The 72,089-nt window shown below is 35.8% G+C and overlaps 1 protein-coding gene across 1 annotated transcript; it reads right to left on the bottom strand.

Moving 5' to 3' along the window:
* Window positions 1–14,425: 14,425 nt before the first annotated feature.
* On the bottom strand, window positions 14,426–70,474 carry KLHL4 (kelch like family member 4). Its single transcript, XM_047075804.1, has 11 exons — window positions 70,467–70,474; window positions 62,831–62,998; window positions 62,315–62,451; window positions 59,241–59,437; window positions 53,502–53,714; window positions 50,433–50,619; window positions 43,697–43,921; window positions 41,906–42,065; window positions 39,924–40,136; window positions 15,972–16,143; window positions 14,426–14,485 (listed from the first exon to the last, which is right to left on the bottom strand). The coding sequence occupies exons 1-11, from the start codon at window positions 70,472–70,474 to the stop codon at window positions 14,426–14,428; spliced, it is 1,740 nt and encodes a 579-aa protein (XP_046931760.1).
* Between the last annotated feature and the right edge of the window lie 1,615 nt (window positions 70,475–72,089).

The raw sequence follows: 72,089 nt of genomic DNA, 5'->3' as shown, positions 1-72,089 counted from the left end.
TTTGCAAGCCGGACTCGGGGGCTCTGCTTGGCCGGCGAGCCGCCCCTCCGCCCCAGCTCCCTCCCGCCAGTCCTTGGAGCGCGCACCGCCTCGCCGCCCTTCCTACCCTCTTCCATGGGCCTCTCGTCTGCACTTGGGTCCGGTGACTCTGTTCTGCTAATCCTCTGGCGGTTTTCTGGGTTATTTAGGCAGGTGTAGGTGGAATCTAAGTGATCAGCAGGACGCGCGGTGAGCCCAGCGTCCTCCTACGCCGCCATCTTCCCAGAATCCCTCTGCTGTTGGTATTTTGATAGAGATTGAATTGAATTTGTAGATTTCTTTGGGTAGTATACACATTTTAATAATATTTGTTCTCCAGTCCATGAGCATGGAACGTCATCTATTTCTTTGTGTAATCTTCAATTTCTTTGGTCAGTGTTTTATAATTTTCCAAGCAATAGATCTTTGCTTCTTTGGTTAGGTTTCTTTCTATGTTTATTATTATTGGAGCAATTTTATTTTTTTTATTTTTTTTAATATATGAGATTTATTGTCAAATTGGTTTCCATACAACACCCAGTGCTCATCCCAAAAGGTGCCCTCCTCAATACCCATCACCCACCCGCCCCTCCCTCCCACCCCCCATCAACCCTCAGTTTGTTCTCAGTTTTTAACAGTCTCTTATGCTTTGGCTCTCTCCCACTCTAACCTCTTTTTTTTTTTTTCCCTTCCCCTCCCCCATGGGTTCCTGTTAAGTTTCTCAGGATCCACATAAGAGTGAAACCATATGGTATCTGTCTTTCTCTGTATGGCTTATTTCACTTAGCATCACACTCTCCAGTTCCATCCACGTTGCTACAAAAGGCCATATTTCATTTTTTCTCATTGCCACATAGTATTCCATTGTGTATATATACCACAATTTCTTTATCCATTCATCAGTTGATGGACATTTAGGCTCTTTCCATAATTTGGCTATTGTTGAGAGTGCTGCTATGAACATTGGGGTACAAGTGCCCCTATGCATCAGTACTCCTGTATCCCTTGGATAAATTCCGAGCAGTGCTATTGCTGGGTCATAGGGTAGGTCTATTTTTAATTTTCTGAGGAACCTCCACACTGCTTTCAAGAGCGGCTGCACCAATTTGCATTCCCACCAACAGTGCAAGAGGGTTCCCGTTTCTCCACATCCTCTCCAGCATCTATAGTCTCCTGATTTGTTCATTTTAGCCACTCTGACTGGCGTGAGGTGATATCTGAGTGTGGTTTTGATTTGTATTTCCCTGATAAGGAGCGACGCTGAACATCTTTTCATGTGCCTGTTGGCCATCTGGATGTCTTCTTTAGAGAAGTGTCTATTCATGTTTTCTGCCCATTTCTTCACTGGGTTATTTTTTTTTCTGGTGTGGAGTTTGGTGAGCTCTTTATAGATTTTGGATACTAGCCCTTTGTCCGATATGTCATTTGCAAATATCTTTTCCCATTCCGTTGGTTGCCTTTTATTTTTGTTGGTTGTTTCCTTTGCTGTGCAGAAGCTTTTTATCTTCATAAGGTCCCAGTAATTCACTTTTGCTTTTAATTCCCTTGCCTTTGGGGATGTGTCGAGTAAGAGATTGCTACGGCTGAGGTCAGAGAGGTCTTTTCCTGCTTTCTCCTCTAAGGTTTTGATGGTTTCCGGTCTCACATTCAGGTCCTTTATCCATTTTGAGTTTATTTTTGTGAATGGTGTGAGAAAGTGGTCTAGTTTCAACCTTCTGCATGTTGCTGTCCAGTTCTCCCAGCACCATTTGTTAAAGAGGCTGTCTTTTTTCCATTGGATGTTCTTTCCTGCTTTGTCAAAGATGAGTTGGCCATACGTTTGTGGGTCTAGTTCTGGGGTTTATATTCTATTCCAGTGGTCTGTGTGTCTGTATTTGTGCCAATACCATGCTGTCTTGATGATGACAGCTTTGTAGTAGAGGCTAAAGTCTGGGACTGTGATGCCTCCTGCTTTGGTCTTCTTCTTCAGAATTCCTTTGGCTATTCGGGGCCTTTTGTGGTTCCATATGAATTTTAGGATTGCTTGTTCTAATTTCGAGAAGAATGCTGGTGCAATTTTGATTGGGATTGCATTGAATGTGTAGATAGCTTTGGGTAGTATTGACATTTTGACAATATTTATTTTTCCAATCCATGAGCAGGGAATGTCTTTCCATTTCTTTATATCTTCTTCAACTACCTTCATAAGCTTTCTATAGTTTTCAGCATACAGATCCTTTACATCTTTGGTTAGATTTATTCCTAGGTATTTTATGCTTCTTGGTGCAATTGTGAATGGGGTCAGTTTCCTTATTTGTCTTTCTGTTGCTTCATTGTTAGTGTATAAGAATGCAACTGATTTCTGTACATTCATTTTGTATCCTGCAACTTTGCTGAATTCATGTATCAGTTATAGCAGACTTTTGGTGGAGTAACCTCATAGATTTTTGAGCTCTGGTTATTTTTCATTTATATTCATCAATAATATTGGCCTATATTTTTTATTCTTTGTGTTCTCACTTTTTTTTTTTTGTATCAGGGTAATTCTGGCCTCATTAAATGAGTTTGGCAGTGTTCCATCCTCCTTGCTGGAAACCTGGGGTTCATTGGTGTTTGGGTTGGTTGAAAGCCTGGGATAGGGTTGTCATTTTGGTACTGAGCCTTGTTAAGCCTCTAGGTTTACAGGTGCCCCCCAGAGCCTGGGTTGCAACCATTGTTTGGGAGCCTGAAGCCACAGGAGTAATCCAGGGCAGCAAGAGTTAGCCAGTGCTGAAATATTCTGGGAACTTGCTGGAGCTTGTTGGAAGCCTGTTGCCACAGGAGCTGTCCAAAGCGACAGGAACCTGCTGGTGCTGGGGTAAGTTGGTAGCCTGTGTTCATGGGAAGCTATAGGGAACCTTTTGTAAGAGTATTCAGCAGATGCCACAGTGGGCCAGAGTCCTGGGCAACTGGAGTTACCTAGGATCATGGAAACCAGCAAGCAACAGAGTTGAGCGGGGACCTCTGTTAATGGAAGTGTTCTAGGAGCCTGGAACTGAGGAAGCTGATGGGAGTGCAGAATCACTTGTAGCCACTGATTACCTGGGAATGCTCGAGCTGGCCAAGTCCCTCATGGGCCAGAAGCTTGAGTTTGCAGGTGCTTTCTGAGAACCTGAAGCTGAGGAACTCATCTGGAATCAGGGAGCTGCCTGGGGCTGCTGAAGCTGACAGGCACTAGTGTGAGTTGAAGGCTTGGCTTCATGGATGTCCTGCTGGAAGCCTGGTACTATATAGAATCCACCTGGGTCTGTGGGAGTTACATGGTGCCAGTGGAGTCAACAGGTGTCAGGATGATCTGGGGGTCTAGATTTGTGGGGTCCTACTGGGATCCAGGTGCCAAAGAGACCACCTGGTGAAGCAGGAGCCACCTGAGCTTACCTGAGCTGGCAGGTGCTAGGGTGAGATGGGGGCCTGGATTCACAGCATTCTGCCTGTTTCCTGGTGCCAAAGACATATCTTGGGCCACTAAATAAGATTTTAGGGTGATCTGGGGACTTGGTTTTCTGGGAGTCCATTGGGAACCTGGGTGTCACAGGAGCCACCAAGGACCACCAGATCTGTCAGGCACCTGGGTGCAACAGGGGCCTGGGTTACCGAGAGCCTGATTTTAGTCCTGCACTGTAAGCCACCTGGAGTCATGCAAGGTGCCTGTGGCTGTTGGAGTAGGCAAGCACCAGGGTCAGCCAGAGGCCTGGGCTTGTGTTAACCTGCTAGAAGCCTTGTCATGGGAACTACTTTGGAAAACTGAAATAGTCAAGTGCCAAAGTGATTCTAGGACTGGCTTCATGGGAGCTCACCAAGAACTTTGTGCCAAGAACACCATTTGGGGCCACCAGATCCAGTAGGCACTAAGGTGAGATTGGAGGCTGTGCTTCTGGGATCCCTCAGGAAGCCTGGTGCCAAAGGATCTTCCTGGGGGTGCTGAAGTTAGCAAATAAGGAGCTGAGCAGAGCCTCAGTTTGTGGGATCCCACAGTAAGTCCTGCAGTGAAAGCTGCCTGGGGCTGTGTGAGCTGCCTGAGGCCACTAGAGTAGGCAAGCACTGGTATGAGCTGAGGTCTGGGTTCACTGGATCTTGCTGGGGGCTTGGTGCCAAGGACACCATTTGGGGCTAGTGGAACTGCCAGCAACTGCTGGAGTCAACAAGCGTCAGGGTAGGTGGGGGGCTTGTGTTTGTAGGAACCTGCAGGGCACCACTGAGAGCTGCAGGAGTTGGCCTGGTGCTGTGGTGGGTCCACCCTGGGTCCATGCTAAAATTCGGTGCTCACTTTATTCTCCTTTTCCCATGGGGAAGGTGTCTCTCTCCATGATGGAATGCCTGGGCTTGGGTGAGGGCTCATGAGGTTGTGTGAATGTATCTTTCATACACTCCTCAATGTGTCCATTCTTATTTCTGTGCTTTAATCAGGTGCTGTTATCACTCACCTGGAATCTTTGCTCTTGTGAAGATATTTTCACGTATGAATAGTTGTTCGAATTGATGTTGGGGGTGGGAAGAAGAACAAGCCATAGAAATTCCTATGCCACCAATTTGATGACATCACTTTTCTCAAAGATCTTCTTATGATTTTGTCATTTTAGGCATATTTTTAAATAAGACTGGTTGTTCTCTGATGGCCAGAACCCCTATGTGTTCCAATTCTGGTAAGGTCTAATTAGTTATGATCTAGATAAGAGAATTAAATCACTCAGATAGATACTGAATTTCTTATATGGCTCTGGGATGCTTGTGTGAGGGTCTTCACGACCTTAGATGAAATGTGAACTTGGAATATTCAGATGGTATTTGTAGAGGAGAGGCAACCAAAATCTGATTCTCCATTACTTGGAATATAATCTAAATTATATAGGCCTGGATTTGGTAGAGATTTCATAAACTTAGCCCAAATTTATTTATTTATTTTTTTTTACCCTCAAATTTATTTTTTTTATTTTTTTTTCTTATTTTTTTTTATATATATGAAATTTATTGACAAATTGGTTTCCATACAACACCCAGTGCTCATCCCAAAAGGTGCCCTCCTCAATACCCATCACCCACCCTCCCCTGCCTCCTACCCCCCATCAACCCTCAGTTTGTTCTCAGTTTTTAACAGTCTCTTATGCTTTGGCTCTCTCCCACTCTAACGTCCTTTTTTTTTTTCCCTTCCCCTCCCCCATGGGTTCCTGTTAAGTTTCTCAGGATCCACATAAGAGTGAAACCATATGGTATCTGTCTTTCTCTGTATGGCTTATTTCACTTAGCATCACACTCTCCAGTTCCATCCACGTTGCTACAAAAGGCCATATTTCATTTTTTCTCATTGCCACATAGTATTCCATTGTGTATATATACCACAATTTCTTTATCCATTCATCAGTTGATGGACATTTAGGCTCTTTCCATAATTTGGCTATTGTTGAGAGTGCTGCTATCAACATTGGGGTACAAGTGCCCCTATGCATCAGTACTCCTGTATCCCTTGGATAAATTCCGAGCAGTGCTATTGCTGGGTCATAGGGTAGGTCTATTTTTAATTTTCTGAGGAACCTCCACACTGCTTTCAAGAGCGGCTGCACCAATTTGCATTCCCACCAACAGTGCAAGAGGGTTCCCGTTTCTCCACATTCTCTCCAGCATCTATAGTCTCCTGATTTGTTCATTTTAGCCACTCTGACTGGCGTGAGGTGATATCTGAGTGTGGTTTTGATTTGTGTTTCCCTGATAAGGAGCGACGCTGAACATCTTTTCATGTGCCTGTTGGCCATCTGGATGTCTTCTTTAGAGAAGTGTCTATTCATGTTTTCTGCCCATTTCTTCACTGGGTTATTTGTTTTTCGGGTGTGGAGTTTGGTCAGCTCTTTATAGATTTTAGATACTAGACCTTTGTCCGATAGGTCATTTGCAAATATCTTTTCCCATTCTGTTGGTTGCCTTTTATTTTTGTTGGTTGTTTCCTTTGCTGTGCAGAAGCTTTTTATCTTCATAAGGTCCCAGTAATTCACTTTTGCTTTTAATTCCCTTGCCTTTGGGGATGTGTCGAGTAAGAGATTGCTACGGCTGAGGTCAGAGAGGTCTTTTCCTGCTTTCTCCTCTAAGGTTCTGATGGTTTCCTGTCTCACATTTAGGTCCTTTATCCATTTTGAGTTTATTTTTGTAAATGGTGTGAGAAAGTGGTCTAGTTTCAACCTTCTGCATGTTGCTGTCCAGTTCTCCCAGCACCATTTGTTAAAGAGGCTGTCTTTTTTCCATTGGAAGTTCTTTCCTGCTTTGTCAAAGATGAGTTGGCCATACGTTTGTGGGTCTAGTTCTGGGGTTTCTATTCTATTCCATTGGTCTGTGTGTCTGTATTTGTGCCAATACCATGCTGTCTTGATGATGACAGCTTTGTAGTAGAGGCTAAAGTCTGGGATTGTGATGCCTCCTGCTTTGGTCTTCTTCTTCAGAATTCCTTTGGCTATTCGGGGCCTTTTGTGGTTCCATATGAATTTTAGGATTGCTTGTTCTAATTTCGAGAAGAATGCTGGTGCAATTTTGATTGGGATTGCATTGAATGTGTAGATAGCTTTGGGTAGTATTGACATTTTGACAATATTTATTTTTCCAATCCATGAGCAGGGAATGTCTTTCCATTTCTTTAAATCTTCTTCAATTACCTTCATAAGCTTTCTATAGTTTTCAGCATACAGATCCTTTACATCTTTGGTTAGATTTATTCCCAGGTATTTTAGGCTTCTTGGTGCAATTGTGAATGGGATCAGTTTCTTTATTTGTCTTTCTGTTGCTTCATTGTTAGTGTATAAGAATGCAACTGATTTCTGTACAATGATTTTGTATCCTGCAACTTTGCTGAATTCATCTATCAGTTCTAGCAGACTTTTGGTGGAGTCTATCGGACTTTCCATGTATAATATCATGTCATCTGCAAAAAGCGAAAGCTTGACTTCATCTTTGCCAAATTTGATGCGTTTGATTTCCTTTTGTTGTCTGATTGCTGATGCTAGCACTTCCAGCACTATGTTAAACAACAGCGGTGAGAGTGGGCATCCCTGTCGTGTTCCTGATCTCAGGGAAAAAGCTCTCAGTTTTTCCCCGTTCAGGATGATGTTAGCTGTGGGCTTTTCATAAATGGCTTTTATGATCTTTAAGTATGTTCCTTCTATCCCGACTTTCTCAAGGGTTTTTATTAAGAAAGGGTGCTGGATTTTGTCAAAGGCCTTTTCTGCATCGATTGACAGGATCATATGGTTCTTCTCTTTTTTTTTGTTAATGTGATGTATCACGTTGATTGATTTGCCAATGTTGAACCAGCCCTGCATCCCAGGAATGAATCCCACTTGATCATGGCGAATAATTCTTTTTATATGCTGTTGAATTCGATTTGCTAGTATCTCCTTGAGAATTTTTGCATCCATATTCATCAGGGATATTGGCCTGTAGTTCTCTTTTTTTACTGGGTCTCTGTCTGGTTTAGGAAGCAATGTAATGCTGGCTTCATAGCATGAGTCTGGAAGTTTTCTTTCCCTTTCTATTTCTTGGAATAGCTTGAGAAGGATAGGTGTTATGTCTGCTTTAATCGTCTGGTAGAACTCCCCTGGGAAGCCATCTGGTCCTGGACTCTTATTTGTTGGGAGATTTTTGATAACCGATTCAATTTCCTCGCTGGTTATGGGTCTGTTCAAGCTTTCTATTTCCTCCTGATTGAGTTTTGGAAGAGTGTGGGTGTTCAGGAATTTGTCCATTTCTTCCAGGTTGTCGAATTTCTTGGCATATAATTTTTCATAGCATTCCCTGATAATTGTTTGTATCTCTGAGGGATTGGTTGTAATAATTCCATTTCCATTCATGATTTTATCTATTTGGGTCATCTCCCTTTTCTTTTTGAGAAGCCTGGCTAGAGGTTTGTCAATTTTGTTCATTTTTTCAAAAAAACAACTCTTGGTTTCGTTGATCTGCTCTACAGTTTTTTTAGATTCTATGTTGTTTATTTCTGCTCTGATCTTTATTATTTCTCTTCTTCTGCTGGGTTTAGGCTGCCTTTGCTGTTCTGCTTCTATTTCCTTTAGGTGTGCTGTTAGATTTTGTATTTGGGATTTTTCTTGTTTCTTGAGATAGGCCTGGATTGCAATGTATTTTCCTCTCAGGACTGCCTTCGCTGCGTCCCAAAGCGTTTGGATTGTTGTATTTTCATTTTCATTTGTTTCCATATATTTTTTGATTTCTTCTCTAATTGCCTGGTTGACCCACTCATTCGTTAGTAGGGTGTTCTTTAACCTCCATGCTTTTGGAGGTTTTCCAGACTTTTTCCTGTGGTTGATTTCAAGCTTCATAGCATTGTGGTCTGAAAGTATGCATGGTATAATTTCAATTCTTGTAAACTTATGAAGGGCTGTTTTGTGACCCAGTATATGATCTATCTTGGAGAATGTTCCATGTGCACTCGAGAAGAAAGTATATTCTGTTGCTTTAGGATGCAGAGTTCTAAATATATCTGTCAAGTCCATCTGATCCAGTGTCTCATTCAGGGCCCTTGTTTCTTTATTGACCGTGTGTCTAGATGATCTATCCATTTCTGTAAGTGGGGTGTTAAAGTCCCCAGCAATTACCACATTCTTATCAATAAGGTTGCTTATGTTTAGGAGTAATTGTTTTATATATTGGGGGCTCCGGTATTCGGCGCATAGACATTTATAATTGTTAGCTCTTCCTGATGGATAGACCCTGTAACTATTATATAATGTCCTTCTTCATCTCTTGTTACAGCCTTTAATTTAAAGTCTAGTTTGTCTGATATAAGTATGGCTACTCCAGCTTTCTTCTGGCTTCCAGTAGCATGATAAATAGTTCTCCATCCCCTCACTCTGAATCTAAAGGTGTCCTCAGGTCTAAAATGAGTCTCTTGTAGACAGCAAATAGATGGGTCTTGTTTTTTTATCCATTCTGATACCCTATGTCTTTTGGTTGGCGCATTTAATCCATTTACATTCAGTATTATTATAGAAAGATACGGGTTTAGAGTCATTGTGATGTCTGTATGTTTTATGCTTGTAGTAATGTCTCTGGTACTTTGTCTCACAGGGTCCCCCTTAGGATCTCTTGTAGGGCTGGTTTAGTGGTGACAAATTCCTTCAGTTTTTGTTTGTTTGGGAAGACCTTTATCTCTCCTTCTATTCTAAATGACAGACTTGCTGGATAAAGGATTCTCGGCTACATATTTTTTCTGTCTAGCACACTGAAAATCTCGTGCCAATTCTTTCTGGCCTGCCAAGTTTCAAAAGAGAGATCAGTCACGAGTCTTACAGGTCTCCCTTTATATGTGAGGGCACGTTTACCCCTTGCTGCTTTCAGAATTTTCTCTTTATCCTTGTTTTTTGCCAGTTTCACTATGATATGTCGTGCAGAAGATCGATTCAAGTTCCGTCTGAAGGGAGTTCTCTGTGCCTCTTGGATTTCAATGCCTTTTTCCTTCCCCAGTTCAGGGATGTTCTCAGCTATAATTTCTTCAAGTACGCCTTCAGCACCTTTCCGTCTCTCTTCCTCCTCTGGGACACCAATTATGCATATATTATTTCTTTTTAGTGTATCACTTAGTTCTCTAATTTTCCCCTCATACTCCTGGATTTTTTTATCTCTCTTTTTCTCAGCTTCCTCTTTTTCCATAACTTTATCTTCTAGTTCACTTATTCTCTCCTCTGCCTCTTCCATCCGAGCCGTGGTGGTTTGCATTTTGTTTTGCATTTCCTTTAAAGCGTTTTTCAGCTCCTCGTGACTGTTCCTTAATCCCTTGATCTCTGTAGCAAGAGATTCTCTGTTGTCCTGTATCCTGTTTTCCAGCCCAGCGATTAATTTTGTGACTATTATTCTAAATTCACTTTCTGTTATATTGTTTAAATCCTTTTTGATCAGCTCATTAGCTGTTGTTATTTCCTGGAGATTCTTCTGAGGGGAATTCTTCCGCTTGGTCATTTTGGATAGTCCCTGGTGTGGTGAGGGCCTGCAGGGCACTTCCCCTGTGCTGTGGTCTATAACTGGAGTTGGTGGGAGGGGCCGCAGTCAGTCCTGATGTCTGCCCCCAGCCCACTGCTGGGGCCACAGTCAGACTGGTGTGTGCCTTCTCTTCCCCTCTCCTAGGGGCGGGATTCACTGTGGGGTGGCGTGGCCCGTCTGGGCTACTTGGACACTGCCAGGCTTGTGATGCTGGGGATCTGGCATATTAGCTGGGGTGGGAAGGCAAGGTGCAAGGCGGCAGGGGGGGCAGGCTTAGCTCGCTTCTCCTTAAGTGATCCACTTCAGGAGGGGCCCTGTGGCAGCCGGAGGGAGTCAGATCCGCTGCCAGAGGTTTGGCTCTGCAGAAGTACAGAGTTGGGTGTTTGCGCGCGCGAAGCGAGCAATTTCCCTGGCCGGAACCGGTACCCTTTGGGATTTTGGCTGGGGGATGGGCGGGGGAGATGGCGCTGGCGAGCGCCTTTGTTCCCCGCCAAACTGAGTTCTGTCGTCCGGGGGCTCCGCAGCTCACCCTCCCTTTGTCCTCCAGCCTTCCCGCTTTCCGAGCAGAGCTGTTAACTTATGACCTCCCAGACGCTAAGTCGTGCTTGCTGTCGGAACACAGTCCGTCAGGCCCCTCCGCTTTTGCAAGCCGGACTCGGGGGCTCTGCTTGGCTGGCGAGCCACCCTTCCGCCCAGGCTCCCTCCCGCCAGTCCGTGGAGCGGGCACTGCCTCGCCGCCCTTCCTACCCTCTTCCGTGGGCCTCTCATCTGCACTTGGGTCCGGTGACTCCATTCTGCTAATCCTCTGGTGGTTTTCTGGGTTATTTAGGCAGGTGTAGGTGGAATCTAAGTGATCAGCAGGACGCGAGGTGAGCCCAGCGTCCTCCTACGCTGCCATCTTCCTGTCTGTCCAAACTTAGCCCAAATTTATATATATAACACTAGTCTAAGACACATTCTTTTTTTTTTTTTGAAGAGGAACATATACATGCATGTGTAAGAGGGGAAGAGGAAGAGGAAAAAGGAGAGAGAGAAGCTCTGCACCCAATAGGAAGCTAATGTGGGGCTCAATCTCACAACCATGAGATCATGACCTGAGCCGAAATCAAGAGTTGAATGCTTACAGGCTGAGCCATCAAGGAGGCCCAACACAGTATGTTCTTAATAAATGTGACACTGGAGTACTATTTTTGAAGATAGTAACATAACTTTACCATTTAACATTTATTAATGTATGAAATACTTCATATTTTTCTAGGTGTGCCATTTCCCTCATTGTTTATGTTCTATGTTTATATGTGTGTGTGTGTAAGGGAGGAGATTAGGATTGTAACAGGAATTAAAAAAGGAGGTAGTCAATAGTAAACATTTAGCCTATAAAATAGGATTTTTCCCTAATCTGTATCAGGTTACAATCTTGAAAAACAAGTATTGTCAAGAGAGGAAGAAAAGTTATAAAAAACATTTTATAAGTTTCCTTTGACACAAAGAAAGCCAAGTTCATGTAGTTTCTTCAACAGAATAGAGAGGAAATATTCTTTCCATCCTTCAGGTTGGGGTTTACTGTCTCCAGCAAGAGGGATATGATATAAAAGAAGTCCATTACAAAAAAGGAAAAGTAACTGGAAAACCTGTCCCTCTACCTCAGGTGACTGTGGTAAAAGAAAGAGGACAGAATGACAACAAGTGATAAAACATTTGTTTTATGGTCTTTTTTCCTTTCTGGACTAAGTTTTCAGGGTAGGAATCTTATTATAGAACTTAAGGGAAAATCTGAAATCAGAGGAATTTTTGTTCTATACCTTAATTGGGCCTTTAGGCAGAGACCTCCTTTCAGTGTTCCCTCCATATTGAAATGGGTCAGAAACCACATCTGAGTCAAGTTGATGGATGACATAAGCAAGGGAATGAGTCAAGTTTAGAGTCCTACTCTCCTTAAGCTCCTGTGTGGTATGGAAAGTATTTAGAAGTTCATGCATGCCCTGTGGAAATACAGGTAAAGTAGCTGATGGCTGTTGTCTATAAAGTAATCTTGATACAGGCTCATGGCTGCAGAGTGGGAGATCCTGCACAAGGTCATACTCATTACAAAAAAAATCAAGAACTAACATTGTCTTTCCAATATGAGTACACTGCTTAAATGTGTCATCCCTTCCACTCCTTGAGAGAATATATAAACAAACTCTGTCTCTTATCCTTGTTAGCTTAAACCAGCCTGGTATGTTGTCTCTACTACACCATAGTAACAAGGGGCTTTCCCATTTAACTCCTTTTCCCAAGTAGATTTGACTGAGGCAAGCACAGTTATGTTATAGTGCCTTGAACGTATGTAGCTCTCCATTATAACTGCTCAGATTTGCTTAGACTTTGATAATCCAGCTAAGCCATAGTGGCCTAAGCACAATTTTCAAATATTCAAATATAGCTGTGCAACAGTAACCCTACGGTGAATTGTGTATGTGTGTATATATACACCTCCTACTAGTCAATGCCTGATATACCTGATAAAAACGAAGCAAGCCTATTGGACCAACAAAACAATAGTATTCAATCTCTGCTTGCCAGACCAGGCATGACTGTAGACACAGTCTCCCTATTGGTGCCATCTAGGTGTCACTGGAGCATTGGAAAGCTAGGCTTTGATAGATATAAGTCCTTTCTTCTTTCCTTTCCCATTGGAAAAATTTCCTCTTGAATTTAACTTGACAGGCCAGACTTTGCTCTAGGAATAAAGGTTTACATAAGTCAATGTCTGCACTGATTTGGATAAGGCATGAATTTTATGAATTTAACAATTCAACAGAGCTCTGTGTGTGTGTGTGTGTGTGTATGTGTGTTTAGTTTTACAGCATCTCTATGTCTTCATCTCTACAACCCTGGAACTGAAGATGTCTATAGACCTCTATAAAGACAGTGGCAGCAATAAGAAACAAAGGAGGGAAACCTTATTTTTATATTTAAATATTTTAGTTATTGGGATGACAAATATAAAAAACTAAATTTAAGCTGCACTTAACATAATCTAAAGCCACACTATAACCAGAGGAAATAGATTTTATTTAAATTCAATTTGTGAAAAAATATATATATATTTGTGAAACTTATGTTGCTCTTTTTTAAAACTTAAAAATTAGTAGTACGTGTTATAAACATCTCTCTGAGTTTTATTTGTTGGTTTCACACACTACAATATAAAGCCTGTTAAAAACAACATATTACATAAATTCTAAAATCACATGTTTACTTGAAAAGTTACTTTCATATAGTTTTGTTCAGCATTTTATCTTAAATATTTCTATCATGGGATAAATGGAAATAAGAATTTAAAGGTAAAATACTAACCAACTGGCTATTTTGTTGTTTTTTTTTTATTTTAAGTTTTTTTATGGTACGTATACCCTTAACATTTTCTTCTGGATGAATATAATATTAACAGAAACCAAGTATTCATACATAAAAGGTAATTATAGAGTTAACCATGAATATTGAACGTTTTGGTGTTCCCATGTGTTAATATTGTAGAACATATTCTCAATTTTACTGCACTTTAAAACTTGTTTTGCTTTTGAAGACTTGTTTAACTTAATGATATTTATGTACATAGTTCACGATATGTTTAAGAGTATTACTTTCTATATAGAAAAGGCCCTGACACTCTAAAGCTGAAGTCACAGTTTGTATCAATACAATAAATACTCACTATTTTATTATATAGATTGCATATATGAAATTACAATAATATTTTACTGGTAATTTAATAAGACAATATGTTAAAGAATACTAAATCTGTATGTGTGTTTTGGAAAATGGTACTGTAAAAGAGGAAGTCTGTGAAATTTTTAATATACTGTGATCAGCATAACAAATTATGTAAATGAGTTATTTTTTAGCTTCAACCTAGTAAACTTTTTCCTGTTTATAAATATGAGGTGTAATTTATCTATTTGGGATATTTTTGAATAAGTGAATGATATCTTACTGAAAGCCAGACTTAATATTCTAAACTTTAGATGTTCTCTTTTATATAGTTCAGGTAATAGAGTACCTTTCACTTTTTGAAATAAAAAAAATGTTTTTAACTTCTCATATTCTTAAATTCAAAATTACTAATGCTTTCACAACCTTTCATACCTTGGCCTCTGTTGATTTCCCTTAAAAATTTTAGTAAGGAGGCTAAACCTAGGCTATTGGATTTCCATGTTAAGTATCAGCTGCAACAACACATACACTTAACACCTATATGTAATTCATGTTTGAAAACTTGCTTTGACTTTTCAAATGAGATCAATTATAAGTACATACTAAAATGATACAATAATGTTCATGTTTAATAATTGAAGGAAAGAATATATTTCTTCTTCCTCTCTTCTGCCTATTCCATTTCTTGAAATGACCAATTTCCATCCTATTGATAAAGATAGCTTTATGGCAGCTTCACTACCACAACACATGCACCACCTCTTCCAGTGTTGACAGGAACTTCCTAACACAGAAAACAAAATCAAGAAAAGAAATTACCGTTTTAATGAACTTTGTCCTCAGCATAATATATATAATACAACATGTTGGAGTTGAACAAGTCCTTAGCTATTCTGGTCCAACATTGCCCTGGCATAAAGATGGAAAATGCAGTCCAGATAGTTGTCCAATATGGTGGAAAGAGTATATTATTTAAATTATGTAGACCTAAGTTTTAGGAGCAGTTGATTTGGGGTGATGATTTTCTCATTTGAAAAGTTACAGCTAATAATTCTCATCCTTCAAGGTTTTTGTTAGGATTAAGTGAGACAATGGATAAAAATAATTTGGCAGATAATGGTTATAATTCCATTATCCATTAGCTCTCTTTCACTCTTTCCAAAGTCACACAATGAAAGAGTGAAAATCCAGGAATAGAATCTAGATCTCTTAGCTACTGGTCAATAATTTCCAGAAAATTAAATTCCACAAGCTTATACAAACATTTTGATTATTGTATTTGATCTAACAACTCCTTGTTTGCTAAAAAAAAATTCTCTGCCATTCCTAGCTGGTCCTGAGCATTGATAAAGTAAGAAGCTACCTACATGGCCAAATTTGAATGTTCCTGAGGGTCTTAATGAATCATATTGTTGGAGAAAAGAGACAGAAAGCCATTATCAACTATCATTATGTTAACACATATTTATTTACAACAGTAACCAACTTACTACATACACTACAGAGCAGCAAGAAGTCAGTGTAAGGGAAGGTGAAGTTAGATAAAATACAATGTTTGTCTGTGGAAATGATGAAAAATTAATCATACTCTATTTTTTTTATTAAGCCATCATTTAATTAATAGAACACCACTAGATATTTTGGAATAAATTCATAGTTATCACTAGAAAAAATGTCAAAAATATCAAGTTTGCCTTTAGAATCCCCAAGATATCCTTTCAGGGCCTTCTTATACTCTCCTTAGAATTTCTTCTGTTTGATGCCTAGCATTCTTGAGAGGGTTTAATTCCAGTTTCTCATCATGCACTAAATTCCTTGAATGACTGATTAAGATGAAAATTGTTGCAGTTTATAGAATCTATAAAAATGGAACTGAAAACAAATTTCCCATGGGCAACAGCCAATAAGAAGGAGCAGATATTTGTAGACAAGGACATTACTCTTGAGTTCTCAAGTCGTAATACATACATAAAAATCCAGAGTAAAGCTTTTGAATTATTGGATCTGATTCACTTTTTTGTGAAAGGAATGAGTCCATAAAGTCAAGAGAATGTGCTGTCCCCTTTCATATAAGTACTGATGGATCCTGTTCATGACAAATTAGATCGACTGTTTCTCTATAGCACAGATAAAGAAAATACTGCAAATTTTACTAAAATATTCTGGGTAGGCCCTAGAGAAGAAAAGGATGAAATTAATTCTGAAGTATATTTTTTAAACTTTTATTAAAACCTGAAATGTACTAATTTCCATACTTTCAATGATAGTACCTCTTTCCATTCATCTTTCTGTGCATCATATGACTCAACAGTGTTCAAATAAGTATGACCATCATATCCCCCAACCACATAGAGTTTACCTCCGAGGGGACATACAGCAACGGCATCTCGAGGAACACTCAGAGGTGCCACAGTTGACCATGAATCATTTTTTGGATCATACCTTAAGAAGTTTAGGAAGACAATTGAGAAGGGAAGTCCAATAGTGTTAAAAATAATAAGCATTCATAAAATGTATACTTATCCAATATAAGGAATTAAAAGCACCTTATAAATATCAAGTTTAGTTTGACCAATAAGTGTTAAAATAAATACATGAAAAAATTCTATTCATCCACAAGAGATCACTCAAGCATATAAAAAATATATTTCCTTTCCAAAATACTATGTATTTCTTTGATCAGTACCCAGATTCTCTATGAGGAAATTTCATATATTAGTATCTTAACATTATATGAAAAATGCCCCCTCTCTTTTTTAGTATGCTATTTGGAGAGCTTTTGTTTTTCTCTTACCCTTTGTTTCTCAAAAGTTATATGTGAGATGCCTGATCTTATCATATGAAAGCTCACATTTCAAGTAAATCTGAATATAATTGTCTTTTTTGTTTTGTAGACTGTAGTAAAATAGTTTTAATACTGTTTGTAGTTAGAATGGCCATAGTCTTATCCTATATTTTCCCCCCATGAATATTCCTATTTATTGTAACAGAAGGATTTTTTCCATTTTAATCTGAAGCTAATTCTTTATCTCCAAACCTTTTCTGTGAGCAAAATGAAAGAGAATTCGGTAAGTAATAAAATCTTCTCCAGGAATTCTTTCGTAAAATTTTAAGCCTTTTAAAAAATGCATAACACTAAAATTCAAAAGGAATAAACAATGAAAGAAAACTTATATAATTATACATGGAAATGTTCTCTGATTTTGTATTGGCCTAGGTACAAAACTCAATGAAAAAGGTGTATTTTACAGAAGACATTTTTATTTATTACCTTCTACTAATTTTCTTATATTTCTATTTCCCCTTTCATTTCTGTTTTCATGTCTTTAATTATACTCTAAATTATCTAATCTCAGGTTCAATTTGAACTTGGTCTCACATCCAGTAATATTTTTAATAATATCTGTAATCAGCAATATTAAAATATCTTTCATGTCTCATACATATTGCTGAGTGTCATGTAACATCATCTTCAATTTTGATGTTATAATAAAACCTAGAACCAGAAAATCCACAACTGTATGCTTTAGTTAAACAAAATTTTCAGCATATTTGCTATTGCTAATTGATGTTGCAGTCAACTAACAGAGTACACATATAAATGAATGGGGAACCAAGGCTCACAGAAGGGTTTCTTTACACATTTGCATCCAAACCTGACTTTCCTGTATGTGCATGGTAATGCTAAAAAATCTGGCAAATCTGGATTTAACATGAGGGATTGGGGTAATGCTGAATCTTCTGAAGAAAAGACATTTGCACTATGGTTACTATCTGTAAAGGCACACAGGAAAAGTTATTAAAGTAAATGTTTAGCCACTATATCACTTTCAAATTAAATAACATCACATTTCTCCCTTTTTGTTTTTGCTTTTCTATCTCTCCTCACTTTGAATATACGTATATATATTCTAGTACAAAAAAAATGGAGCCTGAAATAAAGACAATTCATCATGGATTTATTCCTGCACTTAGAGAAATTAGGAATCATTTGCTTGACTTCTTTGCCTCAATTTTCTGATAATCATTATAGAAATAGTAATCCCTGAATCAACCACCATGTTTATGTGATGATTTTAGAAAACTTTAAATGATTACCTTAAATAATTGAATGAGACTCCTAAGGTATTAATAGGCCAACAGTGTTTTAGGTGTTGAAAACAGTGTCAGGAAAATTGTCTCAGACATAAAAATGAGGATGATCAAATTTCATAGAACATGAACTTTTGATTGGCTTTCTATTAACAGGACTATTTTATAACTCTGTAGGTGTTAAGTTGTAGAAAGCTGAGTTTTCTTGTGATTCTTATACATGACAATATAAATGGATTTTGCCTGATATAGAATTAATTTCCATCAGGTAGAAATGACCCCCAATGATTGCATTTTACTCTTTATAGGATATTAACTACTTCCTTGTCTATTAATATTTTTTTCAGTATTAATTGTCTATGTCTTTTCTTCAAAGATTCTTTGAAAGATTCAGTTTTAACATCGTATAAATTGCCTCATTAGTTAACGAATCATAAAGTCTTTGACCCATGTTAATTTTATGTTTTTATGAAAGCCATAAATATAATTTTTTGAAAATTATAATTTAACACTTGCCATTTTCTTAAGGTCTTTTGAAGGAAAACACCAAAAAGGGGATAATAATAGTAATAACAATAATAATCATTACAAAAACAATACAAACAAATACAATACCATCAGATAACTTCTACTGAGTACTTAACAGGTGCCAGGAAGTGTGCTTACTGCCTTATTATTTATCATATTATGCTTTATGATGTTGACGCTATAATTATCCCTTTATTTTTTCACATGAGGAAACTGATGGTAGTGGATGTAAACTAACTGGGTCAAGGTCACATAATTTGTAAATAGTAGACCTGGGATTTGAACTCAGATTGGTCTCACTCCAAACTTAATACTTTTAACTAGTATACTATACATTTTTTGGTATATGGGAAGTGCTCTTTTTTTCCATTAATTTTTTTAATATATCTGATTTTTTAAAAATAAATATGTTTGGAAATTTAACTATGTCAGTAAATAAGATTAAACATTTAAGTATTAGGATATGTTTGTCGAATATTTAGTTTTGTAGTCTGCACTATGAACTTTTTTATATAAAATATGAATTGAGTTTATATTTTTCTAGTTGCATGTGTGAATGCCTATTTAAATAAATATAGACACTTTAAGAAATTATAAAGTTAATTTTACATTGGGCTCTCTGCTGTCAGTGCGGAGCCCACTTTGGATATTCTGTCTCCCTCTCTCTGTGTCTCCCCCTCCTCTCTCTCAAAAATAAATAAACATTAAAAAATTATTTTATGTATTCTAGAATTTTTCTTATTAAATACATATTTTTCTACCAAACTTTGTTTTGTACACATATGCATTTAGATACAAAGAACCAAGCAAATGCAACACAAGTTATACCACTAAGATTCAATAAGAAGATTCAATAAGAAGCCTCCAAAGCTGCAATAGAGCAAAGCATGGATTCTAATATACATAAAAATCTCTTACTAATTTGGATTTCTTACAATAAAATTGCTACTATAAGTGCTTAGAATATTATTTCTGTCTATAAATTTACATGATTTAATTTTTAATTAAGAAGAAACTTTGTGAAGGCAGGTCTGATTTTCATAGTAACAAACCTTCATGACTTTTTATTTGTTAAATGTAATTTTGTACAGTACTGTGTTATTTTGTATAAAACTCTTCTAGGTTACTTTTAATATTTTGGTAAAGGACATAAATTCTCTATATCAATATGGAGAATATGGCCACCCTTTGGCTTCACCTTCTCATGAATGTATAATTCCAATACAGTTTTAAGTATTACTGGAAACTTAAAATAGCATAATTTGTTTTACATGAATTTGTTTCTACTTTTAATAAAGTTGCATTTTCTCAAATATAGTAATTCCTGATATTATCTGCTTATGATCTAGTCTTTTCCAATATCAATAGTTTATATAAAGAGGAGGCTATAGTTATTCTATGTTTTAAAAACTCAAATATTTTCACAGGCATAAAAATAGAATCTGGTGTCTAGGTACCATTACTTAAAATGAAAACTACACATACCTTTTATGGATACAAGTATGAGATTTTGAATGTGTGTATATATTTTCTGACAGGTGGATTTGTACCAAATCTTTTGTGAGTTGTATGCTCTCTACACTTTGGTCTATAGAAGGCATCAACAAATTATCTAGGCAATTAAATAGGTGATGAGTGTTAAGGAGGGCACTTGTGATGAGCACTGGGTGTTGTAAGTGATGAATTGCTAAGTTCTATACCTGAAACTAATATTGTACTATATGTTAACTAACTGGAATTTAATAAAAACTTGAAAAAAAATAAAATTTAAATAAATAAATTGATCAATTAATAATAAAATAAAATTTCAATAGAAACTATTCTTCTCTCAATTTATTACAGTAGATTTTATTTTATTTTTTAATATGAAATTTACTGTCAAATTGGTTTCTATACAACACGCAGTGCTCATTCCAACAAGTGCCCACCTCAATACCCCTCACCCACTCTCTGCACACTCCCATCCCCCATCAACCCTCAGTTTGTTCTCAGTTTTTAACAGCCTCTTATGTTTTGGCTCCCTCCCTCTCTAACTTTTTTTTCCCTTCTCCTCCCCCATGGTCTTCTGTTAAGTTTCTCAGAATCCACATACGAGTGAAAACATATGGTACCTATTTTTCTCTGTATGACTTATTTCACTTAGCATAACACTCTCCAGTTCCATCTATGTTGCTACAAAAGGCCATATTTCATTCTTTCTCATCACCACGTAGTATTCCATTGTGTATATAAACCACAATTTTTTTATCCATAAATCTAACCTATGCCCCAGCAATAGCACTGCTAGGAATTTACCCAAGAGATACAGAATGCTGATGCATAGGGCACTTGTACCCCAATGTTTATAGCAGCACTCTCAACAATAGCCAAATTATGGAAAGAGCCTAAATGCCCATCAACTGATGAATGGATAAAGAAATTGTGGTTTATATACACAATGGAATCTTACAGTGGATTTTAAACAAGTATTTATTCTACTATATATTTTTGGTCTTTCTAAAAGAGAAACACAATTCCCCTTCACAGACACACACACACACTCACACACACACACACACACACATGCACGTGCATAGTAAAAGCTTAAAATTTGGTACACATGCCAAAATTCTGCATTACAAAAGTAGAAATTATTGGCTTCATGTTTAATTATATCATTTTTCTTGAGTGTAATATACTGAGCTTTTGGTTCCATATTGAAATGGAAAGTCAAATATGATTAGTTTCCAAATTTTACAAAATCTTTTTTGCCACTATTTTTCATTTAACCAAAGAGGGTTTCAACTTCCATTTCTGTATGGTGATAACGATGTACTAGATTTTCAAGGTCCTTTTCATTTGTAATTACATGTAATTTCTTTATTGTACTTCTGTATATAAATAAAGGACATAACAAGTTCAGCTTTATCTTTCAAATATGCAGGTAACCCAAAGTGATTTTCATGTGATTTTTATATTGTTTCTAATGTTGCATCACTAGTGAGTTATGTCAGCAAGCTGGTAGACTAAGAAGCTCTAGGACCTCATGCTGTCACAGAAACATCAAATAAACAGATACTAGCTGAAATAATTATAGGAATTCTGGAAATCATTCAAAGATCCACAGCCAAATAAATTCTCATTCAAGAAAAAGCTTCATTCAAATCAGTAGGCAGTTTTGTGATATTTTCACTTGTCCTTGCCCCCTACCCTCCCATCAAATGACATCATGGTTTGTAGAAAGCAGTGACCCGATCCCAGTTCCTTTCCTTGAACCAGAGAGAAAACAACAGACCTAATATGCAAGAATCTAACCTGTCTGGTTGCAGAAAGACAGATTATTCTCTGTTACATAATTCAGATATCAGAGAGTCAAAAGTGACACATCCCAGATCTCAGGTTAATAAAATTCATGGGAAGTTGTAGAACACATGGCTTGTGAAACATGTAGGGATATTACCAATATATACACAACTTGGGAAAAAGATAACTGATTGGAGATTATAAGAGAACAGCTAAAGCTTAAGAAGCAGCATGGCTTAAACTCTTAAGGAAAATAAGACATTTAAAAACTGTCATATACACAGAGAATCAAAACACACACAGGCACACACACATACAAAAGTTGAGGAAACACACATCCAAGAAATGTCTGAAAAGACCTCAAGTCTTCATACTGGGTTGATCCCAGGCACAGAAGATGACCTGCCAATTAGTGATGGTTTTCCCATGCATGTAGCCAGTCTTCAGGGACTGGAACAGGTATGTAATTTCCAATGCCCAATTTTATATAAAAGATCACAAAAAATACAAATAAACAGGAAAATGAGTTTCATTTAAAAAACCACAAAAGAAATCTCTGGAAAACATCCCTGTAAAAACACAGGTATCTGACATACAAGATAAAGACATTAAGGCCACTATCATATATATATTCAAAGAGCTAAAAGAAAGGTAGACTAAAGGAAACTAAAAGATCTGGAACTAAAAGAAAACTAAAAGAAATCAGGAAAATTATAACCCAACAAAATGAGGATGTTAACAAAGGAAAATAAATTATGATGAAGAACCAAACAGAAAATCTACAGCTGAAAAATAAAATCACTGAATCCAAAAAAAAAAAAAAAAAAAGCACTAGAGGGAGTCAGTAGGAAACTCAGGCAGGAAGAAGAACAAATAAGTTAACCTGAAGACACGTCATTTAAAATTATGAAGTCTAGGGAGCAAAAAATACAGAAAAGTTAACAGAGTCTAACAGACGTATGAGACAACATCAATTAGATCAACATAGGCATTTTGGAAGTCCCAGAAGAAGAGAGTGGAAGAGGAAGAAATAATATTTGAAGAAATAATAGCTTAAATCTTCCCAAATGTGAATAAAACAGGAATCTACAAATCCAAGAATCTAAGTGAACTTCAAGCAGAACAAATATAAACAGACCCACACTGGGATAATATAATCAAATTGTTGAACATCAAACACAAAAAGAATCTTGAAAGCAGCAAGACAAAATCAATTTTTGACATGCAAGCATCCTCAATAAGATTACGAGCAAATTTTTTAGCAGAAAACTGTAGGAATGTATATTGAAAGTACTGAAAGAAAAATCCTGTCAACTGAGAATTCTATATCTGGCAAAACTGTTCTTCAAAAAAGAGGGAAATATTAAGACACTCCCAGATAAGCTATTGGTAAAGGAGTTTGCTTCTAGAAAATCTGTCCTACAAGAAATTCTAAAGTTGGTTCTTCAAGTTGTAATAAAAAATTACTAAACAATAACTCAGAGTCATATGAATATATGAATAAATATTTATATTTATAAAATATGTATATATGAATATATAAAGTTAACTGGTACAAGTAAAAACATCGGCTAGTGATTAATAAAACTAGATATTATTTTAATTTTGGTTTGTATCTCTACTTTTTATTCTACAGATTGTAAAAAACAAAAGCATGAATATAATCATAAAGCTATGTTAATCGGTACACAATATATAAAGACAGAATTTGTTATATCAATAACATAAAACGGGAGAAGGCAGAGCTGTAAAAATTAGAGTATTTTTATGCAACTGAAGTTAATTTGGTGTCAATTTAAAAAAGATTGGTAAACTTTTATTTATTTATTTTTTTTTAAATTTTTTTTTCAACATTTATTTATTTTTTGGGACAGAGAGAGACAGAGCATGAACGGGGGAGGGGCAGAGAGAGAGGGAGACACAGAATCGGAAACAGGCTCCAGGCTCTGAGCCATCAGCCCAGAGCCTGACGCGGGGCTCGAACTCACAGAGCGCGAGATCGTGACCTGGCTGAAGTCGGACGCCCAACCGACTGCGCCACCCAGGCGCCCCAATTGGTAAACTTTTAGAATGTTATTTGTAATCCCAATGATGATCACAAAAGAAATATTATAGAATATACAAAAAGGAATTGAGAGGGGCATCAAGACATCACTATGAAAAATCAACTGAACACAATGAAGGCAGGAAGAGAGGAAAGGAGGGACAAAATAGCTATGAGATATATAAAAACAAATAACAAAATGGCAATAGTAATTATTTCTAAGTAATCACTTTAAATGCCAATGGATTAAATTCCCTTATTAAAGGGTATATCTTGGTAGAAGGCTTAAGAAAAGAAAACAGAGAGAGGCCAAGATGGAGGAACAACATGGAAATTTTTTGTGTGTCTTGCATCCATGAAATACATCCAGACCAACACTAAACCATCCAACACACCTAGAAAAACTGGAGGATTAACACAACAATCTGCACAAATTGAACTACAGAATTCAGCAGGTACAAGGCACATAGACGTGAATTTGGGGAGCGAGAAGCTGCAGAGGGCAGGGAACCACTTTTGCGGGTGGAGAGAGGATGGAGACTGGGGACGGGGGGAAGAATACAGGAAAAGCACCCCTCCCCAAAAGCAGCTGGAGAGAAAGTGGAAAATTGGAAACAGCCGCAGGGACTAAACTAAAAGTGGAGAAAGGAGAAAGGAGAAAGGAGAGGGTTTAAATTCCATTAAGACTGTAAACAAGGGGAGTGCAGAGTCTGCAATTCTGCAGCTCGATACCTGGCGGTGCTCTGGTGGGAAGGGCGAATCCCCAGGAACAAAGTGGGGTCCGGGTGGTTCTTGGGCCACACGGGGAAAAGTGGTTCCACTGCTTGAAGGACATTTGATAGAGACTGTTGAAGCCACCTGGTCCCAGCAGATCCCAGAAAATGGCCACATTTGCTGGTGCTGGAACAAGGTCCTTACGGGTGGAACCCTGGTGCCAGATGTATGTTGTGATTTTCCATAATCCCTGAAACACTGCTGCTACACTATCTCGTGAACTTTTACTGGGGCGGGCTGGGCCCTGGCCACAGTCTCAGGCACCAGCAGCAGCAGGGTCCAGCAAGTGTTCCTGGGTGCAGCCAGCATTCAGCCATTGCTCATTTGGCCATTGCTCGGTGAGACCCCTCCCACAGAGGGGCAGAACAGGTCAAAGCAGCAGTCCTTCAGAAGTAAGGGACCGGGGAAAACAGCTGCAATTGAGACAAAACTCAGGAGAGAGGTACTGCTTGGGGCCTGGTCATGGAGAGTGAAAAAGCAGGGAGTGGACCAAAGCTGAAGACAAAGTACAGGTGCACAATTGCTGATCCGGAGAACAGACTGAGTAGCTGGGTGGCGCCGTTTTCACCACTCCCACGCATGCCCATACACACCCAGGAACTCTGCAACAATCCATCCCAGTAGGCTAACAGCGCCATCTAGTGGAGAGAAGAACAGTTAAACTGAGCCCTGCCCAACTGGGCCAACTTCGTTCTTCAAGAACACAAATTTCACCCACCACTGACTTAGTTTATGGACTATAAGTACTACATAGACTGACTTCTAGGGAAAACAAAGTAATTTCAGTCCTACTTCAATCTGTTAGAGGGTTCCTCTATTCAATTTTCTTTCTTTTTCTCTTTTACATTTCTTTTCTTTTTCTTTATACAGAAAGAGAAAAAATTCATTTTTATTTTCAATTTTTATTAAAAATATTTTTCTTTAATTTTTATTACTATATTTTTTACTTTTGTGTATTTTGCTCAAATTCTATTTTACTTCCATCATTTTATTTGAGTCTACCTCAGTGTATTCACCTTTCCAAAGCTTCAGTTTCCTTTTTTTCTTTCTTTTTCCTTTTGTCCCTTTTTCGTTTCATTTTTTTTTCTTGAATGCAGAAAGAGAAAAACTTCATTTTTACTTTCAATTTCTATTAAAATATTTTATTTAATTATTTAATATATTTTTGTTTTTATGTAAACTTGTTCAAATTCTATTTTACTTGCATCATTTTATTTTAGTTTACCACCGTGTACTCAATTTTTCAAATTTTCATAGGATTTCCTTTTTTCTTTTTTTTTCTTTTTTTAATCTTTTTCTCTTTTTTGATTCTTTTCTTTTATCTTGAATACAGAAAAAGAAAAAAATCATATTTATTTTTAATTTTTATTAAAAATAATTTCTTTAATTTTTTCTACTATATTCTTTACTCTTCTTTATATATATTTTTTCAAATTCTATATTACCCCATCATCTCTTTTTGATCTACTTCACTGTATTCATTTTTTTCAAATTCTCAAACAATTTCCTTTTTTTTTCTTTTCCTTCCTTTTCTTGTTTTCCTCCCCCTCCTTTTTTTTTCTCTAGTCTGTAAACCACTTTCAACACCTAGACCAAAACACATGATCTCGCATCATCTATTCGATGTGTGTGTATGTGTGTGTGTGTTTAATTTTAATCTTTTTAAATTTTAATTGTTTTAATTTCAATTTTTCTGACTCATTAATTCCTTTTCTCCCTTCAGAATGACAAAACGAAGGAATTAACCCCAAAAGAATGAGCATGAAGAAACGACAGCCAGGGATTTAACCAATACAGATACAAGCAAGATGTCTGAGTCAGAATTTAGAATCACGATAATAAGAATACTAGCTGGAGTCGTGAATAGATTAGAATCCCTTTCTGCAGAGATAAAAGAAGGAAAAATAGCCAGAATGAAATTAAAAATGCTATAACTGAGCTGCAATCATGGATGAATGCAGCGGCAGCAAGGATGCATGAAGCAGAACAGAGAATCAGTGATATAGAGGATAAACTTATAGAGAATAATGAAGCAGAAAAAAAGAGGAAGATTAAGGCAAAAGAGTACGATTTAAGAATTAGAGAAATTAGTGACTCATTAAAAAGGAACAACATCAGAATCATAGGGGTCACAGAAGAAGAAGAGAGAGAAATAGGGGTAGAAGGGTTATGTTAGAAAATCATAGTAGAAAACTTTCCTAACCTGGGGAAAGACACAGACATCAAAATCCAGGAAGCACAGAGGACCCCCATTAGATTCAACAAAAACTGACCATCAACAAGGCATGTCATAGTCAAATTCACAAAATACTCAGGCAAGGAGAGAATCATGAAAGCAGCAAGGGGAAAAAAAAGTCCCTAACCTACAAGGGAAGATATATCAGGTTTGAAGCAGACCTTTCCATGGAAACTTGACAGGCCCGAAAGGAGTGGCAGGATGTATTCACAGTGATGAATCAAGAAAATATGCAGCCAAGAGCTCTTTTTCCAGCAAAGGCTGTCATTCAAAATAGGAGAGATAAAAAGGTTCCCAGACAAACAAAAATTAAAGGAATTCCTGACCACTAAACAAGCCCTGCAAGAAATTTTAAGGGGGACTCTCTGAAGGGAGAAAAGATATATATATATATATATATATATATATATATATATATATCTCAAAAGCAACAAAGATTAGAAAGGACCAGAGAACACCACCAGAAACTCCAACTCTACAAACATCATAACTGCAATAAATTCATATCTTTCAGTACTCACTCCAAACATCAATAGACTCCATGCTCCAATCAAAAGACATAGGGTAACAGAATGGATAAGAAAACAAGAACCATCTATATGCTGTTTACAAGAGACCCACTGTAGACCTAAAGACACCTTCAGATTGAAAATAATGGGATGAAGAACCATTTATCATGCTAATGGTCAACAAAAGAAAGTCAGAGTAGCTATGCTTATATCAGACAATCTAGACTTTAAAATAAAGACTGTATCAAGAGATGCAGAAGGGCATTATATCATAATTAAGGGGTCTCTAGACCAAGAAGACCTAACAATTGTAAACATTTATGTGCCAAATGTGGAACACCCAAATATACAAATCAATTAATCACAAACATAAAGAAACTCATTGATAGTAATACCATAAAAGTAGGAAACTTCAACACCCCACTCAAAGCAATGGACAGATCATCTAATCAAAAAATCAACAAGGAAACAATGGTTTTGAATGACACACTGGACCAGATGGACTTAACAGATATATTGAGAACATTTCATCCTAAAGCAGCAGAATATACATTCTTCTCCAGTGCACATGGAACGTTCTCCTGAATAGACCATATACTGGGACACAAACTAGCCCTAAGTAAGTACAAAGAGACCAAAATCATACCGGGCATATTTTCAGACCACAACACTATGAAACTCGAAATCAACCACCAGAAAAAATTTGGAAAGTTAACAAATACTTGGAGACTGAAGAACATCCTACTAAAGAATAAATGGGCTAACCAAAAAGTTAAAAACTTAGAAATGGAAGGAAAACTTCCAAACTCTTTATGAAGCTAGCATTACCTTGATCCCCAAATCAGAAAAGGACGCCACTAAAACGAGAAGTAGAGACAAATTTCCTTGATGAACATGGGTGCAAAAATCCTCAACAAGATATTAGCCAACTGGATCCAACAATACGTTAAAAAATTATTCACCACGACCAAGTGGGATTTATACCGGGGAGGTAGCACTTGTTCAATATCTGGAAAAAAACCAATGTGTTTAATCACATCACTAAAAGAAAGGACAAGAACCACATGGTCTTCTCAATAGATGCAGAGAAAGCATTTGACAAAATACAACATCCATTCTTGATAAAAACCCTTAAGAAAGTAGGGATAGAAGGATCATATCTGGAGATCATAAAAGCCATATATGAAAGACACAATGCTGATATCATCCTCAATGGGGAAAAACTGAGAGCTTTCCCCCTGAGGTCAGGAACAAGATGGGGATGTCCACTCTCCCCACTGTTATTTAGCATAATATTGGAAGTCTTAGCCTCAGCAATCAGACAACACAAAGAAATAAAAGGCATCCAAATCAGCCAGGAGGAGGTAAAACTTTCATTCTTTGCAGATAACATGATACTCCATATAAAAAACAAAAGATTCAACCAAAAAACTGGTAGAACTGATCCTTGAATTCAGCAAAGTGGAAGGATATAAAATCAATGCACAGAAATTGGTTGCATTCCTAGACACCAACAATGAAGCAACAGAAAAAGAAATCAAGGAATCAATCCCATTTACAATTGCACCAAAACCCGTAAATTTCCTAGGAACAAACCTAACCAAAGAGGTGAAAACTTTATACACTGGAAACTATAGAAATATTATGAAAGAAATTTAAGAAGACACACACAAAAAAGGAAAAGAAGATTCCATGTTCCTGGATTGGAAGAACAAATATTGTTAAAATTTCAATGCTACCCAAATCAATCTACATATTCAAGGCAATACCTATCAAAATAACACCAGCATTCTTCACAGAGCTAGAACAAACAATCTTAAAATTTCTATGGAACCAGAAAACACCCAGAATAGCAAAAGTAATCTTGAAAAAGAAAAACAAAGTAGGAGGCATCACAATCCCGGACTTCAAGCTATACTACAAAGCTGTAATCATCAAGACAGTATGGTACTGGCACAAAAACAGACACACAGATCAATGGAACATAATCGAGAACCCAGAAATGGACCCACAAACGTATGTCCAACTAACCTTTGACAAAGCCGGAAAGAATATCCAATGGAATAAAGACAGTCTCTTCAACAAGTGGTGCTGGGAAAACTGGACAGCGACATGCAGAAGAATGAACCTGGACCACTTTCTTACACCATACACAAAAATAAACTCAAAATGGATGAGAGACCTAAATGAAAGACAGGAAACCATCAAAATCCTCGAGCAGAAAGCAGGCAAAAACCACTTTGACCTTGCTGCAGCAACTTCTTAGTCAACACATCTCCAGAGGCAAGGGAAACAAAAACAAAAATGAACTACTGGGACCTCATCAAAATAAAAAGCTTCTGCATAGCAAAGGAAACAATCAGCAAAACCAGAAGGCAACCAACAGAATGGTAGAAGATATTTGCAATAACATATCAGATAAAGGGTTAGTATCCAAAATCTGTAAAGAACTGATCAAATTCAACACCCAAAAAACAAATAATCCAGTGAAGAAATGGGCAAAAGACATGAATAGACACTTCTCCAAAGAAGACATCCAGATGGTCAACCGACACATGAAACAATGCTCAACATCACTCATCATCAGGGAAATACAAATCAAAACCACAATGAGATAATCACCTTACACCTGTCAGAACGGCTAACATTAACAACTCAGGCAACAACAGATGTTGGCGAGGATGCAGAGAAAGAGGATCTCTTTTGTATTGTTGTTGGCAATGCAAACTGGGCAGCCTCTCTGGAAAACAGTATGAAGGTTCCTCAAAAAATTAAAAATAGAACTACCCTAGGATCCAGTAATTGCACTACTAGGTATTTATTAAGGGGATACATGTATTCAGTTTCGAAGGGACAAATGCACCAAACTGCTTATAGCAGCACTATCAACAATAGCCAAAACAAGGAAAGATCCCAAATGTCCATCAATGGATGAATGGATAAAGAAGATGTGGTATGTATATATATATATATATACATTATATATATATAATGGAGTATTACTTGACAATCAAAAAGAATAAAACTTTGCCATTCACAACTCCGTGGAATAGAACTGGAGAGTATTGTGCTAAGCGAACCTAGTTAGAGAAAGACAAATATCGTATGACTTCACTCATATGAGGATTTTAAGATACAAAACAGATGAACATAAGGGAAGCAAAGAAAAAATACTAAAAAAAAATAAGGAGGGGGACAAAAACTTAACAGACTCTTAAATATGGAGAACAAACAGAAGGTTACTGGAGGGGTTGTGGGAGGGGGGATGGACTAAATGGGTAAAGGGCACTAAGGAATCTACTCCTGAAATCACTGTTGCACTATATGCTAACTAACTTGGATGTAAATTTAAAGGAAATAAATAAAATAAAACAAAATAAAATAATATAAAATAAAATAAAATAAAATAAAATAAAGTAAAATAAAATAAAATAAAAACAAAACAAAATAAAATAAAATAAAATAAAAAGAAACACAGATGTTTAGTAGTTCTGGAAAGTGTTAAAGTAAAGAAAATTGGTGAACATACCGTAACTGTTACCCAATTTTTGGCCAAAAACCTCTTTTTTCTTATATATTACACCAATCAACATCTTGCACAACGTGTGTTGTTCTATGTTCATGGAATACATCTCTGGAGTACTCCAGATTTTAGAGACCAGTAATGCCTCTGCTATGAAAGGATAATCACCGTACAGGTGAAAAGAAAATTTACCACTACTGGTATCATGAGTGAAGGATCAATGTCAGCTTGAGTCAGTTTTTCTCCATCTACAGTATATACCCCCAACTACCCAGAGTAGCAGTTAGAGTCAAGTGCTCAGCACAGTGCTTAGCACATAAAATACTTTATTACTGCTTAGAGTGAAACAACACGAATTCTGCCCTAATGAAGTATTCTAAATCAAAATTGTTCTCCTTTCCTCATTTGTTCTGTGCACAAATAACTGATGGGATAAATGCAATATTCTTTAACCACATGAACAAAGACTTTTTAAAGGGGTCTCTAGAAAAAAAAACACACATCTGGGATGGATAATCTTGGAAAGAGATTAATAACAGCGCATTTAAACTTATAGACAATACAGCTCTCAAGCCTGAATAATTTAAAAAAAAAAGCTAATTAAACTGACACTAGCAACTCTTCACTGATGTTTACCCACTCCAAGCAACACACCAATTCACTGAGAAGAAAACACTTGCTTACAAAAGAAATACTAAGCATCAAATCTCTTTTATTAATGTGTTCACATTAGGAAAAGTAAGGATATGGTGAAAATTTCTCTTCTGGCTAGAGTATATCAGTAATATGTCTGACACTTACATGTTAGTTCCCTACTAATATCATCTTTGTACTCACAGAACAAGGAACTTTTGGAAGTCAACTAAGAAATCTTTATCAATCTAACATATTTCATGCAGATGAATGCACACAAATGTTTACAAATAAGTACTTAACTGTTGATTAAAGCAAATTATAACTTATGCCAAGGAATTATTAAAAAGGAAGTCTTCTATTTAACTTATAGGAAAAAGATCAGCTGGTAAAGCATGTTAATAGGTTAGGGAAAGTGGTCCCTATTTGTAAAATTATTGCATATTAAGACATTAAAATAAAATAAATAAAATAAATTCACATATTGGTACCAATTAAAAAAAAGAAGAGGGATCACAACCAACTCCACAGAACTACAATTATAAGAGAACATTATGAAAAACTATATGTTAAATAATTGTGCAATCAAAGAAATGGATAAATGCCTAGAAACATATGAACTACCAAAACTGAAACAGGAAGAAATACTTTCTATTACTTGAATAATCTTGCAACCAGCAAATGAATTGAATCACTAATAAAAAAAGAATTCCTAGCAAACTAAAATCCAGGGACAGATGTTTTCATAGGGGTTTTCTACCAAACATTTAAATACAAGTTAATACCTATTTTCAACCTATTCCAAAATAGAAAAGGAAAGAAAATGTACAAAGTCATTATAAGAGGCCAGTATTACTTTGATTCCAAATCCACACAAGGGCCCCACTAAAAAGGAAATTTATAGACCAATATCCCTGATGAACATGGATACAAAAATTCTCAACATGATGCTAGTCAATTGAATACAACAGTACACTAAAAGAATTTTTTAACTCAAACAAGTGGGATTAACTCTTGGGCTGAAAGCATTTCAATATTCACAAATAAAAATAAACATGATACACCACATTAATAAAACAAAGGATAAGGTTCATATGATCCTGTCAATAATGAAAAATAAGCATTTGAAGAATACAGCATTCATTTCTTGATAAAAACCCTCAACAGAGTAGGGATATATGGAACATAACTCAACATCATAAAGGTAATATACGAAAGACCCACAGCTAATATCATCTTCAAAGGGGAAACACTGAGAGTTTTTATTCTATGATCAGGAACAAGACAGGGATGTGACTATCACTATTGCTATTCAACGTAGTAGTGAAAGTCCTCGCTACAGCAATCAGAAAACTCAAAACTATAGTCATCCAAATTGGTAAGGGAGAAGTCATAATTCACAGATGACACGATATTCTGTGTAGAAAAGTGAAATAATCCATCAGAAAGCTTGCTAGAAATGACACAAGAATTCAGTTAAGTCACAGGATACAAAATTATCGTTCAGAAATGTGTTCCCTTTCTATACACCAATAATGAAGCAGCAGAAAAAATAAATCAAGAAATTGATCTCATTTACAATTGTTCCAAAAACTATAAGATACCTAGGAATAAACCTAACTAAAGTACTAATATCTGTACTCTGAAAACTATAGAACACTTACAAAAGAATTTGAATAGGGCAAAAAGAAATGGAAAAAATATTCCATACTCATGGATTGGAAGAACAAATATTGTTAAACTGTCTACTACCCAAAGCAATGTACACATTTAATGCAATTCCTATCAAAATACCACCAGAAATTTTCACAAAGCTAGAAAGCACAGTCCTGAAATTTGTATGGAACAACAAAACACCCCCAGGAGACAAAGAAATCTTGAAAAATTAAAGCAAAATTGGAGGCATCACAATTGTGGACTTCAAGTTATATTACAGAGCTGTAGTCATTAAAACAGTATGGTACTGACACCAAAAACAGACAAATAGATTAATGGAACAGAATAGAAAGCACAGAAATAGGTCCACAACTATATGGTCAACTAATCTTTGACAAAGCAGGAAAGGATATCCAATGAAAAAGACACTTTCTTCCACAAATGGTGTTGGGGAAACTGGAACGCAAAATGCATGAGTGTAACTGGACCATTTCTTACACCATACACAATAATTATTTCTAAATGGATGAAAAGTGTAAATGTGATACCTCACACCTGTCAGAAAAGCTAACATTAACAACACAGGAAACAACTGATGTTGGCAAGGATGTGAAGAAAGAGGAACCCTCTTACTCTTTTGGTGGAAATGAAAACTGGTGCAGCCACTCTGGAAAACAGTATGGAGGTTTCTCAAAAAGTTAAAAACAGAACCTCCCTATGAACCAGCAGTTGCACTGCTAGGTACTTACACAAAGGATAAAAAGATACTTATTCAAATAGGCACATACACCCTGATGTTTATAGAAGATTTATCAACAACAGCCAAACTATGGAAAGAGCCCATATGTTCATTGACTGATGAATGCATACAGATAATGGGGTAGATACATATAGTGTGATGTTACTCAGCCATCAAAAAGAATGAAATACTGGCATTTGTAATGATGTGGATAAAGCTAGAGTGTATTATGCTAAGCAAAATAAGTCAGTCATAGAAAGTAAAATACCACATGAATTCAATCATATGTGGAAATTAAGAAAGAAAACAGATGAACATGTAGAAGCAAATAAAAGAGAGAAGGGAAGCAAACCATAAGAGATTTTTAGCTATAGAGAACAAACTGAGGGTTGATGGAGGGAGTTGGGTGGTGGGTGGGCAAATGGGTGATGGGCATTAAGGAGGATGCTTGTTGCATAAGAATGAAACTAGACCACTTTCTTACACCATTCACAAAAATAAACTCAAAATGGATGAAGGACCTGAATGTGAGATAGGAAACCATCAAAACCTTAGAGGAGAAACCAGGAAAAAAACGTCTCTGACCTCAGCCTCAGAAATTTCTTACATGACACATTTCCAAGGGCAAGGGAATTTAAAGAAGGAATGAACTATTGGGACCTCATCAAGATAAAAAGCTTCTTCAGTGCAAGGGAAACAACAGAACTAAAAGACAACCAATGGAATGGGAAAGGATATTTGCAAATGACATATCAGATAAAGGGCTATAATCCAAAATCTATAAAGAACTCACCAAACTCCACACCTGAAAAACAAATAATCCAGTGAAGAAATGGGCACCAGACATGAATAGACACTTTTCTAAAGAAGACATCCAGATGGCCAACAGGCACATGAAAAAATGCTCAACGTCACTCTTCATCAGGGAAATACAAATCAAAACCACACTGAGATATCATCTCACGTCAGTTAGAGTGGCTAAAATGAACAAATCAGGAGACTATAGATGCTGGAGAGGATGTGGAGAAACGGGAACCCTCTTGCACTGTTGGTGGGAATGCAAACTGGTGCAGTCACTCTGGAAAACAGTGTGAAGTTTCCTCAAAAAATTAGAAATGGATCTACCCTATGACCCAGAAATGGCACTGCTAGGAGTTTATCCAAGGGATACAGGAGTGTTGATGCATAGGGGCACATGTACCCCAATGTTTATAGCAGCACTTTCAGTAGCCAAACTACGGAAAGAGCCTAAATGGCCATCAACTGATAAATGGATAAAGAAGATGTGGTTTATGTATACAATGGAATACTTCTTGGCAATGAGAAACAATGAAATCTGGCCATTTGCAGCAATGTGGATGGAGCTGGAGGGTTTTATGCTAAGTGAAATAAGTCAGGCAGAGAAAGACAGATGCCATGTGTTTTCACTCATATGTGGATCCTGAGAAACTTAACAGAAGACCATGGGGGTGGGGAAGGTGAAGAAAAAAAGTTACAGAAAAGGAGGGAGGGAAACCATAAGAGACTCTTAAATACTGAGAACAAATTGAGGGCTGATGGGGGTGGGGGAGAGGGGAAAGTGGGTGATGGGCATTGAGGAGGGCACCTGTTGGGATGAACACTGGGTGTTGTATGGAAACCAATTTGACAACAAATTATATTTAACATAAAAAAATAAAGTGAGTTTGGAAGTGTTAAAAAAAAGGAGGATGCTTGTTGTGATTAGCACTGTATGTTATATGTAAGTGGCAAAACCCTAAATTCTACAACTGAACCCAATTTTACTATATATGTTAACTATCTAGAATTGAAGTAAAAACTTAACAAAATAAAATAAAATTGATGAGATAAATTGAAAACTACACAACAAATGGAAAGGTAGTCCATGCTCATGGATTGGAAAAATTAATATTTTTAAATGTCCATATTTTTCAAAGTGATATATATAGATATTTAATCACTGTAACAGTGAAAAGCATTTTTTCATAGAATAAAATAAAAAATTCTAAAATTTGTATGGAAGCACAAAAGACCCAAGTAGCCAAAGCAATCTGAAGAAAGAATAACAAAGTTGTATGTATCACAAAATGCCAGATGTCAAGATGTAATACAAAACTACAGTCATCAAAATAGTATGGTAGTGGCACAGAAATAGACACATAGGACAATGGTTCAGGAAAGAAAATTCAGACACAAATCTACTATTATGTGGTCAATTAGTCTATGACAAAAATGCAAGAGTATACAATGGGAAAAGAGTCTCTCTAAGAAGTCATATGAAAACTGCACAGGTATTTTTAAAAGAATGGAACTGAACCACTTTCCAACACCACACACCAATTAAATTCAAAAAGGAATAAAGACCTAAATGTGAGACCTGAAGCCATAAAACTCCTAAAAAAGAACACAGGTAGTAATTTCTCAGACATCAGACTTAATAACATTTTTCTAGATAGAGTTCCTAAAACAAGGAAAACAAAGGCAAAAATAAACCAAAAGAACACATCAGAATAGAAAGCTTTTTCACTGCTAAGGAAACAATCAACAAAACTAAAAAACAATCTACTGAATAGTAGAAGTTATTTGCAAATGATATACCTGAAAAGCAGTTAATATCCAAAACATATAAAGAACTCTTATAGCTCAATGCAGAAAGTAAACAATATGATTTAAAAATGGGCAAAGCACCTGAATAGACATTATTTTTTTCCAAAAAAGACATTCATATATTCAACAGCCACTTGAAAAGATGCTTAACATTAGTAATCATCAAGGAAATGGAAATCAAAATCACAGTGAGCTATAACCTTACACCTTTCTGAATGGCTAAAATAAAAAGCCAAGAAGTAGCAAGTGTTGGTGAGGATGTGGAGGAAAATGAGCCTGACAGACTATTGTTGTGAATGTAAATTGGTGTAGTCACTGTGGAAAACAGTATGAAAATTCCTCAAAACTTCAAAAATATTAATAACATATGATCCAGTAATTCCACTACTGTGTGGAATTACACAAGGAAAACAAAAATCTTAATTCAAAAAGTTATATGCATCCCTATGTTTATTGCAGAATTATTTACAATAGCCAATATGGAAGCATCCTAAATGTCCATCAATAGATAAATAGATAAGATACACACACACACACACACACACACACACACACACACACACACTAGAATACTGCGGAACCATAAAAAGAAAAAAAGAAAGAATAAAATTTTGCCATTTGTGAAAACAAGGATGGACTAAGACTATTATGCTAAGTGAAAAAAGTCAAACTGTGAAAGGCAAATACCTTATTATTTCACTCATGTGGAATTGAAGAAAAAATGAAAAAAAACCCACAAAAATAACAGAGTCATAGTTGTAAATACAGAGAACAAAGTGATGGCTGCCAGAGTGGAAGGAGTTGTGAAAGAAGTGGGAGATAGAGTCTTCTGGTTATGGAATGAATGACATGGGAATAAAAGTAACAGCATAAGAAATATAACCAATGATATTAAATAGTGTTAGTATTATAATAGCAATGGAAGCTACACTTGTGGTTAACATAGCATGATGTACAAATTTGTTGAATCCCTATGTTGTACACCTAAAAATAATGTAACATTATGTGTCAATTACACTCAAATAAAACAATTTAAAAATGTCAAATACCAAATTACAATTTCACATGAAATGACTTCCTTTAATCTATAAACAGAAAAAAGAGGGAACATATCAGTACCAATTTTACAGAAAAAAAAGATCTAAAGAGAGTGTTATGAACAATTGTACACCAACTATTTTCATAACCTTGATTAAATGGATACATTTCTAGAAACACACAATGTACCAATATTGATCCATCATGAAACAGAAAATCTGAACAGAGCTATAGTTTCAAGAAGATCAAGTCCCCCACCGAGTAATCACAACTGTCCAACAAAAGAAAGCCTTAGTCCACATGACTTTGTTGTTGAATCCTTTCTAACATTTAGAGAAGAATTAACACCAATCTCTCTCAAATGCTTCAAAATATTGAAGAAGTAACACTTCTAAGGTTATTCTATAAGGTAAACATTACACTGACATGAAAACCAGACACAATAAGCCAGAAACAATAAGAAAACTACACAACAGTATCTTTAATGAATACTGATACAAAAAATTGTAACATAATACTAGCACATTGAATTCACCAGCGCTATTAAAATGATAAGACATCATAGTAAAGTAGGATTTATTCCTGGAATGCAAGGATGGGTGATTATATTAAAACCAATCAATTGACACATTGACAGAATGAAGGGGAAAATAAAACACATGATCATCTCAACTGATGCAGAAAAAAGTATGTGACAAAATTCATTTTACTTTTGTGATGACAACACTGACCAAATTGGGAATAGAAAAAAAATCAACATAATATCGGCCATATATGGAAAACACAGGGCTAACATCATACTCAGTGGTGAAAGACTAAAGACTTTTTCTTCAAGATCAGGATGACAATTTTACCACTTTTATTCAATATAGTACTGAAAATCCTAGCCAGAGCAATTAGGCAAGAAATATAGATAAAATGTATCTGCAATGGAAAGAAGAAATTAGACACCAATAAACAGAAAGATGCCTAATGTTTCTGGATTAGAAGACTCAATATTGTTAAAGTGGCAATATCACCCATGTGATCTACAGATTTTATATATATAAATATATAAATAAATATTATATATATATAATATATATTATATATATAATAGTGAAGCTGCTATGGAAAATAGTATGGATACTCCTCAAAAAATTAAAAATACTATTAACATTTAATATTTTCACTTCTTAGTATATCCCCAAAAGAATTGAAACCAGAGATCATCCAGATATTTGTACACCTATGTTCATAGCAGCAATATTCACAGTAGCCAAAAGGTGGGAGCAACCCACCTGTTCACTGATGAATGAATGAATGTTTTTATTCATTCATTCATCAGTGAACAGTACATATAATGTAATATTATTCAGCTTTAAAAGGAAATAAAATTCTGACAAATGGTATAACATGGATGAACTTGGAAGAATTATGTTATTCATAAAATATGTCAATCGCAAAAGGATAACTAATTATGATTCCATTTTTATGAGGCTCCTACAATTGTCAAATTCATAGAAACAGAAGATAAAATGGTGGTTGCCAGTAGCTGAGATGAGGGAGGAATGGAGATTTTTTGTTTAATGAGTAAAGAGTTTCAGTTTGAGGAGACAAAAGAAAGATCTGGATATGAATGATGGTAACATTTTCACAATGTGAATGTACTTAATGCCACTTAACACTTAAAAGTGGTTAGATGGTAAATTTTACCTATTATGTTTGTGTACATATATATTTTATATCTTGAAGGGAGTGTATTGTAATCAAAAATCACATGTCTAAGTTGTTGAACAATCCTATCACATTTTATCCAAATGAATGTCTCCCATTCAAAGAAGTTACCTTTGGAAAAATAAACACTTAATGAAATAGAGTTATTTTTCAGAGTATAATTAACATCTCTTTTGGGGGAATTCTCTCTGTATATTTTGTGGTGGTAAGTCTTCATCCTTTGGGGACCAATATATAACTTTTTGAAATAGTGAAGTCATATTGATTTGAGATGGTGAATAGTTTGAGTAATATAATTTGGCATTAAATTTCTTTATTCTTACATCCCTTTTATCTCATTATTTTATAGGGTAACTATCAAACAATAAAAAACATTTTAATGAATATATTTCTTGGGGCGGTTGAGTGGCTCACTCGGTTAAGCCTCTGACTTTGGCTCAGGTCATGATCTCATACTCTGTGAGTTTGAGCCCCGCATCAGGCTCTGTGCTGACATCTCAGAGCCTGGATGCTACTTCAGATTCTGTGTCCCCCTCTCGCTCTGTCCCTCCTTTGCTCATGCTCTGTCGCTCTCTCTCTCGCTCTCTCTCTCGCTCAAAAATAAATAAATGTTAAAATATTTAAAGAATATATTTCTTATGATGGAAATAAAATACATTTGAAAATTTTCTTCAAAATACTTTGAGTCTAGGAGTAAGTGTGCAATTTCACAAAAGATTAATTCTCTGAAAGGATTAACACTTATTTGGAAGACTAGTGTCTGGTAGCCTGAAAATCTTTCTCATTTCTGAAAAATAGATAAATAACCAAATACATATATACATAAATAAATCTAAACATTTTACCGTTCCACACAGTCAGAAAGCCTGGAGCAATAGTTAGAAGCAGGGGCATCATGACCCCCAGCAACATATAAGAATCCATTATATGCTGCAACTCCCACACCTCCACGTCTTTTGGACATTGGAGCACATAGACTCCACTTGTTAGTGTGCGGGTCAAAATATTCCATTGATTTGAGGCAGGAACTTCCATCACGACCACCGATAGCATATAGCCTAGAAAAAAAAGAACAGAAGTATGTGTATGTGTGTGTGTGTGTGTGTGTGTGTGTGTGTGTGTGTGTGTGTAAAACATGTTTAATTTGTGCATAGATTAAAAATTAAAAAAAAAAACTTGTACAAAGCATTTCAAGTTTATGACTATATATTCTACTACCTTAGTATTTTTTAATGGATGGCCTGAGTTTGTGAATGGATAGATAACAAAAGGCACTTGCCAAGGTCCACTCTACTCCAAACTTCCCCAGCTTTATTATTTTTGTGAAAGTATGAGACAATAGATTAAAACATCCCATGAGAAATGAATACAGAGAAAGAAAGGATATATCAAAAGCATTGGCAGTATTTGTCAATTATACCTCAATAAATCTGGAAAATTAAAATACAAAAAGGGAAGGTTGGATGTTTCCAAAGACTAACTCTAGTAACCTTACAATTTTGGCTAGGTTCAAATGATTAGCATTAGAATCCCTTTTATTTTGTGAACTGCTTTATTCAATATTAAAAAAAAAATTTGTCACTAGGAAGACTAACAATAAATAATAAAGGGAATAAGAATCAACAAACTGGATTTTTTTCTAAGAAGGCACATTGGCTATTATTTCTCCCATAAATTGTAGAATATCAATTCTTATGATGAGCAGTATTTTTTAATCCATTTAAATTTAATCCTTCATCAATAAAGAAGATAAACATTTACTAAGCCATATGTCTATAACTGTCCTTCATGTTCAGTTGTAAATAATATCAAGTCAACAAAATAAAATTAAATTAGTCAAATTCGATTATTTCAATCTGTTCTGTAATATGTAGTAGATTGTTTCCAAGTCACCTGATATTCAGGTCAAGCCAAAGATAATCAGATGCAGGAGTATTTTAAGCTCTAAGACACTGTAAGGCTGGGTATCCTCTTAACTACAACCATGTCCTACTTCTGATACAAGGTGCTATAAACTATCTGTGCTGCAATTTCTACTGGACCCAGCTGTACGATGAAATACTGACTTTATATATAGTCAATACATATACCAAGGTTGTCCCCTGCCACTGATCTCTCCTGGTGTCTAAAATTGTCATCATTTAAGTCCCTCCTATGTGCTGTTTATTGTTTCCAAAGGTCCCTTATCTGAAAGGACATAATTACCTTAAAGGAGTAACAATTCAAGATCTTAGCAACCTTTAATATGTTACCTTGCTCTCATATACAAGTGATCAGGAAGGCAGAAAGATTCAGAAAGATTGGACTCAGTGTAATTCTGGAATTGGGAGCCCTGAACACTCAGGACAGTGAATGATAAAGAAGACAAAGACTTACCCTATTACAAGACTAACCAAAGTTTTAATAATAAAAAGTCATGACGTAAAATGTGGCAACTTCTCGAGGGTAAAATTGAACTTGTTGGCCTAAAAAAGTGTTTCTCAAATTTAATGTGCTCACAGGCCACTTGAGGATCCTGTTAAAATGCCAATTCTGATTCAGGAAGTCTAGGGTGGGGCTAAAATTCAGAATTTCTAAATAGATCTCAAGTAATGCTGATGCTGTTGGTCACAGGACTATACTTGAGTAGCAGAGGACTGCAGAATATTTAATTAAATGTTCACTTTAGACAAGTATTTTCCATATAATGAAGGGAAAGTACCAACACAGGCCTTTTACTACTGGCTACTAGGATGTCCTGGTCATTGACAATGCTTTGGATCACATCTCTGAAGTGTTGTATCACATGAGCTGGGAGTAAAGAGCATTAATGTTTGGATTTGCTCACTTATTGTTTAATGCAACAACACCTGTGCTTCTAGGAGTTGACATACTGGCCACATAATTCCACTGACATCCCTCAGGGTCCCATCTTTCTACAGTATTTAGATAACTCCATCCATCATGACCACCGACAGCATACATTGGTCCTTCAAGTGTGGCTACACCTAGGAGATAAAAAAGCATGAGGGTTCACTTAGATATACCAAACAAAATGGATATTATTTATTTTGAAAGCTAAAAATTGTTTTTGTTTCTTAAATTACTTTGTGTGTGCATTAATAATTTACTAATCTTGATATGAAACTAAAAATGACCTCTTAACCCCAGGGAACTTTCAGGCATAATCTCTGTATCATGGAAGGTTATCATTGTTGTAATACTGAAGTTAAAAGAGGTAGTAGAACACACCATTTCTAGGTATGCAATAGAAAAAGGAAACATTTTTTTCTGGCATAATTTCAACATCATCTTTAAAATTGTAAGTGATAGATGAGATTGAGATATCTGTACTGAATCTTAGATAATTCTTAGAATTGTAGACTGTGTCATGTATTTCTATTCCCTGCTTTTTATTACAGTGATTAAAAAATTCCCATGCAATAACCCAATAAGCAGGGATTTCTGAGGTTTAGTTAGAAATTTGTTCCATTAGATACTATGAATAGTCCCTATCTAACTACTTCTATGGGAATTCACACAATTGGCCTTTTCCCCCATCTTCTTCACCATCCCAATCAGCACCTCAGGGGTATAACTTAATTACTTTTACTTTCTTAGTAATATCAATTAGATTTTAAAAACTTGCTTCAATTTCTCTGTAAGATACGTTTCTAAGATATGTCTAGGAATCAGACTGACACAGTTGAGCTGAATAATTGCACAGTCTATAATATGAATAGACAATTTTCTAAACAATTTTGGAAAAAAACAATACCATTTCTGAATTCCACTTTTTAGCTGTTGAAGTCAGTTCTCAAAAACAAACAAACAAAGACAATAATTCGGTTTTTTAAACAAACTCTATGATATTGACAATTTATAGAGTCTAGAATGGAGAAAGATGTACCATGACAAATATGCAGGAGAATCAAAGCTTCCAGACTATTTCAGAAGTCTCCACCCCATCTTTCTTAAACTTCTTGGAATCTCTGGCTTAAGTATAACTTAGAGTTGCTCTCAACTGAAGCAGTTTTTCTAAACATCCCTGCCTTGAACCTGCATCCCAAAGCTTTTCCTGAAATACAGACTTGCCTCTTATGGGAAGGGACAGGATTCATCAAATTAGAAGCACAATGACTCTCCATAGTCAAGTTTTTTTTTTTTTTTTCTAAATTGAGTGTAGAAGAAAACTTCCTATTGTAGTTTTATGTTCCTCAATGATGTATTCCTTCTAAAACTTTTTATGTTTAAAAATACTGGTTGAAGGGTCACAGGGTTAGCAAGTATGACATCCGAAAAAAGAAAAAAAAAGTTTCACAGGTTAGTATTATTTGCTTAAGCTTTTCAGCATTTTGGAGAGATTTTGACTAAGGGTTTGACTAAATCTCAATAATATGCACTTGGGATGAATGCTGTGTGATGTATGGAATTGCTGAATCACCAAACAGTACACCTGAAACTAATATATGTTAGTATGGGATTGTACACCTGAAACTAACACTGTATGTTAACTATACTGGGATTAAAGTAAAAAATAAAATAAAATAAAACTCCAATAATGTGCAGCTGAATTTAACTTTTAAAAAGCTCTACTAAGGATGCATTCCTTAGAAACTATATAACATTAAGCTCTTACCTAAGCCATGCCTATGTGTTGACATGGGAGGCATCACAGTCCAGATTTTTCCAACTGGATTAAAACATTCCACAGTATTCAAAGTTTTTAAACCATCTCTTCCTCCCACGACATAGAGCTTATTATCAATAACTGCAACTCCAAACTGAAGCCTACAGCCACTCATGGTGCCAATATGTAGCCAGCTGTTCGTTCTGAGGTCATATTTTTCAATTGTGGTGGTACCTTTTAAAGGGATATTGAACAGTGGAAAAATTCCTTGTATAAAAAAATTTTAGTTGTTATCATTCACATTATATTTATGTACCTATAATTTATAGCATAGAATCAGTGATTGCAACTCAAATTAAAGTAAGTAGTCGAGATGATTCTCTAACCTGGCAGACAAGGCAAGGTAATATTTTGCTACGAGCAGATCCAAATGGAAGAGTCAGAATAAAACAGTTTATTTAATATATATGGCTTGTATATTCATAATGGATTCTTTGGCTATGTTATGCTATTAGTAATACTAATACAGGTGTCAAACATGATAATTTACAACAAAAAATTATCTTGTAATCTATTACTGACTCTATACATCCATTATGATTTTAAATACCTATGGCCATTCAATATATTGATTATGCTTTTTTATTTTATTCAGTTTTTGTGTGTGTGTGTCTGTGTTGATTTAAAATACAAGTGACTAAAGAAACAGGAGTGAAAGTTTCTTTTAAATGGGCCTTTGGGGGCACATGGGTTGCTCAGTCAGTTAAGTGCCTGACTCTTGATATGATCTCTGGGTTGTGGGATCAAGCCCTGCATTAGGCTCTGTTCTGTGCATGGAGCCTGCTTGGAATTCTCTTTCTCTACTTCTGGCCCTTTCTCTCTCTCTCTCTCTCTCTCTCTCTCTCTCAAATAAATAAATGGGCCTTTGGTATTTTTTTGATTATTTATTTATTTTGAAATAGAGAGAGAGAGAGAGAGAGATGGGAGGGGAAGAAAGAGGGAAACAGAATCCCAAGCAGGCTCTGCACTGTCAGTGCAGAGCCTGATGCAGGACTTGAACTCATGAAGCATGAGATCATGACCAGAGCTGAAACCCAGTCAGATGCTTAACTGACTGAGCCACCCAGGTGCCTCCAATTCATACAATTTTACATGGTGTTAAAATTAAGGATTATAATTTAAAATAGATTAGGCTTACTTCTTATTTATTTATTATTATATTTAAGAATGTAATTCTGAGATACTACCTGTTTTATGTGTTAATAAAATTTCATTTTCTATTCAACTGCTAAAATGTCCGTTTTACTACCATAGCACACTGCCACTATTGCCATAGTAAATCGTCACTACTTCATACTTCATTGAGAATTTTTGCATCCATGTTCATCATGGATATAGGCCTCTAGTTCTCTTTTTTAGCAAAGTATTTTTCTTGGTTTGGTATCAGGGTAATGCCAGCCTCATACAATGAATTTTGAAGTTTTCCTTATTTTTTTAATTATTATTTTTATTTTTTTGTAATATTTTGAGAAGAATCGGCATTCACTCTTCTTTAAATGTTTGGTAGAATTCGCCCATGAAGCCGTCCAGCCCTGGACTTCTGCTTACTGGGAGCCTTATTTTTTTTAATTTTTTTAAATTTATTTTTGAGACAGAGAGAGACAGAGCATGAGTGGCAGAGGGGCAGAGAGAGAGGGAGACACAGAATGTGATGCAGGCTCCAGGCTCTGAGTTGTCAGCACAGAGCCCGACGTGGGACTTGAACTCACAAACCAAGAGATCATGACCTGAGCTGAAGTCGGACGCTTAACCGACTCAGACACCCAGGCGCCCCTGCATACTGGGAGGCTTTTGATTCTGATTCAGTTTCCTTGCTGGTTATCAGTCTGTTCAAGTTTTCTATTTCTTCTTGTTTCAATTTTTGTAGTTTATATGTTTCTAGGATTTTTTTTCATTTTTTCCAGATTGTCCAATTTGTTGGCATATAGTTTTTCATAATTGTTTGTATTTCTGTGGTGTTGGTTGTTATTTATCATCTCTCAATAGTTACTTGATTTCTTTGGGTCCTTTTCCTTTTCTTTTTGACAAATCTAGCTAGAGGTTTTTTAATTTTGTTATTTTTTTCAAAGAACCAGTTTCTGGTTTTATTGATCTATTTTATTGATTTTTATTTTCTATATCATTTATTTCTGCCCTATTCTTTTTTTTTTTCCTTTCCTGGATTCAGGATTCATTTGTTGTTCTTTTTGTAGCTCCTTTAGGTACATAATAAATTGTCCATTTCTTTAAGCAATGCTTTTTACCAGTCATTCAAAAGAGCTGCTGCTATATTTTAGTAAAATTTGATTTTGCACAAAAAGGAAGTTTCTGATTAATTACCAAGGTTGGAAATAAAGAATTATTATCCACACATATAGTGTACCTACACAGATTTTGACAGATTTAGGGAATTTCATTCCAAATATATAGAACCAACCATAGGAATAAGCAAAAAACACTTTTCAGTTTTTATTCTACTGAGTGATTTTTGGAGAAAATATAATTCATTACTTATGATGAAAATGCTTACATCTGAAATGTATCCATTGGCCAATTATAATGCTATGGTATGAGATCATATCAATACAAAATTTAAGCAAAGTATATTGTATCTATGTCTGCTTCTGAAAGTTTTTCTATGTATATTGGATTAGTGAAGACCATGTATTTCTTTTCTGTAATTTTAGATCTTTTCTGATAAATAGTGCACTGTAAGCCTTTATGTCTCAGAAGTTTGAATTTTCACAAGAGAAACTTGTATATGTAGATACTCATTATCCTTTCTCCTTAATACCTCCATCTTTCACTGATAAGGTGGATTTGGATGAATTCTGATTTATAGATCAGCAATTGCTCAATTCACTACATTTACTACTGAGAGGGCAAATACCACCTAGAAAAATATATTTTCTACACTAAATATTTCTCTATGAAACTGTTAAAACTGGAATATCTACAATTGCACATCAACTTTCATTCTGTCAACCAATCCATTTTCTCTGAATGTTTTCATATTTTTCTACTTCCTCATTCCCATCTTCCCATATCTGTCTTCCTATCCACTTCTTCCTATTCTAACTTTTTATTTCAAACTCTTTTCATTACTGGAATTTACCAATAAGCCAATTTAGATTAGGAAACAAAGGTTACATTTCTCTACTTAAGATTATGAAGCTATTAATAGTCAAGTAATTAGTCAGGAAATTGTGCAAAGCTACATTTACCAAGTGCATACAGAAAGTTTATAATGAAAGAATGTAGAAGTCTGTTTAATACCAAATTAATTTTTTCTGGGAATTACATTAAATATAGAAAATATATATGCCCTACACCTCTTATTTTTATCTATGAAAATATACTACTGGTAGTTCTGTATCTTGAACTCTGAAGATTTCTTACAGCCCATTTACATGCCTCCACTATTGCTTCAACTAATCAAAATGTAAGTTGGCTTACCATGCCAGCTCTATACTTGTTTTATAGAAAAACAAATTGGATTTTTTTTTTACTGATGTTTCCCCTTAGGGCTCATTTTATAATGTTTCTGTGTATATAGATCTTCCCTAAAACGTTGCAAATATTGTTTCTCAATTAATTTCTAAATTCCTATTCAACCCTCATTTATGATCTGGTCAAGAGGAAACAAAACCAACCTAATTTTATAGTATTGTTGGGAACATGCTAGTTCCTATAATTGTGAACATATCTAATTTAGTGACTTTTCTCCATCTAGTCCTAAAATGATCTAAAAACAACTATATTAGCCTTTAATTTGCCCCATGATGTACTGCCTGTCAGAATTCATTGTCTTTAATAAATGGAACATTACTGAATACTTTTACGTACAAAAGCCCAAAGTTTGCCATTTGACCATTTTTACATTGTGATTCTGTGATGATACTTACAACTTTCTGATGGTTGTTTTAATATACATGGTAAGAATTTTACTTAACCCCAGCCACTTGTGTGATACTTATATTTGGCAACTAATTCCAAGTTAACTGTGTGAGTCAAAAAGAAAATTAAAGATTCAAGAAGTACTGCATTTCCCAGACATCAAAAGGTGATGATTAAGAAAAAATCTTTAAAAAATGAAATAACACACTATAAGGAAAGCATGTACATTTAAATTATTTTTATAGCTTTAAAATAATGGAAATATAATATTGACTTACTTAAATGTTACCCCTTTAATTTTTTTGCTATATTTAGGTGTTTTCATACTTTTCTTTCTTTCTTTTCTTTTTTCTCCCTAAGTGTTCACCTTGGCTTTTCAGTAGATTCTAAGAACCACAAAGAGAGAGGTCAGTTTTGTTGTTGTTGAACTTTCTTCTAAAATAGTGGCAGTATAGCAAAAAAGGAAGATATAATTTTGTAAGAATTCCACTTTCAGTTTTTCTACATGCTTGTCCTTGGGTTGGCTATCTAACCTTAAGAGCCTCAGTTTCTTCATCTGAAAAATTACAATGCTATCATGTAGCATTGTGAGAATTAGAAATTATGTTTACAAAATGCCAATCAAGTACTCAAAAATAGTAGTTTTTACTATTATTGTAGTTGTCTGCAATTTCCCATAGGACTTTTTATGTCTGCAAACACTAGGTACCCATGGAGTCTCAAAATCATGGCCTTAGTTCCTTCCATATCAAATTGTGGTAATAGAATCAAGGAGATTATAGGTTCACATTTCAGTCATTCTTAAAAAGTGATAAGGAACTGTAGATACTTATTACCATTTTTGTAACATATTCATTTTTTAACAAACTTATAACATAAACATTGTAAGTTAAACAAGAAGCTGAAAAAGTAACAAAAATAGGGAAGAAACACACATAAAAAAACAGACAAAAAGAGCACAAAATGTTCAATTTTTCCCTTTGCAGTTTAGGCTATTAAAAATAGAAACTAAGGGGCGCCTGGGTGGCGCAGTCGGTTAAGCGTCCGACTTCAGCCAGGTCACGATCTCGCTGTCCGTGAGTTCGAGCCCCGCGTCAGGCTCTGGGCTGATGGCTCAGAGCCTGGAGCCTGTTTCCGATTCTGTGTCTCCCTCTCTCTGCCCCTCCCCCGTTCATGCTCTGTCTCTCTCTGTCCCAAAAATAAAATAAAACGTTGAAAAAAAAATTAAAAAAAAAATAGAAACTAAGTATAATTATGCTTGCATTTTGTTTTTAGTTCCCTTTAATTTTAAATATCAAACTAGATACCTCATAGAGTGCTGTTAATATTCATTTTGTTCAAAAAATGGGAAAAAAATCAAGTTACCAAATTTGCAATTAATTATAGTACCTCACTGTTATTGTTATTTTCTGAAGAGCACTAGTTCTGTGAAGCTATTTTGCTACTTTGTAAATAATTGCATTTACAAGCTCTTGTTTTAGAAGTTTATAATTAATTGGCATAGTTCTTATACTGTCTTTCAATTTCCAGTTACGTATTTCAAAATGAATAATTGGTTTCCAGTAGCAAAGAATTTTGACTTTTGCATTATTTTTCTACAAGGTACAAAATAACATTTCTATGCATGATTTAGCAGATTTTAAGTAGGTTGGTTTTAATTTCTACACAGCTAAGTATTAATTACAAAATCTTCCCTACGTGTTTTGGAAACATGGGTCTACAGACTAAGAAATCAAGTAAAAAAGGCAGAGATGTAGATAAATATGTTCTTGGAGGATTCAGGGAAAACATCAAAGCTTCAGAAACTTTTCCTTATTCCCTTTGATAAAATTCTTATGTAAAATCATTACTCCAAGTTTAAATTGCTAAACTTGTTATCAATGTTAACAGCATTCCAATCAGTCTTAAGGGTTAACTCACTTTAAACTTATGCACTCCTTGTTTGTTGACCTAAGTCCCTTGGTTTGTAACAGAACTAACCTACATTCCTTAAGATTTTGCAGACCTTTGGCCTTAAGGAATGAAGGACCATAATGCCCCAAAAGATAAGGCCTAACCACTTTTGAAAGCAGCTACCACTGATGCCAGCAAGTCTGTTCAGGATTATGTTGATATGATTAACTACCTGAACACCAGCTTCTCCTGCTGGTGCTTGCTCAGCCCCCAGGATTTCCAACACCTTCTCCTTAAAACACTCTGGTTTCATTTAGACTGGGACTATCGTCTTTGGAACATTAGTCCACCATCTTCTCAAGTTGCTGGCATTCTGAATAAAGCACCTCTCCTTTCCCATCATCACATCTCTCGACTACTGATTTTCACGTGGCAAGCAGGTGAACCTGTGTTTAGAACCCGTTGTCTGTCCTGTAGCATCAACACTACAAGATTCTTTGTAACTAGTCTTTGAGCCTCTAACAGGAACTCGACAGCAAGGAGTTAGAGACCCCTCTTCTATTTCTTTCAAAAAACAAATATGCTTTTTATGCAAATTTGCTAAACCCTTCCCTTTATTTTCAGGGAAAGTAAGTTTTCCCTGAAAACATCTTATATTGCAAAGGAAATACTCAAATTTAAAAATTACTGCCATAAAATAAAAGCACCTATTAAGAGCTTTGCTAACACTAATTAAAGGATTATATCCTATTAAGGTAAGGAAAAAAGTTGCAAAAGTACATGAAGTGTGCTGTTTATGAAAATTAGCTTTAGATGCACACATTTAAATATGGCTTTAATGCCACCTTCATAATTTGCGGGGTGTTGAGAATATATATTCCTTTTTGAATGATACTTTCTAAACCAATCCTGTTACCTTTCATATCATCCATGCCTCCCACAGCATAAAGTGCCCCCACAGTTGATTTTCTAGGCTTTGTCCGAGGACTTTGCATCATAGGTTGTCTCTCGGGTAAGAGATGATACTTCATAGCTTCCATTAGGAGCTTCTGACACTCAAGATCACCAGTAAACATGGAGCTGTTTTCAAGATCCACCAGTAAGTGAAAAGTAATGATGCATGGTATATGAAGTGAAGAACCCATCATTAAAAAGAACATATTTTTGTTTATGTAACTTTGGAGAAAACTTGATCTAGTTCAAATGTAAAAGTGTTAGTAATTTAAGTTAGTAACATATTTTATTCTTAGTAAATTTTTATGTTCACTTATGATTTCAAATGATTAACGATCTCATGGCAGTAGCTACTGATCTGTTCAGGTTTATTTGACATATTATTCATCTTTTGAATATATAAATATAAAATTTCAAGAAGTTAAAGTGAAAAGATACTCACAAAATGGGTTAGTGAAAGCAGGCCAATGTCTACACAAAGCAAGCATCTTCCAGTCTGCTGTATGAAGCTAAATAAGCAGGCACTTTATTGGTAGATTTAGAGAAATTGATACAAACATTCCCAGTTAAAATAAAGTAATATCACCCACAAAGGACTGCATCTTTATCATCAAATGACTTTTGTAAAATATTCTGAAAGCAGATGCTTTTTATCTATACATGTACATGTGAACATGAATAAAGTATATGTGTTAGTAAGTAGCCAATACATCAGCAATTATAGATGTTCAATCCTTTCTAATCATCATTGCCTGGCAGACAATAAGACCCTCATTGAATGGGATAAAAGCTAAGTAAAACATTTTTCCTGAGATGAGTTGAGAAGTGAAGAGATTGTTTCAGAATTTTACCAAGGGTCATTTATATTGGTTCATTGGAGTTTTGGCTCTACAGTATCATAGAGCATTGAGAGGAATAGCAAGTAGTTCTTGAGATTGGAAATGCTAACCTGACTCCATAAAGCTTCCCTGAACTTTCCTGTTCTGCAGTGGTAAAACCCGGCTCAGTTCTTATCTCACCTGTAATCTCTGATCGATCACTTTGATTTAGCTGGTGAGACCCCAGACATTTCCTTAATCCATATGCTGCTGAAAATCAGTTTGAAAACTGAACTATGTTATTTCTTTTCAAAATATTCTTCAGAGATTTACCAACATTTTATTTATATATTTAATTTCTGGAATATGTGTTTAAAGTCACTATTAAAATTGTTTTGGAAGGACTATATTCTGTATGCCATTACCAACCACTACCATCATTTGGAAAAGTTCACAATAGCATACATTTTAGGCATAAGACATACTCAGGGGTGAGAGGCCAAAAACCATTGGTTATGTGTTAGGGCTGGAAATTTCTCCTCATTCAAATAAAGTAAGAGAGGTCCAAACTAAGCAGTTTGCTGAAAGAACACCATATAGACAAAGCAGTGTAAAGTTAAGGGGCTCTGATCCTTTATACCAAGTCATGTCAATTTTTTGCATATCTAAGCATCATCTGGAGAACTTATTAAAATACAGATTCCTTGGCTTCACTCTCATAACTTGTCTCAGTAGATCTGTAGTGAGGGCCTGAGAAACTGAGTTTCTAACAAGCTCTCAAGCAATGCTATGCTGCTAGTTCAGGGACACTTTGAGCAGTAAAGTACTGCCTTAGAGAATCTGAAAAATATTATAGATCCTCTCATCAGAGTAACACACATAAGTGTACACACATTCACACAAATATAACATTCCCAATGATTCTTAACCTTGGGTCTAAAATTATATGTATATCTTGGGGCATCTGGGTGGCTTAGTTAAGCATCCGACTTTGGCTCAGGTCATAATCTCGTGGTTTGTGAGCTCGAGCCCTGCATCAGGCTCTGTGCTCACATCTCAGAGCCTGGAACCTGCTTTGGATTCTGTGTCTACCTCTCTCTCTGCCCCTCCCCTACTCATGTTCTGTCTCTCTCTGTCTCTCAAAAATAAACTTTTAAAAAATTAAAATTACATGTATATTTTAACATTTTTCTTTTTAATGTTACTATTGCTCTGCCCTTTGGATAAATTTGCTATACCCAAAAGGGTAGTCAAAGTTCTTTCATTCCATATGGATAGATTCTCAAGAGTAAACATGTAGTTTCATGGATTTAATTAACAGATAAAAGAAAAAAAAGTAGAGAAATCATCAGGAAATTAATATTCTATTTTTAATAATAACATTTAATTGTTGAAATTGATTAATTTTAATTATTAGAAACTACTGATCCACTAAACGTTCCTCTTTCCAATGTGGATGGTATTTTATGACTTCAGTCACAGGCTGTATAATATATGAAATATGCATATGTGCAATATATTCATATGTATGATATATAATTGATATCTTCTATTGATTAATTTGTTAACAGAAAAAAATGTGGTTATTACCAATGGTAGAAGTATATAGTGAGACTGCACTCCAACCTCACTAAACTTCACTTACTAAAATTCAGTATGAGGTAGGTCAATCCTGAATCATATCCAAAGGTGTTTGTTTTTAGAATCATTTTTACTATAATCCTTCAGCATACATGATGAGGATGCCATTATAATGATGCTGTGGTACATATGAAAATTTTATGATGTACTTTCAATCATAGCAGCTAATTAACCATGTTAGTATTATCCAGACTCTAACTGCTTCTTAGACTCTACTCTGGGATGGTATTATACTGGTTATTATCAGCTTGCCTAGAAGGTGGGCAGGAAAAGAAAAAAAAAAGAGCCTGGTCATTTTCTCTGCTTCTTACAAGTGCTGTTTGGCGAGAGAGGAAACAAATTAATGGATATGCTAAAATTTAGGGATTAGCTGTAGTTTATTTTAGTCTTTGTTTTCTTTCTTCATCAAATATAGTGTGAAATTAAAAGCTGGATATGTCCTTCTAGGAAACAAATACTTTACACTTCAATTAACAGAAATCCTCTGAATAAGATAAAATTAGACGAATAAGGAATGGATTAAGGCCTAGGGGTATTTTAGAACTATATGTTACCTTGGTAAATTTCCATACCTGTGGTGGAAGTAATGGCAGTCTGATAAAAGAAAGCAACATTGCTAGGTCTCCTTGCCTAGCCTGCACATCATACCCCACCCACTGCATTAGAGCGTGGAAAATAGTTTCTTCATCAGGCACATTAATGTCATCACTGCACAGAAGTTTTGAAATTTCATTAGCTGGAAGCAGGAGAAATTCTTGGTACTTTATGACCTCAATGAAGTGTTCCTAGAAAAGAAAGGTCTACTACTGAAACTTTGTACTTTGGAAACTTCTTAAACAAAATAAGCATATGAAGACATTTCACTTTGTTAAAATTCAGAAAAGGCCAGAAAGACAGATATATACATTTATAACAAATAGATACTATTGTTGCCTGTGACAAAGGGCATGGGAAGACTTCTGAAGCTGAGGAGCCAAGTGTTTACGCTAGGAATTATTTATTGAATGGAAGGGAGGACTGTAACTTCTTCACAGGCTGCATGGATAGTGTCTGATTTGATACCAGTGCTTTTCTCTCCCACCTGTTGTAGGTGGCAAAAGCTTATGACTCCAGAAGTGATTGGTGTTCAGTTGGTCTTTAGCCAAAAACCTTTAGAGGAAGGCTGGAAATTTTCAAGGTGGAGGCTACCTTAAAGACCGGGGAGAGGTAGCTCTGGCTGTGCATTTGAGGGGCAACATACTGAATTCCTTTGAGATGAGACAGATTGATGAAAAACTATTTTCTCTTATGGAAAAACATTATCTTTTATTAAACAAGGCAAAGATACATTTTACAATGGATAACAATATACAGATTTAGGACAATCTAAAAGAGACTCCTATGAAGTTTTTCTTTTTTTTTTATGGAGGGGAGTGGGGCTTTCAAATTTTACATATTCCTTATTTCTCTCTTCTGTTACAGTGTTGCACTTCATCAAGTATCAAATTTCAGGTAGCTGTGCTTCAATTATTTTTCATCAAAACACCAATATGTTTTTTCTTAATTATAATGTTGGATATTTTTCTATGACAACACAATGATCATTTTTAACATGTTTCATAGTAAAAATCTCGAACTTTAAATGTGATAAAATATACTTCCAAAATGGAAATAAACATGTCTAGTTGGTAATTTATGTTGCACAACAGATATTCTGAAAGCAGCTTAATACGGCCTCTAAATAAATTGGGGAGATCTTAGTTGAACCAAATCACTCTCTCAGCTCCACTCAGAATTTAGTTATTGTGGGACTGAGTTAGCTTAAATATTAAAGTTATTCATACAAAAACCATCATTTGATAGACCCATCAGGAAGCTCTGATACCATAAATTCCAAGCTAACGTGCCTATTTAAATGAAGGTCCCTCTTGCTACAAAGGCAAACAATTGAGATAGGATTTCTATTTTTACTGTAGCAGATGTCCCTGGTTGAAAATCCTCTCACCAACAGCAAAATAATGGAAGTAGTACTACAACTAATAATACATTACACTTGTACAGCACATCACACTTTCGCAAACATTAAGTCAAAAAAAATATTAAGTCATCATCAATGTAATCTTATGGGAGGTGATATTATTCTGATGAGAAAACAGGCTATGTGAATTGTTTGGTCTGTGCAATAAATGGCAAATAAACACTCAAACTTAAGTCTTCAGGTCTCCTCCATTTTGCTCAACACTGCAACTGCCTTTCATAAGTGACATAACTTTTATGAATGATTTGAGAAAGAGATAAAACACTTTAAAAGTAGTGGTTACCTACTACTGGTAGTGGATGTTAGCTCTGAGAGCTTATATCATATGTCAATATTATGGAAGACATATCTCATTCTCCTTTCTATCCACTCTCCAATGAAAGAAAAGAAAAACAGAGAATAAGATAAAAACAGAGAGGGTGGCAAACCATAAGAGACGCTTAAATACAGACAACAACTTGAGGGTTGCTGGAGGTGAGGTGGGTGGGGAGATGTGCTAAATGGGTGATGGGCATTAAGATGAGTCCATCCTTAATGGTAATGGACATCCATTAATGGGTAATGTTGGGATGAGCACCTGGTGTTATAGGTAAGTGATGAATCACTGGGTACTACTCCTGATACCAATAATACACTATATGTTAGCCAACTTGAATTTAAATAGATAAATTTAAATGATTTAAAAAAGCAAATAAATGAGAGAGAGAGAGAGAGAGAGGAGAGAGAGAGAGACAGATTGGCCCAGTATGTAAAATCTACTCAATGGCTAATGTGGATCATAGACAAATCTATAAAATGTGATTATGTATTTGACACAGCTAAGAAATGATTCAAATGGTTTATATGATGATTATATTTCTAGTGAGAAATTAGAGTTTATCATAGAATATATTATGGTTTCTGGGTAGCTGCCTGATGACACTACTGAAAATTTTTTGGCAATATAGTAAATTAGTGTAAATAAAGAAAAAATATATTGGTTTAAAGGATCTAAATGCGGCACTGCAATATGCAGTATTGTAGAGAAAAATTTAGTTAAGTTTGAAGAGAAATTTAAATTGTTTTATTTTGGAATTATTTTGTTTTTAATTTCAAGGTAAACACTTTCTTCTGTGCATATTCTCGAGTCGTCTTTTGTACGTTTGACTTGATATTAATTTTTTAATCGACACTTACTTTGTTGTAAAACTTACTAAAAGAACATAGCATACATGCTGAGTTTTTCATCAGTGCAGACTACTATTTATATGCTTGTGATGGCTAATTTTATATATCAACATGACTTACCCAAGGAGTGTTTAAACTTTGGATCAAACATTCTGGGATTGTCTGTGAGGGTGTTTCTGAATGAGGCCGATTCACATTAGGAAGGGCCATCTGTTTTATTCAGTCTATGATTCAAATGTTTGTAATTAGGTCTTAAGAGTTTATTACTTTTAAACATTAAAATTATATTTATAATATCAATACAGCATTACAAAAACAAATTATAGCAAGACATTTGCCTACTTTGTTTCATTTATAATAGATACTAAAATAACTAAAACTGATTCAATGAGGCAACAGTATTGTGTTTTTATGCACATCCTGATTTAACACTCAGTTTCAGTCTCATAATTTAAAAAGGAAGACAAGTTCATTTTGTGCAACAAAAATAATGTAAGCTGTTTATCAGAAAGTTTTGTCTGTGAGAGTAAGATAACAAACAGGAAATTAATACTTAGTTTAATAATTTAAGTAATTTAACAGGTAGTTTTCATGTTTGGAATTTGTGGTAAGTTTAATCTTTAAACTATATAACTGTTGTTCCTATAGACTATATGGCATTTGTATTTAGGACATATGAATATAAATAGCACAATTAGATAACATATATTAAATATCAGTCCATTGTAATATTTTTCTCCCCACAATGCTATTATTTCATAAATATGTTGGAATTTTTTAATTTATTTATTTATTATTTTTGAGAAACACAGAAAGAGAGAGAGCAGGGGAGGGCTAGAAAGAGAGGGAAAAATCTCAAGCAGGGTCTGTGTTGTCAGTGCAGAGGACATGGGCTCGAATTCATGAAACTGTGATCGTGACCTGAGCTGAAATCAAGAGTCGGTCGCTCAACCTACTGAACTACCCAAGTTCTCTTGAAAACTCAAATTTTAAACAATGACTAGGGGTGGGAAAAAAGAGGGAGAAAATTTTACCAAGAAAATTTAGAGAATCCAAGCATTAGAAAGTTGAAATTTTTAAGGTCTGTATTAAATTCTAACAAAATATTGTTTGTTTGTATCTCAATCCTAAAATTATAATGTTAATTTTATTTTTAGATGTGACTATCTATTGTTTGATTTTATTTACTTGCACTTTTATTTTCAAATCTTAAATAACTGTAGCAATTTTCTTATCTTGAAATATTTATCATGTAGTTGAGTTTCACAGAAAGATCGATCCCTGGATTTTCCTTGTTTCAGAGGTTAAAAAGTTAATTTTCTAATCTGTATCAGGGAATTATTAACATTAAAAGTAATTTAATATACTTTGACTACTTTTTCTTGCCCTCTTCCCTACAGGTAATCTGTATTTCATGTCACTGTCACTTGACTGAATAAAGACAATCTTATCACATGGAATTTTTAAAGAATTAACACATACAAATATGTTCAGTTAATTTATTAGAATTACTTATTGAATTGAGAAGGATTTTAAGTCAGTTAAGTTAAAGGATTGAGCTGCAAATGGTTTTTAACCAAAATAGATGTTTTTGTTAAGACATAGAATATTCATTCTTTAAAATTGGCTGATTTTGATAATTCTCAAGCTCTTTCAGATAATATTGATATATTGATTAGTTTTTATTGAATGTTACTTATATTTCATTAGAAATCATAATGTATACAATTTTAGAAACTAAAGTTCTAATATTATTTAAAAAACCAGGGACAAAAAGATCAAATTATCCCATTAAAAATGAGTCAAAGACATGAATAAACATTTTTCCAAAGAAGACATCCAGATGGCTAACAGATACATGAAAAGATGCTCAACATCATTCATCATCAGAAAAACACAAATGAAACTACAATGAAATATCACCTCACATCTGTCAGAATGGCTAAAATCAACAAGATAAGAAACAAACAGGGGCTGGTGAGGATGTGGAGAAAGGGTAACCCTCTTACACTGTTAGTGGGAATGCAAACGGGTGCAAGCAGCTTGGAAAACAGTATCCCAAAAGGTTAAAAATAGAACTACACTACAATACAGCAGTTGCACTACTAGGTACTTATACAAATAATACAAAAGTACTAATTTGAAAGGATACATGCACCCCAGTGTTTATAGCAGCATTATCAACATTAGTCAAGTTGTGGGAAAAAAAAAACAAAAAACAAGTGTTCATCATGTGATGAATCGATAAAGAAGTGGTATCTATATACATAGAATATTATGCAGCCATAAAAAAAGAATGAAATCATACCATTTGCAATGACATGGGTAGAGATAGAGTATTGTGCTAAGAGAAATAAGCCAGAGAAAGACAAATGCCATATGAGTTAACTCATACGTGGAATTTAAGAAAAAGAAAAATCGTGGGGGAGAAAAGAAGAAAACAAAGAAACAGACTCTTAAATATAGAGAACAAACTGATGGTTACCAGAGGGGGGTGGGCTGGGGGATGGGCTAAATAGGTGATGGGTATTAAGGAGTGCACTTGTGATGAACACCAGGTGTTCTATGTACATGTTGAATCACTAAGTTGTACACCTGAAACTAATATTACACTCTCTATTAACTAAATGGAATGTACATAAAAACTAAAAAAAATCAAGCACATTATATTTTCTTAATATTGTGGATTCTACTTGAAATATATACTTCTTTAGTTTAATATTTGCAATATATATATATACACATACATAATTTCTCCAAGCTTTGAGATTTAATTAAACCTTTTCACCTTAAAAATTGAGAAACTTGCTTGAGTGCAGCTCAACAAGACAAATATTTTTATCTAATATCCATTATGTCAGTCATTTGCAAATTATATAAATTTATATTGATTTTTATTTTTATGCCAACATTATAGTCTTTACTTTGAAAAGGTTTTTGGAAAGTTTTTTTTTTTTTACTGTTTTCTTCTAAGAGTAATACACACACACACACATTGTATATTTATGCACACACACACACACACACATATGCATGTGTACACATATATATTAGTAAACGAATCAGTAAGTTAGATATTGTGTTAATATAATATTACTACAAGGTAATTTGAAACAATTTATTTTACCATTGTGTAATTATGTGCCACACTTAGGAGCTCTGTACAACCCTGGGCATCTCCAAATGATGGAATCCCTAAGCAGTTTGAAGGGTGGAGCTTCCTTATGAGAAAATTGGAGCAGACTTCAATGACTTGAGTCAGCTGCAAGAGACAAGCTGCAGTCAGTAAATTTTCAATAGTATCTTCTTTTAAATGCAGGACACCTAGATGGTTTGAAAAAGTAAAGAATGATTATATGTCCCATTATATAAGACATGAATGTGCTAGCTAGTTGAATTTTTCATTTTCTCTAATTTCTAGGGCTATCTTTTCTAGTGCACAGTAACCACTGCGGGGATATGTTTTGAGGTCTCAAAATACTCTTTTGAGGCCATCATGTGCAAGGGAGTCTGTATAAACACTAATAAGATGGCTGAAGGGAGCCAGACTAGATTATCAAATACAATTGTAGCAAATGAACAGTGAACACTATTATTGCAAAGAACAGCAACTAGTTATTTCTTTATAATTTTAGGCCTGCATCTAAATCTTATATCAACTGGCTGGTCCATTTGGAAAACCATGTGACTCTTAATCTTGGGGTCATGATTTAGAGACCCATGTTGGGGGTAGAGATTACTTAAATAAAAACTTTTAATAAAAGCAAAATAAATGTTATATCAACTGTAAGCAATATGATTCAAGGAGCATTATATTATACTGTATAAGGACCATACAATTGCCCATACAGGTAACATTTATATGGAAAAAAAAAATAAAACATTTGGTAACTAAGTAGAACACTAATGTTATCTGTCCATTTTTTCTTTGCATCTACATTATTAATTGATAAGAATAACTTGCTCAGATATTATGCATGGGACTGACACCTGGCATTGTCTCAAAAGAAAAATAATATTGCTAATAGTTCATAAATAAATGTTTGTATGATTATTTTCTCAGATATAAAAAAAGGCTCTGTTTAAAATATCTGTGAAGAGATCTTTAAAATATTCAGAGCCATTTTAGCTATTTTCTGTGTGTGTGTGTGTGTGTGTGTGTGTGTGTAGTTTTTGGAGGAAGCATTATTGATAAATTATTGCAAATGTTATGTTAGTAAGTTGTATTTCTTTTTTTGTTTATCCAAGCTATAGGTAACTTATAAAGAATGAAATTTCCTATGGATATGTTCTATAAATTATTCTTTGATAGTTTTCCCTGCAAAATGCACTCATATGGATTCTATATGTTTGCATAAACATAAAGAAAAGAGCTGTGAGATGCTCTGTATTTGGTTCAGCCTCTAAATATGTTGCAAAAGGATCTGGTCCATCAGCAGACTTTCTTGTGTTGTTTTATTTTTGTCCTGGATTTTGAAGGGAAAGTCCTGCCCATATCTCATGAGACCCAGAGAAGTTATCAAGTATTCTCAGCTCCAGATATAAAGCTTAACATCCTATATACATTGAAACTTGGCCTAGTTATTAAGAATATTCATTTCTTAATAAATAAAATTGTAAAGCTCCTAGAAGGAAACGCTAAAAAATCTTTTTGACATTGGTCTTGGCAATAATTTCTTGTATAATATACCAAAAGACAGGCAACTACAACTAAAATAAACAAGTGGGACTTCATCAAAGTAAAGAACTTCTGAATAGTAAAGGAAATATAAAATATATTGAAAAGGCAATATACAGAATGAGAGAAAAATACTGCAAAGCATATATCTGATAAGGGGTTAATGACAAAAATACATAAAGAACTCATAGAATACAATAGTACAAAAGCAAATAATCCAATTAAAAATGAGCAAATAACCTAAATAGACATTTTTTCCAAAGACCTACAAATAACCAATAGGGACATGAAAATATGCTTAACATCACTAATTATCAGGTAAATGTAAACCAAAACTCATTCCCATTAGGATGGCTATTAGCAAAAAGAGCAGGGATAACCAATGTTGGTGAGGCTTCGAAGAAAAGGGAGTATTTACACATTGTTTGTGGGACTGTAAATTGATACAGCTTTATGGAAAACAGTATGGTGTTTTCTGAAATAATTGGAAAATAAAACTACCTTATCATTCAGCAACTCCACTCCTGATTGTATGTACAAAGAAATAAAATCAGGATCTTAAGAGATATATGGACTCCCATGTTTGTTACAGTATTATTAGCAATAGCTAAGATATGAAAACAACCAAACAATATACATATCCTTCAACACTTGAATGTATATATATATAGCACCTTAGGGATGCCAAGTAGAGTTTTAGTCTCCAGGGAGGGGCTGAGAGGGGGAAATAGGGAGGTTCATCTCAAAGGGTGTAAATTTTCAGTTATAGGATATATAAGTTCTGAGAATATAACATACAGCATGGTGTCTATAGTTAATAATATGGTATTGGGTACTGTGTACTTGAAAATTATTGAGAGTATATCTTAAGCATTCTCACCACAAAAACAATTAATAATTTGAGATAATGTGTACATCATTATTAAGGATTATAATTAATATAATAATAATTAAGGTAATTATTATTAATTATCTTCATCTTAGTAATTATTCCACTTGCATATATATATAGCAAATTATCACATAGTACACTTTAAATATAGACACTTATATTTTTCAATTATTCCTCAATAAAGTTGGAATTAATTAATTAATTAATTAATATTTCTTGGCTCCCAAACTCATCTCTTTACCTTTGCCTTACAGTTTGAGTAAATATGACTTTGTTATTTCAAAGGAAAGACTAAATCTCTAATATAGAGTTGGAATATTATACTTCCTCTCTAGTTTTTACAAATGAGAATGTATCCACAACATTCAAGAGAAAGACAGATATATGCTTGTATTTTTGTGTTAAAATAGCTTTATTCTCTCAGGGTCAAAATTTTATGTTATATTATTTATCTCTTACTCTTTCATAATACTGAATTTAAAACCTGATTTTGCACCTTACTACCTTCATAAAGTTACTTAACTAGTCAATCCTTCAATTTTCTCACTTGCAGAATAGAAATAATAATAATGTAAGTCATATAATGTAGAGTTATTGTGAGGATTGAATGACTTAATAGGTGCCACTTTACCTGTGTAAGCATACTGCACCAAGGAATTAAGTGCTTTAGGATCAACTCCTTCCATCCTGACCTCTTCTTGTTTGGCTTCAAATACATCGTTAGTAAACATTGCAGCAAAATAATCGGACACTGCACTGAGAACCAACCTGGAAATGGGAATGATTCATAGGAACTTAAATGAGACCAGTATATCATTGAAAAGTTTGAAATGCAGTCAGTAAGTTTTTAACACTGCTGAGTTCGTTATCTGCATGAATCTTTCACAGTTCAGTATAGTGAAATTAGAATGGTAAATTAGGTAAGTTTATTTTCTTTTGAGGATTTGTGATGTTTTACATGTATTTCTTTAAAGTTTGGATCTTCTAAATATTACACAGGGAAATGGATCATATATGCTAATACTTTTTCAATATAGGAAGATAAAAAGATACTTTCCTCAGCATTCTAATTTGTTTTCAACGGACAAATTCATTCTCATTCGAGTGCTTTACTAACAAAATATTCTGTCTGCATAAGGATACTTACCTATGGGCTGGAATTCGGAGGTGTCCCACAATAAGAAGTACATTACACAGTTGTTTCTCTTTCAGATAGTTCTCCATTTTGTGAAGAGTTTGTTCTGCATGAATTACAGCATGAAACTGCTCCTCAGATCCATGAACATTCATTTCTTCAGGATATTGTGTATCTAATCTAAAAGGGGTGTAAGAGTGAAAATATGGTTTATTCTCTTAGTGAGTATGCAAATGTCCAATGCAAATTTTGGCACATCAACTTCTAAGAGAAATATGCTGGATTAGATAAAATTTAAATATGCCTTCCAATCTTAAATATTTCACTATAATTACTGTCTGACCTTCCATTAAAGTGAAGTGTCATGATTCATATTTTTACCTGGAATGGAACCATAAATTTGTATAGTTCCATTGCAGGGCTAGTGGTAATTTTTATATGCACAAACATAAACTTCAAAATGCCAGCCTTTTTCTTTGATTTTTATTGGTATCACAATTATGTTATTGGGCACAAAATCATAGACATGATTCAAAATATTTTTCAAATTTCATTATGAACTGAAACTTCTCCATAGAATACTCATTACACAACAGAAATATTTCTTGAAGAATCTCAAACTTGAGATTTCTCTACAATATGTCAGCCCCATCAAAAGAATATACAATTTCCATCTTATATATACTTTTTCAGGATTTATTGAGATATAATTAATATACAACATTGTGTGTGTTTAAGATGTACAATGTAATGAATTAATATATGTATGTATTGTGAAGTTATTACTACAATAAGGTTAATTAACACATCCATCACCTCACATAGTTACCATTTTTCATGTGTGTGGTTAAAATATTTAAGACCTATGGTCTTAGGAGACTTTCAAGTTAAGATGGTGGAGCAGCATGGAGATCCTCAGCTTGTCTTGCCCCTGACACAGCTAGATCAGCATCAAGACATTTTGCACACCTAGGAAATTGACCTTAGGTTAACACAACAATCTGCATAATTTGAGCCACAGAACTCAGGAAGTACATGGCACAAAGCTGTGAACTGTGGGAGAAAAGCTGTGGAGGGTAGGAAGCTGTTTTTGCATAGAGAGGATGGAGAAAGGGGGAGAGTGCAGCATATGTCAGGAGAGTGCAGGAAAAACACTAGTCCAAAAGTAGTTGGAGAAAAAGAGAGTGAAAATACTTGCCCAAATGTAGCTGGACAGAAAGAAAGAGTGAAAACACTCACAGGGGACTGAACAAGAAATTTGTTCCCCAAAACCACTGATGGCAAGAAAGGAGAGGGTTTCAATACCACGAGGATTCTATAAACAGTGGAGTTCAGAGTCTAAAGTTCCAGAGTTCAGTGCTTGTGGTGCTCTGGTGAGGAAGCAGGGTGAATCCCTAGGAGCAGGGAGTGGGGTCTGGTGGGTCTCTATGCCACATGGGGAGAAGCAGTTCCCCTGCTTGGAGAACATTTGGTAAAGAACATATGGCCTCCCCAAAGGCATAGGTCCCAGCAGACTCTGGAGAGCAGACACATTTGCTGGTATTGGGACAAAGATGCCAGAGTGCAGTGAAACTTAGTGTCAGCTGTGTTTTGTGATTTGCCATTATCTCTGAATGTCTGCTGTTGCATGATTATACAAACATTTTCTGGGGTGAACTGGCACCTGGCCATTGCTCAGGGAAACCCTCCCCCAAAAGTTGACATGGGTACAAGCCACAAGGGTCTCTGAAGTTTGGGGTTTTATTTATTTATTTATTTATTTATTTATTTATTTTTTATATATATGAAATTTATTGACAAATTGGTTTCCATACAACACCCAGTGCTCATCCCAAAAGGTGCCCTCCTCAATACCCATCACCCACCCTACCCTCCCTCCCACCCCCCATAAACCCTCAGTTTGTTCTCAGTTTTTAACAGTCTCTTATGCTTTGGCTCTCTCCCACTCTAACCTCTTTTTTTTTTCCTTCCCCTCCCCCATGGGTTCCTGTTAAGTTTCTCAGGATCCACATAAGAGTGAAACCATATGGTATCTGTCTATCTCTGTATGGCTTATTTCACTTAGCATTACACTCTCCAGTTCCATCCACGTTGCTACAAAAGGCCATATTTCATTTTTTCTCATTGCCACGTAGTATTCCATGGTGTATATAAACCACAATTTCTTTATCCATTCATCAGTTGATGGACATTTAGGCTCTTTCCATAATTTGGCTATTGTTGAGAGTGCTGCTATGAACATTGGGGTACAAGTGCCCCTATGCATCAGTACTCCTGTATCCCTTGGATAAATTCCTAGCAGTGCTATTGCTGGGTCATAGGGTAGGTCTATTTTTAATTTTCTGAGGAACCTCCACACTACTTTCCAGAGTGGCAGCACCGATTTGCATTCCCACCAACAGTGCAAGAGGGTTCCCGTTTCTCCACATCCTCTCCAGCATCTATAGTCTCCTGATTTGTTCATTTTGGCCACTCTGACTGGCCTGAGGTGATATCTGAGTGTGGTTTTGATTTGTATTTCCCTGATAAGGAGCGACGCTGAACATCTTTTCATGTGCCTGTTGGCCATCTGGATGTCTTCTTTAGAGAAGTGTCTATTCATGTTTTCTGCCCATTTCTTCACTGGGTTATTTGTTTTTCAGGTGTGGAGTTTGGTGAGCTCTTTATAGATTTTAGATACTAGCCCTTTGTCCGATATGTCATTTGCAAATATCTTTTCCCATTCTGTTGGTTGCCTTTTAGTTTTGTTGGTTGTTTCCTTTGCTGTGCATAAGGTCCCAGTAATTCACGTTTGCTTCTAATTCCCTTGCCTTTGGGGATGTGTCGAGTAAGAGAATGCTACGGCTGAGGTCAGAGAGGTCTTTTCCTCCTTTCTCCTCTAAGGTTTTGATGGTTTCCTGTCTCACATTTAGGTCCTTTATCCATTTTGAGTTTATTTTTGTGAATGGTGTGAGAAAGTGGTCTAGTTTCAACCTTCTGCATGTTGCTGTCCAGTTCTCCCAGCACCATTTGTTAAAGAGGCTGTCTTTTTTCCATTGGATGTTCTTTCCTGCTTTGTCAAAGATGAGTTGGCCATACGTTTGTGGGTCTAGTTCTGGGGTTTCTATTCTATTCCAGTGGTCTGTGTGTCTGTATTTGTGCCAATACCATGCTGTCTTGATGATGACAGCTTTGTAGTAGAGGCTAAAGTCTGGGATTGTGATGCCTCCTGCTTTGGTCTTCTTCTTCAGAATTCCTTTGGCTATTCGGGGCCTTTTGTGGTTCCATAGGAATTTTAGGATTGCTTGTTCTAGTTTCGAGAAGAATGCTGGTGCAATTTTGATTGGGATTGCATTGAATGTGTAGATAGCTTTGGGTAGTATTGACATTTTGACAATATTTATTCTTCCAATCCATGAGCAGGGAATGTCTTTCCATTTCTTTATATCTTCTCCAATTACCTTCATAAGCTTTCTATAGTTTTCAGCATACAGATCCTTTACATCTTTGGTTAGATTTATTCCCAGGTATTTTAGGCTTCTTGGTGCAATTGTGAATGGGATCAGTTTCTTTGTCTTTCTGTTGCTTCATTGTTAGTGTATAAGAATGCAACTGATTTCTGTACAATGATTTTGTATCCTGCAACTTGGCTGAATTCATCTATCAGTTCTAGCAGACTTTTGGTGGAGTCTATCGGACTTTCCATGTATAATATCATGTCATCTGCAAAAAGCGAAAGCTTGACTTCATCTTTGCCAAATTTGATGCCTTTGATTTCCTTTTGTTGTCTGATTGCTGATGCTAGCACTTCCAGCACTATGTTAAACAACAGCGGTGAGAGTGGGCATCCCTGTCGTGTTCCTGATCTCAGGGAAAAAGCTCTGTTTTTCCCCGTTCAGGATGATGTTAGCTGTGGGCTTTTCATAAATGGCTTTTATGATCTTTAAGTATGTTCCTTCTATCCCGACTTTCTCAAGGGTTTTTATTAAGAAAGGGTGCTGAATTTTGTCAAAGGCCTTTTCTGCATCCATTGATAGGATCATATGGTTCTTCTCTTTTTTTTTTTGTTAATGTGATGTATCACGTTGATTGATTTGCGAATGTTGAACCAGCCCTGCATCCCAGGAATGAATCCCACTTGATCATGGTGAATAATTCTTTTTATAGGCTGTTGAATTCGATTTGCTAGTATCTTATTGACAATTTTTGCATCCATATTCATAAGGGATATTGGCCTCTAGTTCTCTTTTTTTACTGGGTCTCTGTCTGGTTTAGGAATCAAAGTAATACTGGCTTCATAGAATGAGTCTGGAAGTTATCCTTCCCTTTCTATTTCTTGGAATAGCTTGAGAAGGATAGGTAATATCTCTGCTTTAAACGTCTGGTAGAACTCCCCTGGGAAGCCATCTGGTCCTGGACTCTTATTTGTTGGGAGATTTTTGATAACCGATTCAATTTCTTCACTGGTTATGGGTCTGTTCAAGCTTTCTCTTTCCTCCTGATTGAGTTTTGGAAGAGTGTGGGTGTTCAGGAATTTGTCCATTTCTTCCAGGTTGTCCAATTTTTTGGCATATAATATTTCATAGTATTCCCTGATAATTGCTTGTATCTCTGAGGGATTGGTTTTAATAATTCCATTTTGATTCATGATTTTATCTATTTGGGTCATCTCCCTTTTCTTTTTGAGAAGCCTGGCTAGAGGTTTGTCAATTTTGTTTATTTTTTCAAAAAACCAACTCTTGGTTTCGTTGATCTGCTCTACAGTTTTTTTAGATTCTATATTGTTTATTTCTGCTCTGATCTTTATTATTTCTCTTCTTCTGCTGGGTTTAGGCTGTCTTTGCTGTTCTGCTTCTATTTCTTTTAGGTGTGCTGTTAGATTTTGTATGTGGGATTTTTCTTGTTTCTTGAGATAGGCCTGGATTGCAATGTATTTTCCTCTCAGGACTGCCTTCGCTCCGTCCCAAAGCGTTTGGATTGTTGTATCTTCATTTTCGTTTGTTTCCATATATTTTTTAATTTTTTTTCTAATTGCCTGGTTGACCCACTCATTCGTTAGTAGGGTGTTCTTTAACCTCCATGCTTTTGGAGGTTTTCCAGACTTTTTTCTGTGGTTGATTTCAAGCTTCATAGCATTGTGGTCTGAAAGTATGCATGGTAATTTCAATTCCTGTAAACTTATGAAGGGCTGTTTTGTGACCCAGTATATGAACTATCTTGGAGAATGTTCCATGTGCACTAGAGAAGAAAGTATATTCTGTTGCTTTGGGATGCAGAGTTCTAAATATATCTGTCAAGTCCATCTGATCCAATGTCTCATTCAGGGCCCTTGTTTCTTTATTGACCATGTGTCTAGATGATCTATCCATTTCTGTAAGTGGGGTGTTAAAGTCCCCTGCGGTTACCACATTCTTATCGATAAGGTTGCTTATGTTTATGAGTAATTGTTGTATATATTTGGGGGCTCCGGTATTCGGCGCATAGACATTTATAATTGTTAGCTCTTCCTGATGGATAAACCCTGTAACTATTATATAATATCCTTCTTCATCTCTTGTTACAGCCTTTAATTTGAAGTCTAGTTTGTCTGATATAAGTATGGCTACTCCAGCTTTCTTTTGGCTTCCAGTAGCATGATAAATAGTTCTCCATCCCCTCACTCTCAATCTAAAGGTGTCCTCAGGTCTACAATGAGTCTCTTGTAGACAGCAAATAGATGGGTCTTGTTTTTTTATCCATTCTGATACCCTATGTCTTTTGGTTGGTGCATTTAATCCATTTACATTCAGTGTTATTATAGAAAGATAGGGGTTTAGAGTCATTGTGATGTCTGTATGTTTTATGCTTGTAGTGATGTCTCTGGTACTTTGTCTCATAGGGTCCCCCTTAGGATCTCTTGTAGGGCTGGTTTAGTGGTGACAAATTCCTTCAGTTTTTGTTTGTTTGGGAAGGCCTTTATCTCTCCTTCTATTCTAAATGACAGACTTGCTGGGTAACGGATTCTCAGCTGCATATTTTTTCTGTCTAGCACGCTGAAAATCACGTGCCAATTCCTTCTGGCCTGCCAAGTTTCAAAAGAGATCAGTCACGAGTCTTATAGGTCTCCCTTTATATGTGAGGGCATGTATACCCCTTGCTGCTTTAAGAATTTTCTCTTTATCCTTGTATTTTGCCAGTTTCACTATGATATGTTGTGCAGAAGATCGATTCAAGTTACGTCTGAAGGGAGTTCTCTGTGCCTCTTGGATTTCAATGCCTTTTTCCTTCCCCAGTTCAGGGAAGTTCTCAGCTATTATTTCTTCAAGTACCCCTTCAGCACCTTTCCCTCTCTCTTCCTCCTCTGGGATACCAATTATGCGTATATTATTTCTTTTTAGTGTATCACTTAGTTCTCTAATTTTCCCCTCATACTCCTGGTTTTTTTTGTCTCTCTTTTTCTCAGCTTCCTCTTTTTCCATAACTTTATCTTCTAGTTCACCTATTCTCTCCTCTGCCTCTTCCATCCGAGCCGTGGTGGTTTCCATTTTGTTTTGCATTTCATTTAAAGCGTTTTTCAGCTCCTCGTGACTGTTTCTTAGTCCCTTGATCTCTGTAGCAAGAGATTCTCTGCTTTCCTGTGTACTGTTTTCAAGCCCCGCGATTAATTTTATGACTACTATTCTAAATTCACTTTCTGTTACATTATCAAAATCCTTTTTGATCAGCTTATTAGCTGTTGTTATTTCCTGGAGGTTCTTCTTAGGGGAATTCTTCTGCTTGGTCATTTTGGGTAGTCCCTGGTGTGGTGAAGACCTGCAGGGCACTTCCCCTGTGCTGTGGTGTATAACTGGAGTTGGTGGGCGGGCCATAGTCCAACCTGATGTCTGCCCCCAGCCCACCGCTGGGGCCACAGTCAGACTGGTGTGTGCCTTCTCTTCCCCTCTCCTAGGGGCGGGATTCACTGTGGGGTGGCGTGGCCCATCTGGGCTACTTGCACACTGCCAGGCTTGTGATGCTGGGGATCTGGCGTATTAGCTGGGGTGGGTAGGCAAGGTGCCCGGGGGCAGGAGGGGCAGGCTTAGCTTGCTTCTCCTTAAGTTATCCACTTCAGGAGGGGCCCTGTGGCAGTGGGAGGGAGTCAGATCCGCTGCCGGAGGTTTGGCTCCGCAGAAGCACAGAGTTGGGTGTTTGGGCGGAGCAAGCAATTTCCCTGGCAGGAACTGGTTCCCTTTGGGATTTTGGCTGGGGGATGGGCGGGGTGATGGCGCTGGCGAGCGCCTTTGTTCCCCACCAAACTGAGCTCTGTCGTCCGGGGGCTCAGCAGCTCTCCCTCCCTTTGTCCTCCAGCCTTCCCACTTTCGGAGCAGAGCTGTTAACTTATGACCTCCCAGACGCTAAGTCGCGCTTGCTGTGGGAACACAGTCCGTCAGGCCCCTCCGCTTTTGCAAGCCAGACTCGGGGGCTCTGGTTGGCTGGCGAGCCGCCCCTCCGCCCCGGCTCCCTCCCACCAGTCCGTGGAGTGTGCTCCGCCTAGCCACCCTTCCTACACTCTTCCCTGGGCCTCTCGTCTGCGCTTGGGTCTGGCGACTCCATTCTGCTAATCCTCTGGCGGTTTTCTGGGTTATTTAGGCAGGTGTAGGTGGAATCTAAGTGATCAGCAGGACGCGCGGTGAGCCAAGCGTCCTCTTACGCCGCCATCTTCCCTCGAGCCTGAATTTTGGGGTTTTAAAACACAAAACCATCTGAGATAAAACTCTAGAAGGAGGTGCCCCTTGGCAGGCTGATGGAATGGACAAGGACAGGGTATAGGCAGGGAGTGGATGGAGGTCTGAGACAAAGGAGGGTGCTTGATCACAGGTAGGTGAGAGAGTTAATTTCTTCTGGCAGAGACGAGAGAGCTGGATTTCCATAGTCTCCTGCAAACAAGCATGCTCATGCATGCACATATACTCTATGCTGATCCACCACAGTAAGCTAAGCAGTGCCACCTAGTGGGGAACAGAGCCATAACACGGAGGCCTGCCCATTTGCACTCTCCAAGCATAACCCCTAGAAAACCAGCAGAAAACCCTCCACCTGCTTAGTATATGGACTTTAGAGTGATTCATGATATAACTTCTAGGGGAACCTGGATGTAAACTCATTTGGGTTTCATTTTGTTTGCTGGTTCATTTATAACTTCATTTTGTTTGATTCTGTTTTTGTTCAAATATTGTTTTTTCCTTTTGTTTTCTTGGATATAGAAAAATGTATTTTTATTTTCTTTTTTTAATTTTTAAATTAGTTTTTATTTTAATTTTTAATTTTTAAAATTTTTATTCTATTTTATTTTCTTTATTTTGTTTTATTCTATTTACTATATACATTTTTAATTTTTAAATTTATTAACTTTTTTCTTTACTTGCTTTTCATTCCCCTTTTCCTCTGTTCTATCAAGCTTCTTTCAACAGGCAGACCAAAATGCACCTAAGATATAGCTTCCTTTATTATATTGCTTTGTTTTCCTTTTTTAATTTTCATTTTATTTTTCTTCCTCCAAAATGAAAAATGAAGGAATTCACCCAGAAGAAAGAACAAGAGAAATGACAGCCAGGGTCTTAAAACATATATATAAGCAAAATGTCTGAATTAGAATTTACAACCACGACAATAAGTGTACTAGCTAGGGGTTGAAAAACAATAGAATCCAATTCTGCAGACATAAAAGGAGTAAAAGCTAGTTAGGACGAAATTGAAAATACTGTAACCAAGATGCAATCAAATAGATGCCCGCCAGCAAGGATAGATGAAGAAGAACAGTGAATCAGCAATATAGAACACAAAATTGGCAAAAATAATGAAGCAGATAAAAGAGGTAAACAAAGGCAACAGAGCACAATACAAGACTTAGAGAACTCAGTGACTTATTTAAAAGGAATAACAACTGAATCATAGGAGTCCCAGAATATGAATAGAGAGAAGAAAGGGGCAGAAGCATTATGGGAGCAATTTATAGTGGAAAATTTCCTAATCTGGGGAAGGACAGAGACATTAAAATCTAAGAAGCACAAAGAACTCACATTAGATTCCACAAAAACTGACCATCAACAAAGCATATTATAGCCAAATTCACAAAATACACAGACAAGGAAATAATTATGAAAGCAGCAAGGGAAAAAATCCTTAACCTATAAAGGAAGACAGATCAGATTCACAGAAAACTTACTTATCCACAGAAACTCGACAGGCCAGAACGGAGTGGCAGGATATATTCAAGGTACTGAATCAAAAAAAAAAAAAAAACAAAACAAAAACAAAAACTGGAGACAATAAT

This window comes from Lynx rufus, unplaced genomic scaffold (genome assembly GCF_022079265.1).
Source record: "Lynx rufus isolate CCGP_SWC_20201006 ecotype Redwood Valley unplaced genomic scaffold, mLynRuf1.p SCAF_14, whole genome shotgun sequence".
NCBI classification, from domain to species: domain Eukaryota; kingdom Metazoa; phylum Chordata; class Mammalia; order Carnivora; family Felidae; genus Lynx; species Lynx rufus.
Note: the sequence above shows the minus strand (reverse complement) of the source record. Positions and strands in the feature narration are given on the sequence as shown.

Bases quoted from the DNA above. Each gene is read 5' to 3' on its own strand.
- KLHL4 (XM_047075804.1), bottom strand. The intron at 62,452-62,830 runs GTAAGTATCCTT...TCCCATTTCCAG, and splicing joins CTCCGAATTCCAGCCCATAG to GTTGGTTCTCAGTGCAGTGT. The intron at 14,486-15,971 runs GTACTATCATTG...TTTCTGTGTTAG, and splicing joins AGAAAGATGAATGGAAAGAG to GAAGTTCCTGTCAACACTGG.